General features: G+C 33.9%; 3 protein-coding genes and 1 pseudogene across 5 annotated transcripts; all 4 read right to left on the bottom strand.

Moving 5' to 3' along the window:
- Positions 1-20955: 20955 nt before the first annotated feature.
- LOC114398509 lies at positions 20956-22834 on the bottom strand (annotated as a pseudogene).
- Positions 22835-38137: 15303 nt separating this feature from the next.
- On the bottom strand, positions 38138-42105 carry LOC114399171 (rhamnogalacturonan I rhamnosyltransferase 1-like). Of its 3 annotated transcripts, none has more exons than XM_028361297.1 (9): positions 41804-42105; positions 40948-41374; positions 40502-40569; positions 40321-40409; positions 40035-40200; positions 39662-39951; positions 39354-39558; positions 39111-39268; positions 38138-38750 (listed from the first exon to the last, which is right to left on the bottom strand). In XM_028361297.1, exons 2-9 carry the CDS (start codon positions 41270-41272, stop codon positions 38504-38506), a joined length of 1548 nt encoding a protein of 515 aa, XP_028217098.1. In that variant the 5' UTR covers positions 41273-41374; positions 41804-42105; the 3' UTR covers positions 38138-38503. The 3 variants fall into 3 exon arrangements, with proteins under 3 accessions (XP_028217098.1, XP_028217100.1, XP_028217099.1); XM_028361299.1 differs by having other exon boundaries at positions 40948-41319; XM_028361298.1 differs by lacking the exon at positions 41804-42105 and having other exon boundaries at positions 40948-41784.
- Positions 42106-48284: 6179 nt separating this feature from the next.
- Positions 48285-53522, bottom strand: LOC114398508 (DNA polymerase I A, chloroplastic/mitochondrial-like). The gene is made up of 10 exons (XM_028360706.1): positions 53505-53522; positions 53292-53384; positions 53097-53202; positions 52788-52864; positions 51546-52225; positions 50864-51305; positions 50312-50407; positions 49409-49501; positions 49134-49328; positions 48285-48592 (listed from the first exon to the last, which is right to left on the bottom strand). Exons 1-10 carry the CDS (start codon positions 53520-53522, stop codon positions 48398-48400), a joined length of 1995 nt encoding a protein of 664 aa, XP_028216507.1. The 3' UTR covers positions 48285-48397.
- On the bottom strand, positions 53433-56248 carry LOC114398507. The gene is made up of 9 exons (XM_028360705.1): positions 56081-56248; positions 55726-55989; positions 54955-55647; positions 54609-54862; positions 54343-54510; positions 54161-54265; positions 53985-54057; positions 53794-53889; positions 53433-53707 (listed from the first exon to the last, which is right to left on the bottom strand). Exons 1-9 carry the CDS (start codon positions 56246-56248, stop codon positions 53609-53611), a joined length of 1920 nt encoding a protein of 639 aa, XP_028216506.1. The 3' UTR covers positions 53433-53608.
- Between the last annotated feature and the right edge of the window lie 15841 nt (positions 56249-72089).

Raw genomic sequence — 72089 nt, 5'->3', positions numbered from 1 at the left:
AAGTTAGGCCGTGGAAAATTAACAAAAACAGCTTATTGTAGCTAAATAATGACCTACATCAGCAACATTTTAAAACCTATTGAAGTGAATGGGAACCAACAAAGAAAAACTTATATACGTAGCCAAAAAACAGGGAAGGTAATTGGTATAAACATGCACTACTTGGAATCCAAATTCAGGAAAAGGTGAAAATGAATATCATTTAGATATGCAGAGAAAAACTTCATTGATGTACACATGAAGTTGAAAAATAAAAGTCCTACAACGATCTTTTTGTTTCTGGCTTTACCTTGTGACATGCAATTCATATCTCAAAGTGAATGAATTTCTGAAGCTCAACATCTTTTGTTTATGTCTGCAGATTTTCTGTTGTTTTATTAATTTATTTATTATTTATTTACATTCCTCTACAGATATTGTATAATACAGTGGTTTGTACCATCCATCCCATAGCAGACTAAGTCAACAAATAAAATGCACAATGACTGAGATGATTAAGTCTGTGTTTGGTTTTGTCTCTCAGCAACCGCCATAGAACCAAACACTATAAAACACATAAAGACTGAGACTAAACAGAAGGAGTAATGATACATGAAGATTCATTTATTTCAAACATCTTATTTAACACTTGCTGGGTATTATTTCTTTTCTGTCTCTTTTCCTTATGGGTCTATCACAATATCACATTATTTCAAACATCTTATTAACACTTCTTTTATCTCTTTCTCTTAGTAGAATTCAAATAGAGATGTGGACACCACAAATATTTTTTTTTTCTTTCAAAAAAACAGAAGACTAAAAAACGGATACGACTATATAACACATTGTTTTATTGCAGAAAAATCTTGCGCCTCAACTTTGACTTGAAGCTAGTTATCGAGTACCATTGACACAAGGGATGATTATCATTGGTTTACACGATCATCGATATAATAACAAACTAATTAAAATCGCAGTACACCAAAACAGTTACATAAGTATAGGAGAAAACTTACATTGGACAAAACGACCTTCAAACGCAAAGAAAAGCGATGTTAGAGGGACCATGTGACCTTCAAACATTTTTCTGGCTTTATTTTAATTCTTATGCAGTATATATTTACATTTTAGAATACTTATGGTATTGTTAAACCAACTTAAATTATATAAAGATCATTTTAATTAAAAACACTGAAGTGTACGTTGCATGAACAAAGTCCATTAATTGTTAAATAGGTTGGTTATTCCTCAGTTATTAAGGATTTAGAAAAGCAAACAAAAGGATAATTTGCTTTTATGTGACAATCGTAAATTTCAGAATGGCGTTTTTTCTTCTCGATCATTTTAAAATATATTTTAGATCCATTTGTTTGCCTCATCAATCATTGCTAGATAATGACTTGGTGTAACATTTAAATTGGTTCACATCTTGTGCTAAAATCTGAAGCTGAAATTAATTTGCTCTTTAAATGTGCCATCTTATTTTGTTTTCTCAATCAATCAATTAAGGAAAGATCCTTTCACTTCAATAAAAAATTGGTGTCATCAAGGCTTTCAGCAGAACAAGCTGGAACTTGATAAAGCACTCCTCATATGTAAACTCCTGCTTACCACGTTACTCTCTGCACTCCTCATATGATGTAATAGTAGTTAGCCTTTCCATACAAATCTGATGTATACATAGTGATAGTGTAAACTATTCACTTCTCACTTGGTAAAAATGTTGTAAAATGCTCCTTTTATCTTCTAATTATGTTTCCTTTCCCCCCATCCTTTTGAGCATCACCCCTTCCCACTACCTCTACAAACCTCTTTTTTCGCCCTGATCACCCCTTCCCTACTTTTTCTCTCTTTTCTTTCTCTCTTGAGGTTGTTGCTTGCGGTTGGCTTGCAGTGATGGTGACAACTTGGAGGTGGCAACAGTGATCAACAACCTCTTCCATTCTTCTAATTTTTTTCTTGCTGTAATGGCTTTGTTTGCAAGTTGTTGCAGTGGCTTGTTTACGATGGTGGTGGCGATGACTCCATTTACGATGATGGTGGCTTGAGGAGGCCATGGCTTGTTTGGTTGAGGTTTAGGGATGGTGTTTTGGGTGTTCTATTTAATTTGGACAAAAAAGGGAGAGCACTGCCAATTACTGACAGTGTTTTTTCTTGTTTTTGGGTTGTTGAATATTGGTGTCATCTTAAGCGACAACTTAGCTGTTGTCTTTTAATGTCAATCTCTTTTGGCTTGGCTGACACAAACTAGTTTGTGATGAGTTTCTTAGCAATGGTCATGCAACCATCGCTTAGCCAATTATGAAACGCATAAAGAAACAACTTTTGGACGTCACTTTTTAGCAAATTTGTTGTAGTGTTAATAGATAACTTTTCCTTCCATTTGCTTTGAGCTAGATCATTATCAAATGAAGAATTCTTCAAAGGCTTTGTTGGGTTTGTCGATGGAGAAATTAAGATGGACGAGATAAGGGGTTGAAATTATTGAGAGCATGGTCGAAAGAGGAACTTTAGCATAAGGACCATGATCTCAATATTAACCCTAACCTCTCCTTTATCTCTCTCCATTGACGAAAATGACAGGACCTATGAAGATTTTTTCTTTTCCAGCTATGATCTTAAAGCTCTTATGGGGGAAAGAAATCTACCACATGTGCATCAACTAGTGCAAAGTGTCCCCACCTTGAAACACATGAGCTAAAATTCAAGCATTGAGTCAACTAATTAATATTGCGATGGTTGTGGTTAACTCACATCAAACGTGATCTGACTAGTGCACAAAGTGATGATTTGCGTCATTAAGAGCAAGCAGAATCCATGCTTTTGAAAAGAATCCACGCCTGTGATATTGGCCACAACACCAGGGTTTCCTTCCTGTCTCACCACAACCACAATTGCATTGTCCGCATTTGCTTTCAATTTCCCACAATATCAATGATCGCAACAGAATCACAACTTGGACCGTAATTTAAAGCCTTGACAAAATCTACAAGATGTATCACTCCAGCATATGCCATCAAATTTGAGATGAACTCAGGGATGTTGTGGTGAATATTATGCAACTACACGTGCTCAAGGTTTTAAATTGCAGTCGTCATTGCAGTTTTATCATGTTTCTTAATATGGTAGGAAATTGCAGACAATTACGACTGATGCAACCACAAAGTGTGATTGCTTTGCAGTCATGGATACTCCAGAAACCTTGATGTTGTGGCTGAAATTGCGGTTGCCAACTTTTCTTTTTAAACCATGCTTGTGATGATATATCTATCTAGCATATTATCATGTTTCTTAATATCGTAGGAAATTGCAGACAATTACGACTGATGCAACCACAAAGTGTGGTTGCTTTGCAGTCATGGATACTCCAGAAACCTTGATGTTGTGGCTGAAATTGCCGTTGCCAACTTTTCTTTTTAAACCATGCTTGTGATGATATATCTATCTAGCATATTATCATGTTTCTTAATATCGTAGGAAATTGCAGACAATTACGACTGATGCAACCACAAAGTGTGGTTGCTTTGCAGTCATGGATACTCCAGAAACCTTGATGTTGTGGCTGAAATTGCCGTTGCCAACTTTTCTTTTTAAACCATGCTTGTGATGATATATCTATCTAGCATATTATTATTTAAAGTGATAAAAAAATCCAATGGTTGATATTTTGTTCCAATTTCATCTTCCCATCATAGATTTCCATTCTTGATGCAACTTTTTTCTGTCTGGATGTTGCAGTCAATACAGCAAGATTTGTATCTTGGTCCCTCATTAATTCCTTCTCCAAATATATTGTCATTCCTGTGCATTGCTTGCCGAGATGGAATCCACGAATGTATGATGGCCCTAAATTTATAGCTGAGTCATAGTAGACCTATGGATATTGTTAGACACTACCCATTTTTTAGTGGAAACGGATAAGACAGAATAACAGAATATCTTTTAGATATTGCTAACAAATTCTGTTATAATAGATCTTTCCATTTTGTTATTGTAATCACACTACTAAAAAAATTATTTTTTAGTACATGTATCTAAAGATGGTTGACAAAAAATCATAAACTTTTTGTAAGTAAATATAATCATTATAGGATAGTTTCATGAAAACCGCCTTAGAATGGTTTTGTAAAAATTGTCTAGAAATCTTTGGCTGTTTTAAATATTTGATATCTCCCTCTACTCCCTCACACTCTTTGTAATCTCGCTCACCCTCTTACTTTGCGACTCCCCCTGCAGGGTTCCGAAGCTGTCGTAAGAGGGACCAAGGCCACCTCTCCATCATGTCATCAGCGATCATGGTCCCGAAGAAGCTCATGACGCAACGAAAGCAAGCCAATGCGAAGGGCCGCTTGTGACAAGTGTTTGCTGAAATTATTCAAAACGATGGCGTGATGGGCCTCTACGTTGGCTACTCCACAACATTGCTCGGAAACTTACCTGCAGGAGTTCTGAGTTACTCTTCTTTCGAGTATTTGAAAGCCGTGATGCTTTAGAAGACTAAGCAGAGTTACCTGGAATCAGTGCAGAGTGTTCTGTGTGGGGCCCTCGCCGAGGCGATATCGACATTGCTCACGATGCCTTTGGATGACATAGGTTGATGACGCAGGTTCGGGGCGTGGGGGTGAGCAAGGTTGTTGCGGTTATGTACGATGGAGTTTCGGCCACGGTGAAGGAGATTTTGAAGGAGGAAGGGTGGGTGGGGCTTACCCGTGGAATGGGGCCCCAGGTGCTGCATAGTGCTTGTTTTTCGGCATTGGGGTATTTTTCTTTTGAGACAACGAGGCTTTCGATTTTGCGGGAGTATCTTAGGAGGAAGGAGTTGGGTGAGAGGGAAATTGAAGTCCCTGTTTCCGATGGCTGAGTTTGTGTTTTGGTTCTTTATTGCTTCTTTTTCATTTGGGCTTTGAATTACAGTTACTTACTTCATGTAAAATATTTCAGTAGATAAGAAGTATTTTGTTCTGGAAAATTAGCTACTCCCATGGCATAAACAAAATGTAGGTGCTGAAATTTTTCTTATCTTGGTTACAATAAAGTGACTTTGCTGATTCCTGGTCTCGGTGTTAGAAGTTTAGGATTGGATGAGCAATGAATTTAGGATCTTCTGTTTCTAAGTTTTTGTTTAGGATAAGGCAGGTGAGTTTCTTATTTCTCTCTGCATACTTCATGAATATTAATATGGTCACATATTGGATGCTTATTGGTGTGTTTATTGTTATTTGTTCTTTGCTTCTCTTGGATCTGGTGTGTGCGCAGATTGATTTGGGCATGGCTCTTGTGTCCTTCTTTTATGAGCTGGAAATGTCAGGCATAAGTAGTGTTTTGCTGGTATGTTCCAATCCCCCAACTTATTGCCTTGCTATTCTTTTTATTTATTGAAGATTTGAGTCTTATAATCACATTCTTGTCAGATATAATCTGTACACCGCATCTCTTTATTCTGGTTAGTTATAACAGATAAGTTCAACTTCTGTGTAAAACTCATGCAACTTGTAGCTTTGTAAGGAAATAGGCAGTTTATAATGTGGATTTTACCTAGGGTTACAGGACCTGTGACAAGTGAGTGGCTTGGATTTTGCACCTGAATACAAGTTTTTTTTAATAGAGTTAGGGAGAACTAGAATAACTTTGCTAATCCACGGTCCAAAGTCAGTGTTTTGTTTGGTTTATAATGGAAAATTGGAAAGATTCCAACTTAAAACTTGTGATCCCTTGGACACTATTAATATTGTTTTGATGCAAATGTTAATATAGTTAATGATATACTTATAATGCAAAATTCCCAATTTAATTTTCTGGTAATTAAAACCAGGAACAATTCTACTCTCTAGTTATTGGTTAATTAATATTTACATAAGTATGGTTCTTTTTATCTCTTCTCTCTTTCCCATCTCATCTTTTGGGGTTAATTGTTAGTTATTTTTGTCTCCAAAAGAATTTAATAGATGTGATTACATATTCATTGATGCTCTTTCAGTCCTTGGTACCTTTGACTACTATTTATCCTTAATTTTTTTGCTTTTTAGTGCAGAGTTGGTCTCAGAGGAAAAAATTGAATACAATGATCTTGTAAAGTCAGTTCTCGATGGGAACTCTTCAAATAATGATGAACACACCAATATCCAGACAGTCCAGCCAGATAAACAAAAGGATGTGCCCCAAAAATGGTAAATGCAAAATAAAAGTAAATAATTCTCTTTCAAATATAGATTTTCTTGTTAATATTAAGGACGATCAATCTTGACTCTTGAGCATATACTGTTTTGACATTGTTATAGAAATCCTGTGTGATGCATTAATTGAATCTTGACTCTTAGGTTTATATTTGAAAATAAAATATAAAAAAAACAAAAAAAAAACAGCATTTGTTTATTCAGTTGTCACATGGCAAATTGCTAAGTCTAATAAAATAACACTAGAAAACCCAACCCGTGCTTTGCACGGTTATGGAACAAAAGCAACCCAATATTCTAATAAAATAAAAAAAACCAAACAATGCAGAGTGTGCACGGTGAAATATTTGACAAGTATTACTTTAGTATTTTTAATTAAGATTTTAAACAAGTATGATATTAAAGGTCATAAAACAGTCAGAAAATAAAAATATATGTATGTTATATTTAATTTGAATATTTAATTTGAATAAGCATTCAATTAATTCATATGGAAATTAATACAAAATAGTCATATTTTTTACTTTTTTATTTTTTAATTTAATAGCTATCTTATGTGAAGTGTGCACGTTTTGGCCCCTTACTTCATGGGTGTTAAAAAAAAACCTTTAGCACCTCAAGAATGCCTTTCACCTTTGACTACCTTGGGTGAAATTTGAGTTTACATTCCTACAGATCTGTGACCAGGAAGTCAAATTGTGCAATTGACTATATACTTATACTAGTGATATGCTTTTAGTATTTTGTGGCTCGTGCCAAATTACAGCCTTGGTCATTTTTGCCGTTCAAACTGTATAATATTGCATTGTTACAAGGTTTTGTTGTACCAAAAGAATCTTAGAATAAGGTTACAGAGTTCACATTCCAATGGACACCAGCACATCTTAGGCACGATGATGTTGTTATAACTGCTATCACCAGTTGTACAAATACTTCAAATCTTAGCGTAATGCTTGGAGCTGCATTGGTTGCAAAGAAAGCATGTGAATTGGGATTGCAGGTCAGTAGATGGCTCTGCATTTTGTACTTTCATCATGATAACTTTATGATTTTACTCAATTATGATATGCTTGCACAAATTATATGCATAAATCCAACAAGAAGGTTTTCCCTTTGCTATGCTCCAGTGCCATAATTGGGCTGTATGATATAGTGTTGACAAGCATGATATAGGTTTTACATTTGGTGTTTGATTGAATTTATATCTATATAACATTATTGTCTTGGCTAATGTAGCACCTCATACAGCTTGGCAATATCAGGTATGACTAACATTGATTTCTTATCCACTTTATTGTTATAAATTATAATGATATTTACGTTCCGTTATAAATAATTAATAATGGTATTAGCTGCATAAGGGACTGATATTGATCACATTTGCTTGATTTTCCCATTTTTCATAGTTATACGCTTACACTTGGGTTTTCCATTTATCATTTTTCTTTTCTGTGTTGTATTGCCTAATTTTATTTGGCATGCTTACTGACACATAGGATACATTTTTTGTGTGCATTTGATTCGATAATCCAGTGGGTCTTACATATCATTGTTTGTTACTTATTTTACCTTCCTTTTAGTGAATATACTTGATAATACCTGATTTTCTGCTGCATTGCTTGACAACATACATCTTGTTGTTTGCATAGGCCATCAAATTTGGTGTTGTTAGGTTTATTTCAAAGTTATTTGCCTTAGCAGATTGTATTCAACCATTTTCATATGGAATCACATGCTTTGTTCCAAATAATGAGGTTAGGGGTGTTACTTTCAGTTTCTTCAAATTTATTGTTCTTTTAGCTTTTAAGCTTGATTTAAGTAAATTTTTTAATTGGTTTAGATCGTGGATTTGAGGCATTCTGTGAACTACATACTGCTGGAGCAATCACAATCAAATGAAGATCTCTTTGTTGCTATAGTCAATATGTTTACTTCTACCAGGTTTGAATTATGTAATAAATTAAAGAATTGGATTTCATGTTTTTTGGATAAGTTACAAGGTTACTTGCACTGATACCAATTTTGGGTTTTTTTGGTGCTGGCGATACTTGAATCAGACTTAAAGTAGAGAGAAAAACACATGCTTTCACACACACACATATATATATACACACACACACACACACACACACCTGTACAATAGGTTTCCCGAAATTAAGGAAAATAGACTACAAAATGTTCATCCTAACTATCCTAGATATGTAGAGTTTCAAGCCAAAAGACAAGGTACATGCATATTGGGAATTTGATTTTTATCACTAAGGTTTAGGTAGCTTAAATGCAAAGTAAAAAATTGCATTTTACTAGATGAACCTTAGTTGAATGGATGCATTGGAAGTTGTTTTTGTTTCAAATTCTAAGAGAACTTATTTATTATAGTTGGTGACAATCTTCACTATAAATAGAGAAGAGAATTAGTGGAGAAACATAAAACACATAAAGAGAGAGTGTGTAAGAAGAGAGATTGTAAAACAAAGTCACTTTGTTGAGAGAAAAGTGTTTTTGTACGAGAGTGTTATCATTTCTTGTAACCATTGAGTGAGGTATTCGAGTTTGTAGAGTGATACACTATTTGGGGTGAGTTACAATCTTGTATTCATTTTTCTAATAGTAAAATATTTTTTGAGTCGGTTCCATGGATGTAAACAAGAGGTGTCGAACCACGTTAAATTCTTGGGTATGTTATTATTTTTCTTACCGTGTAATCTTTGTGTGTGTTCTCACGATCCTTTGTGGGTGTGGATAATTTTATTTGTGGAAACATTGATTACCCAACAGTGGTATTAGAGCTATGGCTGAGAGCACACAAAGCTTCGAGATACTGTTGTTTGATGGAAAAATAAATTTTATGATTTGACAGAGTACTACTCAAGACCTGTTGGTGGAGCAAGGTCTTGATCAGGCATTAGAAGATGAAAAGTTGGCTTCTATAAATGAAACCAAGTGGACTAAGATCCAAAGGAGGATTATGAGCACGATTCGGTTAACTTTTGCTCCCGAGATAAAACACAATGTGTTGAAGGAGACAACACCGAAGGCCTTGTGGGAGAAGCTCGAGAATATTTATGCGTCAAAGTCGCTAACCAATCGCCTATGTTTGAAGATGGAGTTGTATCAACTCAAAATGGAGATGAGGGGAGATCTCCATGACCACATCAACTAGTTCAATTGGCTAGTACGTGAATTGTTGAATGCAGATGATAAACTCTCTGATGAGGAGCAGGCGTTGTTGTTGTTGGCCTCACTACCAAGGTCTTTCAAAGCTTTGGTTCAAACTTTGCTCGTGGGAAGATCAACTTTGAATTTGGATGAGGTGACCACCGCTCTTAGAGAAAATGAGAGAATGATGAGAACTAATAATGTTGATGATAAACACAATGCAATAGCTGTGATGGAGTTTGAGTGAGGGAGGAATCATTCAAGGAGAAATGATGGTCCAAGAGGAAGATCAAAATCGTAATTGCGTCCACAACGTGATATGAATAACATTCAATGTTACTATTATGGTGAGAATGGTCATGTACAAGTAAGGTGCAAACAAATGAAAGAGGACTTGAAGAAATTAAGAGATATGAACAAAGATGACGCCAACTCCTAAGCAAATGTAGTAAAAAGTGTTGAAGATGAAGATGATGTGTTTTGGCAACAAATGATGAGGTTGCTAAAACAAAATGGGTGATGGATTCTGCTGCCTCAAAACACATTTGCAGAGATCGAGAGATGTTTGATACTTTGAAAACCGATGGAGAATTCAACAATTTCAAGTTAGGGAATGGTGGAAAAATGAAGGTTGAAGGCATAAGGAGTGTGAGGATGAAGCTCCATGATGGTGCTATTCGAACTTTCTCAAATGTGAGGTTTGTACCTTCTGCTATTGTCAATATGATTTCTATGGGGGAGATGACATCACAAGGGTACATATATGTTGGTTCAAAGTGGGGATGCAAAGTGTATAAAGGGAGACACTTGGTGTTGCGAGGACAAAAAAATAAAGGTAATCTTTGCTATTTGGATGGACTAGCCTTGAAGAGGAACTATGAAAGCAAAGTGAAGAAGAAAGTGAAGTTTTCTAATGTTGTAGAAGTATTTAGAGATACTTCCGTTGGAGGGGGAGTTTGTTCACTCTCAAATTAATTGAAGGATATTTCTCTTTTGGCTTGAGGGGGAGAATTGTAGAGTTTCAAGCCAAAAGACAAGGTGCATGCATACTGGGAATTGAATTTTTATCACTAAGGTTTAGGTGACTTAATTGTAAAGTAAAAAATTGCATTTTATTAGATGAACCTTAGTTGAATGGATGCATTGGAAGTTGTTTTTGTTTCAACTTCCAAGAGAGCTTATTTATTATAGTTGGTGACAATTTTCACTATTAATAGAGAAGAGAATTACTGGAGAAACACAAAACACATGAAGAGAGAGTGTGTGAAAAGAGAGATTGTGAAACAAAGTCACTTTGTTGAGAGAAAAGTGTCTTTGTGTGATAGTGCTATCATTTCTTGTAACCATTGAGTGAGGTACTCGGGTTTATAGAGTGATACACTATTTGGGAAGGGTTACAATCTTGTAATCATTTTTTTGATAGTGAATTACTTTTTGAGTCGGTTCCGTGAACGTAGGCAAGAGGTGCCGAACCATGTTAAATTTTTGCGTTTGTTATTATTTTTCCTACAGTGTAAGCTTTGTGTGTGTTCTCATGATCTTTTGTGGGTATGAGCAATTTTATTTGTGGGAGCATTGATTACCCAACAAGATATATATACAACTAAAAACGAGAATTGATTACAATAAAATTAATCAAATATTCTTATATAATGTCGGCCTATATTATAAAATCTCAATACAATGTTATCATAATCTCAACAACAATAAATTTTTTGTCAATTTCAAAATGGATTTTGTAGGTTTTGTTTCTCTATTATCATGGAGAAATATATCCTTTCTTCCTATGGTACTTCAAGTAAGCAGAATTAATATATTTTACTTCATGTATTTTTGCTCCATTGTATCCTATGCCGAAAATATAACTAATTATTTTTATGTACTCATGTATTTATTTCATGCAGGTGATGAACTTTCTTCAATGCACCATGTGTCCCTACAAGCATGTTCCTGAGTGTAAATGAGAAAGTAAATAATTTACTTATTTGTATGTAACATTTTTAATTTCTTTATTTATTTGTATCTAACATACAAAAAAATTCATAAAATAAATAATTAAAGTAAGGATAAAAATTATTTAATTTAGATATTAGAATATTATGCCCATACTTATATCAAAAAAATGTTTGTACCTAGATTCAACTAATTAACATGGATGAGTAATAATCTTCAAAGAAGAAACAAAAAAGAAATTATAATAAAAATATTTTCAATTTTTTTTAAAAAAGACATTCTAAGGTAGAGAATATCTACATTCTAAGATGACTTTTAATTGTTTTTTTTAAATAAAGGACATTCTAAGACGGTTATTTGAAAAACCGTCTTAGATTGTATACATTCTAGGACAATATTTTGGGAAAAATCGTATTAGAATTCTTATTCTTTATTTTTTTTTAAAAAATATATATTTTAAGACGGTTCTTTGAAAAACCATTTTAGAATGGTAACCTTCTAAGGTGGATTTTCTAAGAACTGTCTTAAAATGACACTCTTCTAAAACGGTTCTGAGCTAAAAATCGTGCTGAGAACCGTTTTAGAAGGACACATTTTTAAGACAATTTTTTTGTGGAACCGTCATCGAAAGTCTTCACTTTTGACGACGTTGGCTTCAAAGACGATTTTGAATTGTTTTTGTATGTCATTTACAACCGTCATTGTTTGTCTTTTTTTGCAGTAGTGTCGACACCTGCATAGCTTGGCAATGGTGCCTACATGCTTGTAATGCTTATAAACGCCAATTTGAACATGAGAATAGACAGAGAAGAATTATCCCGTACATGTTTAGTGTAGTTTAGCATAGCATAGCTTAGCCTGGTTCCTAACACATTTAGTAGTGGGCCACATCCTAATTTTCCATGGTTTCCATCCATGAAGAATGTATAATTTAGAAACACCAATAATGTTGGGCCATTACCTGTTGATATTTAGACCTTTCCTATAATGAAATTGAGTGGGACATTTCCATATAATATTGGGCAACTTTATAATCTGACAGACTTGTCTCTTTCTTCGAATAAATTGATTGGAATCATTAGTTGAAATTCACATTCATTTAACTTCAATCCAAATTGGGTTCCACCTTTTCAACTTCAAGAATTACGTGCATCATCATGCATTTTTGAGCCTCAATTCCCAATATGGCTTACATATCAAAGGAAACTTGTGGTGCTGCAAATCTCTAATACTGGTATTAAAGATTTGTTTCCTAAATGGTTTTCTGACATATCTTCAAGTTTGGATTACTTGAATGTTTCACATAATAAACTTAGTGGAGTCTTACCAAAATCATTACGAATAACAAGTAAAATGGATTTGATTGTATGGGACTTTAGTTTCAACAATTTGTCAGGTTCACTACCTCTTTTTTCTGGAGATGCATATGCTTTACTTCCCTCAAATATGTTCTCAGGGACTTTATCTTCCCTTTGTGCAATGTCATTAGTGTCTTTATATTATCTTGACCTGTCTAGTAACTTACTAGCAGAACCACTTTCGGATTGCTGGGAGAAATTTCAAATTTGAACATTTCTAAATTTGGCAAACAATAGTCTATCAGGGAGAATACCCAAGTCATTTGGTACTTTATGAAAAATAGAGTTGATGCATTTAGATAAGGTTTAAATATGTTTTCCATCCCTAATAAATATTCAAATTTCGTGTTTGCTCCCTAATAAATTTTTGGTTGTGTTGGGTCCCTAATAAAACAACAATTTTATTTTTTTTGTCCTTTGCACTTATTTTAAGTCCTTGATAAATTAGCGAATTTTATGTTTGGTCCCTAATAAATTTTTCTATTTGTTATTAGTCGGAATTGAAACAAAATTCGCTAATTTATCAGGAAGTAAACATAAAATTCACTAATTTATTAGAGACTAAAACAAAATATCAAGGATCAAGAACAAAAGTATTATTTTATTAGGGACCGAATGCAAAACAAAAATTTATTAGGAAGCAAACACAAAAATCCGATATTTATTAGGGATCAAAAACATATTTAAGGATTTAGATAATAACAATTTCTCAGGCAAAATTCCATTTTTGACTCCTTGTAAAAGCTTAAGAGTCATTGATTTTAGAGATAACATTGTTGAAGGAGCATTACCAACATGGATAGTCCATAACTTGCACGATTTAACTGTTTTGAGTCTAAGAGGTAATAAGATCCAGGGAAACATACCCACAAGTCTATGTAATCTATTATTTCTTCATGTGTTGGATCTCTCTACAAATAATATTATAGGGGAAATACCACAATGCTTCAGTCACATAACTACTTTGTCATATATGAAGTTTCCTAGAGAATCCCTTTTATATGGTAGAAGTGGATATATTGATGATAGCTCAACTTTGTATTTTGTTGATGTAACAATGTTAGCATGGAAAGGACAAAACTGAGAATATGGGAAAAAATTTGGACTTATGAAATTCATTGATCTTTCTGGTAACCACTTAACAGGAGAGATACCCCATAGTCTAGCAAAACTTCTTGCATTAGTTGGCTTAAATCTTTCTAGAAATAATCTCACAGGATTAATTCCCAGCAACATTGGTCACATGAAAATGTTGGAATCACTTGACTTATCAAGAAACTATCTTTATGTTGGAATGCCGACTAGTTTTTCAAATTTGAGTTTTCTCAGTTATATGAAGTTGTCATTCAACAACTTATCATGAGAAATTCCAATACGCACTCAACTACAGTCCTTTTATGCCTTTGCATATGTTGGGAACATTGGGTTTTGTGGCCCACTAGCCACTCCCAAACCAATGCCCAATGGCAGTGGTCCCGCCAACTAGAACAACTCTTAAGAATGACACTAATGCAAACGAGGATGATCTCATAAAACTTGGATTTTACGTCAGCCTCGGTTTGGAATTTTGGGGTGTTTGTGGAACTTTAATTATAAAAAGTTCATGGAGACATACCTATTTTTCAGTTCTTCAACAACATACATGATTGGATATATGTAAGAGTTGTTATCTTTACGACTACAGTGAAATGTAGATTCCAAATCCAAGACTGAAAGGTAAAGTTATTGACACCTCTATTTTGTGATAATAGCGCTCATATCAGTGATATTAATTGCATACTATGCAACAAATATAAATTAAATTATCAATGATTTGATTTCTTTTATTTTTACTAGTTGTTAGATTTTTTTTCCAAATCCTTTTTCAATCCTAATATACTTATCCTCAATATTATATTTTTCAATAACAAGTACTATCTTATAATGGTGATCCATCTTTGAGAAACCACATTTATCAACAAATGTAATAGTAGAATGCTAGTACCATGAATAAAGATCTCAGCTTTTTGACATTTTTGTCGACTTGTTTCAATATTCAATTTAGCTTTTAAGCATTTGGAGGAATAAGCTAATGAACTTGTGGACTTTGTTTTTGTGTGTGTACTTTTTTACTGTTCTATTTCATATTCTAAGCCAATAACTTGTGCTGCAGAGTCCTTCAAAGCAAAAGACTGTGGGGTCATGTAAGGGCTCTTGAACCATTGCATTCTAACCTGAATCCCAGAGAATTTTATGCTTGTTAGTTTTCAATCTTGGCTTGTTTTTTAGTCCTATGGAAAGGGAGAAAAGAAAACCAAGAAGGACATTGGACGGAGTTATTAAGAAGGATGTAAAGGCGAATAACATCTCTACATATTTGGTTTTTAATCGAGTCTAATGGTGTTGAGTGATATATGTATAGCCAACTTCACCTTGTAGAATAAGGCTTTTGTAGTTGTTGTTGTAGTAGTTTTCCATTTTATCTTGGTGCATAATATTCTACTGCTTAAAGTAGTAGGAGTTGTTGGTGTTTTGTTGACAATTATCTGTATGAAATAAAAGTTTTGTTGTCTGTTTCATTGATTTTGTTTGCCAAATGTGAAATGAAAGTTCATTGTTAATCTACATACTGAATTGACACGGATTATTTCATTATCTAGTTTCTTTTATATTATTATAACCAACTAGTTGATTCGTGGAATAAATTTGCGTCAATGCACAAAATTTTTATCTAATATTATTGATGTGAATCTTATTTTTTTTCACACCATTTCTGTTTCATGTTTTACCCTACTGTGTACAAAGCATGCCACTATGATTATCATATTTTCATTGCTCATAAAAATTTCACTATACATATCAGTGATTCACTGGATCTGTACATATGTTGCTAACTATTTTGTATATGCATGCAATCTTGTTCCTTGATATCTAAAGTCTTTTAGATTTAGCCTAAATTAAATATCATTTCCTTTATTTTCTAACTTTGGAGTGTATGTAAAATTGAACACTACCCTTGCAGAAAGGGAGGTGAATAAAATAGTTATTTCAATAGATTACTATGAATCAACATTATATTGCTGTTAGTAAAAGTACGTCTCTTCTGACAGATCCCAGTTTACAACAAAAGGGTTTACTTTTGTCTACATACCTTAGCCTTATTATTATCATATTAAATTCAAAATATATTGAGGGTGTATATTTCTTTGGACGTTCTTTCAGTCTTTCAGATATGTGATGTGATTGTGTTTTCTCTACTTCTATATGTTAATTAGCAAGGGAATAACGTTCCTGTTCTTCCATGGAGTTACTGAAACTAGCATTCAATTCAGTTTAAGGTGTTAAGTTGATATATTTAAACTATTTCTTTATATAATTATTCAAATTTTATTCAAAACTCAATTCAAGAGTTTTGGATCTATTTCATGAGGACCAATATGTTCTGACCCTATCCGGAGAAGCAATTGTGAGAAATTTTCCTAAAAGTCTTAAAAGGTACAAGGACAAAGAAAGAAACTCCGGTGTTTAGAGTTCCATATTTAGTGCAACCATATTATTATTTGCATCATGTTCTCCCTGGAGTATTGAAGCATTTGGTGGTTGAACTATTTTTTTCTAACGGGGGATGTTTGTTGTAATACTCAGTTATTCATAAAATAAATAAAGAGTTTTATTTAAAAATTAATATTGTTTTTAAAAATTAAATAAATAAGAAAAAAGAGTTTTTGTTAATTAAAATAAGAATTTCATATCATTAGAAAATAAATAGAGTAAAATGATGTTTTACAAAATAAATAGATGTTTTAATTGGTTATTTATTTAATGAAAGAGTAAAATAGAATTCTTTTTTTATATATAATAAAATAAATAAAAATAGAGTAAATAATAGACTCAGAGTACTTAAGTTATAAATAGAAACATATTATATTAGTTTTTACATTTACAATATGTTCTTATGCTCTCTCTTTGTCCCAAATCTGTTCTTCCTTCTTTCTTTCTCAAAACCCTCTCTTTTTCCCACATATACTTAAACTTGTCTTAATAAAACTTCGATCTCATACTCGTTACCCGTTACCTATTGGATTGTCCTTAATGTGGACATCATCTTTAGAACTTATTTTTGCACATTCCCACCAGGGATTTGTGAAATAATGTTTGTAGAGAGAGAAATGTCCCTCGCATGGAGACAGTGAAAGTGAGACTCAAATCCCTTCCCCTTCTCTCTAGCACTTGGAAACTCTAGCAGAACAACCAAAGGAAAAACTTGAGGAATCTTAGGGAACCGCTAGAGACACTACTATCGCTGCTGGACTACACACGTGAGCCCGCTTAGAGGTAAGGGAAGAGTTTGTCGCAATTGTGGTTAGAGTGAACATGTGTAGGGATCCTTAGAGGATCAAATTGGTGTTAATTTTGGGGTGTTTTATGCGTTTTAATTTTGCTTGCACATTGATAACTATGAATTGCTCATGTTTGATGGGTCAATTGATGCCTTAATGCAAATTGGATGGTTAAATTGAGTGTTTTTCTTTAAATGTTAGAAACCTAGAAATTTAGGAATTCTTGATTCTTGCATGTTTTCTTGAAATTGATTGAGGGGTTTTGTCCCCCATGATGTGATTACATGTTTAGTGTGCTATTCGTTTTGAGTTTGGGTATGTTTTAAGGTCTGAATTGTGTCTTTTTTGCTTCATGAAATGAATGTTTTTAGCGAAGCGCGTTATGCTTTATGAGAGCATGTTCGTGCTTAGTGAAAATCAGTTTGAAGCCCGTGCTATTTTTGTGACAACGTGAATTAACTTGTATCGTACAAATGACTAAGCAAATGATTGAATTAGGTTTTGTGGTTTGCATGAAAGTTGTAGCCCTGGAGTTTAGCTAACCAATGTCGTTGGTTTAACCCAATTCAGAGTTGTATATCCCCCTAGAGAAACAAATTGAGCAAAGGTTGAGCTGTTAGGATTAAGCAATGATTCAATATTTACCTTAGGTTTAGACATAGTTAATAGTCAAACCAATTTTTGTGATCAACATAAGAGTTGTAGATAATTGTCTTAGCTTTCAAATAAGATAAGTATGAACTTAGTAGGATTAATACATCCCCTGTACTTGTAATTTCACCCTACAAAGATCGTAGTAACTTAGGTGGAAATGTAAGGATATACTTGTTTACTATACATATATGTGTGGTTGCTATTAACTGAATGAATGAGTGAATGATTATATGTCTTAAATGTTGGAAGATTGCTATTGTATGATATATATATATATATATATTTATATATGTTTTGTACCATGTAAATATTATTATTGTCACTGCTAAAAAAAGGGTCTATGACGACGGTTTTTAGGGACATTCGACAACGGTTTTGAACTGTCTTTGAACTCAATGTCGTGGAAAGTCTTGACTTTTTAAGATAATTCTCTAAATAACTGTCTTAGAATATTTTTTAAAAAAATTAAAAAACAAAAAAAAGATTCTAAGACGGTTTTACATAAAATTGTTTCTAAGATGGTCCTCTTAATAACCTTCTAAGAATGTTTTTTTTAAATATAAAAAATTAAGAGACCATTTTACTAATACAAAACAAATTTACACATAAAATGATTATAATTAAATCCATAAAGGTGAGGATAAAAAATATTGTGTCTACACGGGTACTATACATTTATATTCTCAAGGATTGATTGACTTGAAACTGAATTTCACCTAAGATGCTTTTCATACACTTAATCTCAACTTCCCTTTCACCACACAACCAAAATATATAAATAAAAATCACAATTCATTATTTTCCCTGTCCATCATATTTCTCATTTTTCAAACAGGCAGAACATAAATTTGTACCATAAACAAATACTGATCTTGAATTAGTATTGCACCATGATCAATGATGTCACCAAAAAAATCAATCAGGAAAAAACACTGAAGTCCAAGAAAATCCATACCTCAGGAGCCATCCAACAGTATGTTCCAATTTCAATTGTCATCACTCCAAACTAAGTTTGCACCCTGGCAACCCCAAAATCAGCAACCTTGACCACCTGTTGAAGAACAAGATATTTTAGTGATCTTCCTTTCATGTTTGTGTATGTAAGCTCATATTTTACTCTATGCTAACATGAAGAGTCCAGCATCACACAATTACCCATTTTAAACTTATTTTTTTTATTTTTAGTTTTTTTTAGTTTTTTCTCATATACACATAAAGGATCCTAAGGGAGTGGGTCAAGGTCCTTGCTTGACTCTGGATCCATCCCTAATAGATCATATTTAAATAATCAAGATTAAAATAAAAATACACAATAATTTTAAATGATGAATAAATAATCAACAATTAACATATAATACTAACTATTTTTATCTAGCTCACCAATTTTTTTAACTATTCATTTATGATTCAGATTAATTGAATGCTTTTTGAAACAAATTACATTTCCTTTAAAGATGCTTAAATTAAATTTTTATTCTCTTTCTCTTTGATGATATAAAATGATTTTATATTATTATTTAATTACAAATCATCATGTACTTATCTTAAGTTTTTAACTTTTACAATAGTAATCACCTTAGGAGTTATAATAATAATATTTTTTTACTGTCGGTCATTGAATTAAAAATAGATGAGTTATACTTTAGTTAATTTTAATATATATGAAATCCATCTTTGAAATTTTATCTAAAATGTTTATTACAACTTCTAAAGCCATAAAATTTGATAATAATTAAAACTAACCGTTAATCATATGAAGAATTACAAGGAAAATAAAAATAAAGTCAAATGCTATATATATATATATATTAAGAAGGAGAATAATACTTAAAGTAGAAAGAGAAAGACAAACATCTCTTTGAGAGAAATGTAACTTGTAATTCTAGTTTTTTCACGATTGCTCTCTTAAATCTTAAAACATTAGAAGTAGAACTCTAACTATAATAACTGCAGTGTTGGACAAGTACTTCACTACTACTACTATTCATTAATTACTAAAAGGAACGACAAATATATCCCAGAGAGCGAGCAATGTTGAAAATTGAGGCATATATAACCCGCTATACAACTTTGCCAACCGAAACATAAATGGTGACCCATAAACAATTTTGGAACATAGGAGAAGTGTATCGAAAAAATTAAAAACAATATGAGAGCCCAAATAATAATGGTTGTAATTTTTACGATCACAAAGTAGGCTACTGTGTGCGGGTTGTAAATCACTCCTGTACACATTTGATGCTAGTGTCAATGTTGTCGCTGACAGGGATTTCATTAGAAATTATCATGTATTTGCTGTCTTTGTATTGCAAATGCATCACACACCCTCCACATATCTTCTCTTGCACATAGACATACATATATTAAAAACACAATAAAACATGCTACAATGAGAAAATAGTCAACAAATGTAGTAGAAATTCTACAAGCCAAATAACACACAAAAAGGTTTGAGTTTGTTCAAAGAATGGGTTAACTGTTGGACATGCGGCCAAAATCATATTATTGACTTATGGTTAATGCAGTCAAACAGTTCTAATGAACACAAACTCCATTAGACAAGATGATAAATCAACCAAGTATTAATAAATACTTACAATTTTGCTCTCCCAAGTCATACTTGATTCATAAATTGCAAGAGAGTGGCCAGTGATTAGAATTCCATTAGCAGGGACCTAGAAAGAGTAGAAAAGAACTTAATAACAACAATAACTGCAAAAACAATGCTTCCCCCACCATACCATCCTTCCTTGATATCCTACAACAAAATTATTGTCAAACTGAATGAAAATAAAAATCTCAACATTCACAAAAATATACGATTAATCCTAGATTATCAAGAGAACGACCAAACATAAAGAACATAATGTTGGGTAATCAACGCTCCCACAAATAAAATTACCCACACTCACAAAGGATCGTGAGAACACAACAAAGATTATACGTTAAGAAAAATAATAACAAACACAAAAATTTAACGTGGTTCGGCACCTCTTGCCTGCATCCATGGAACCGTCTCAAAAGTATTTCACTATCACAAAAATGACTACAAGATTTTAACCCATCTCAAATAGTGTATCACTCTACAAACCCGAGTATCCCACTCAATGATTACAAGAAATTCTAACACTCTCACACAAAGATATTTTTCTCTCAACAAAGTGACTTTGTTTCACAATATCTCTTCTCACACACTCTCTCTACATGTGTTGTTTCTCCATTAATTCTCTTCTCTATTTATAGTGAAAATTGCCACCAACTATAAGAAATAAGTTCTCTTGGAAGTTGAAACAAAAATAACTTCCAATGCATCCATTCAACTAAGGTTCATCTAGTAAAATACAATCTTCCATTTTGCATTTAAGCCATGTAAACCTTAGTGATAAAAATCCAATTTCCAATATGCATGCATGTTATCTTTTGGCTTGAAAATCTGCACATAATAGTGCAAAGGAACAAATAAATTAATTGATGGTACAAGATAGCATTCGAAAGAATGCAACATATACATTCAGCTAGATAGTTTGCAAAATTTTGTTCATCCTTTAGAAAATTTTATCTTCAAGGAAATTCATGCTTACACTCAACTCATTGCAGCAAGTCAGAGTAGAGAAAGATAGCTAAAATAAATAACAATTTTCAAAACTATTTAACTTATTTCTTTGACTTCTGCTTGATCACTAAAGAGAAATGAGGGAAAAAGAGAGACAAAAGGAGATGGCATGAGTTCATGTATGGAAGTCAACATCATTCTACCTGTAAACTACTAAACTTACCTTCCATGAAGCACATCTATATTATCCTTTGATCTATTTGGCCATATGTCTAATTCAATCACCCATACACCTTTCTTCAGTGCATTTATGATAGGGATGTCACAGCAGTCACTGCTCAGCTAATTCCCAGTTAAATAGGAATTATGGCCAGTATATATGAAATAATGTGACAAGGGTAAAGTCATATCATGGTGCACCTGAGATGGAAGAAATGATCACACAACAGACAATGATCAGAATAAGAAGATGCATATAATTAAGCATGATACAATATCAATATTTATGGAAGTAACAATGACTTGTAAAAAATTTGGATGAAATTCAATATGAAAATCAAAGCTTTGCCCCTAAAACCCTCTTTGTAATATCTCGGGGCTGATTTTTATCAAATTAAGGCACTAGAGAAGAAGAAAATCCTAATCTAAATGACTTATTCCCAGAAACACAATAAAAACCAATGTAAAAACTAAAAAGCAATGCCATATCCTGAAGACACTATGACATTATATAGTGTATCAAAAAATAAAGGGTATTTCCATGAATGTAATATAAATCAAAAGGCTTCATATGCCTTGCAATGCCCTGTCCTTCCCAAAAGAAGCAACTTATAAGAGAATGGCTCAACTACATAAATGATGAGTCCATTCTGAAAATTGAGGCGAGAAAAATGCTAATCCTCAATCGTGTTATCATTTTCTATTAGGAACTTGAGTCACAAATCCTCATGGTCAACAGGTAAACTAAAATGCAATAAAACTCATACTTTTCTTTTTTTTTTTGGGGGGGGGGGTAGGGGGAGTTGAGTCCAAAAATACAAACTAGAAAACCAAGAAGAAGCTAAATCACCATAGATTTAGTTACGATTAACCTTTTGTGTATAACACTAAACGAGAACTAGCAAGAGTAGACCAAGCTTTTGCAAAAACTAAAGTAAAATAAAACCAAACACCCCAATTGAAAAAGTACATCAAACAAATATAGTAAAAATTATAATAAGGGAATGAATCCAGTAAAATCCAATCTAGGGAGAAAAGAAGAACACCCAATTGGAAAGTAAACAATGCTAAATCCAGATCTCGTAGACCCAAACTGTCTCCAACAAAACCCAAATAGGAAAACACAAAATGCTGAGTTTTTTTTTTTTTCTTGCTTACCCCATGAGAAGGAAGAAGAGGAGGATTATCTTCACTAAAGAGGTACTTAAAGAAAGTTTCAAGATTGAGGCCAACCCCTTTGTGATGGAAATGCCTAAACCTATTAATGATGGCTTGTGTGTCTTCTTCAGTGGCCTTCTCTTGCCTCTACACTTCGATCAAGAATCTCTTGAGATGCGAAGGTGTCATGAGCTCATTCTCGGAATACTCATCGAACAGGGTCTTGATTTCTGACGGCACCTCCGCCAGCACCAGCTTGAGCCACTGCCGCCAGTAGAAGCACACACTGTATGTTTGTTTTGACGTCATCACTTGTTGCTTTGCTTCTGTTGTCTGCATTGTGTTATGTGTTCTCTTTCTTCCACTTCAAACACACACGAATATGTGTGTTGTGTGCATGTGGATTCCATGTGTTTTTGCTTTAACGTTTTTGTTGTTGTGGAGCCAAGTGTTAACTACACAACACAGACACGGGTGTAGAAGCAACTATATCATGAAGTTTTGATGATGCCAAAGAAACACGCTTCTCATGTTTGATCCAAGACAAGACTCCAAGAAATCCAAGATAAATGTTGAAGTTAGTCCTTAAGAGTCTTAGAAAGAATTCACTAATTGATGATGCAAAGGTTTGGCCAAAGGATGCTTGTTTGAATTTTTAAAATATGGTATTTACTCTCTAGTAATAGATTACTAGAGGATGTAATCGATTACCAGTGGCCAAAATGTTTTTTGAAATGTTTTTAAATATTTTTGAAAGCATGTAATCGATTACACAAGGCTTGTAATCGATTACCAACAGTTGAAACTGTTTATAATAGCTATTAGAATTTTGAATTCAAATTTTAAAGCCTGTAATCGATTACACAAGGCTTGTAATTGATTACCAAAAGGAATTTTTGAAAATAACTTCCAACAATCACATCTTTTCAAATGTTTTTGAATGGCCATCAAAGGGCCTATATATAAGTGACTTGGGATACGAAAATTCTTCAGAGTTTTTCTGTACAAAAAGTCTTATCCTCTTAGAAACAAAATTGTCTTATCCTCAAAAACATTCCTTGGCCAAAACACTTGCAAATTCAATAAGGAATCATTGAGCGATCTTCATTGTATTATCTTTCTCTTAAAAGAGAGAATTCTTCTTCTACCTTTTCTTATTTAAGAGAACTGATTTAGGGACCAAGGGTCTCTTGTTGTAAGGTTATCTGGACACAAAGGAAGGGTTGTCCTTGTGTGGTTCAGATATTGTAAAAGGGATTTTACAAGATGGTGGAACTCTCAAGCGGGTTGCTTGGGGACTGGACATAGGCACAAGGGTGTGGCCGAACCAGTATAAAACTGAGTTTGCATTCTCTCTTTCCTTAAACTTCTTTTATTTATTGTCATTTATCTTTTGCATTAAAGAAGTTTTATTTTGAATTGTGTTTTTAGTAATTCATATTAAGGGTGCATTAATAATTCACAAAGAGAGTTAAAATTTTAATTGGGGAATAGTCTTTGATATCTTAATTCAACCCACCTTTCTTAAGATGTCTGAGGCCACTTGTCCAACTAGTGGTATCAGAGCTTCATTCTTGTATAAAGTTTAGAAGCTTCAAGAATAATGGCCTCATCAAACTATCTATTTCTTGAAGGGAATTCTATAAATAGGCCTCCCATTTTTAATGGCGTGGGTTACCACTATTGGAAAACCCGCATGAAAATTTTTATAGAGGCAATAGATCTGAATATTTGGGAAGCAATAGAAATTGGGCCCTACATTCCCACTATGGCGGCAGGAAATACAACCATACAAAAACCTAGGGATCAATGGAGTGAGGAGGAAAAAAGATTAGTCCAACACAATTTAAAAGCCAAAAATATAATTACATTACTTTAGGAATGAATGAGTACTTTAGGGTATCAAATTGTAAAAGTGTAAAAGATATGTGGGATACCCTACAGGTAACACATGAAGGTACAACAAATGTAAAGAGATCTAGGATAAATACACTAACTCATGAATATGAATTATTTAGAATGAATCCAAAGGAAAATATTCAAGATATGCAAAAGAGATTCACCCACATAGTAAATCATCTTGCATCTTTAGGAAAAATCTTTCCAAATGAAGACCTCATAAATAAAGTTTTGAGATGTTTAAGCAGGGAATGACAATCCAAGGTAACAGCCATTACTGAGTCACGAGATTTAAATAACATGTCTCTTGCTACATTATTTGGAGATTTACAAGAACATGAAATGGAATTGTTGAGATTGAATCAACATGAAGAAAATGATAAGAAGAAGAAGGGAATCGCTCTTAAAGCTTCACCTTCAAACCAAGAAGAGAGTTAGAAGGAGGATTCAATTGAAATAGATGAAGATGATGATCTTGGTCTTTTTGTAAAAAGATTCAACAAATTCCTAAAAGTCAGAGGAAATCAAAGGAGACCAAACTTTAAACCAAAAAGAAGGACAGAAGATTCATCCTTCACTCCAAAATGTTATGAATGCAACCAACCTGGACATCTAAGGGTTGATTGCCCGATCTTCAAGAAAAGAATGGAGAAATCTGAAAAGAAAAACTTTAATGAAAAGAAGGCAAAGAGGGCCTACATTACATGGGATGATAATGATATGGACTCATATGAAAATTCAAAAAATGAAGTGGTTAGCTTGAGTCTAATGGCCAAAATTTATGAAAACAATGAAGAGGTAACATCTTCAAATAAAAACTTATCCATTTCTTTTGATTAATTACAAGAAGCATTTGCTGATTTGCATAAGGAATCAATTAAACTTGCTAAATTGGTCTCATCTTCTAAGAAAACAATTTCAGATTTAGAAAAAGAAGTTTCAAAATTAAATAAAGAATTAAAAAATCTTAAGACTGAAGTTACAATTTCTAAATCAAATGATACAATTCAATTTTCTACCATGCCTGATAGTAAAGTAGTATCTAATTCATGCAATTGTTGTAACAAGTATATAGAAGAAATTAAAGATTTAAAAAATTCTCTTGCTAGATTTTCTATTGGCAAAAGTAACCTAGATGTAATATTAGGAAAGTAAAGATGTGTCTTTGATAAGGCAGGAATAGGATATAAGCCTGAAAAACAACAAAAATTTTATAAGAATTTCTTTGCTTCCACACAAAAATATAATTCTCCTTTCTTAACTTGTTTTTATTGTGGAAGGAAAGGACATGGCACATCTACCTATTATTTTAGGAAAAATTGCAACAATATTAAAATGATATGGGTCCCAAAAGGATCTTTAGTTAACACTAACACCCAAGGACCCAATAAAGTTTGGGTACCTAAGTCACAAATAGGATTATGTAGGTATCCTTGAAGAAGAGATGGTACATAGATAGCGAATGCTCAAAACATATGATGGGAGATGCATCAAAATTCACTCATATCTCTCCCAAGAAAAGCGGACATGTGACTTATGGCGACAACAATAAAGGTAGAATTCTTGGAGTTGGAAAAATAGGTACAAACTCATCTTCCTCCATTGAGAATGTTCTACTTGTTGAAGGTCTTAAGCACATTTTACTAAGTGTCATTCAATTATGTGATAAAGGATATCTAGTATCATTCGATTCTCATAAATGTGTTATCTGCACCCAGAACACCTCAACAAAATGGAGTTGTTGAGAGAAAAAATAGATCCTTGGAAGAAATTGCTAGAACTTTACTAAATGATACTTTTCTTCCAAAATATTTTTGGGCTGAAGCCGTTAATACTGCATGTTATATCATGAATAGGGCTTTAATAAGACCAATCTTGAAGAAAACTCCATATGAGTTATATAATGGTAGAAAACCTAACATCTCACATCTTCATGTATTTGGTTGTAAATGTTTTATGCTAAATAATGGTAAAGACAATTTAGGAAAGTTTGATGCTAAATCCGATGAAGGTATTTTTCTTGGCTATTCATTGCAAAGTAAAGCATATAGAATATATAACAAAAGAACTATGATTATTGAAGAATCTATTCATGTTTATTTTGATGAGTCTAATGCTATTTTGCCAAGAAAAGATATACTAGATGATGTTTCAGAATCATTAGAAGAAATGCATATTCATGGAAAAGATCATAAAGGAAAAAAAAGATAGAAACTATGAAGATTCTCAAGTTGATGAAGTCAAAACAAATGATGATCTTCCAAGAGAATAGAGCACTTCAAGATATCATCCTCTTGACAATATCATTGGTGATATATCAAAAGGGGTAACCACTAGACATTCTCTCAAAGATATATGCAATAGTATGGATTTTGTTTCTATGATTGAACCTAAAAATCAGAAAGAAGCCATAACTGATGAACATTTGATAATAGCTATGCAGGAAGAACTAAACCAATTTGAAAGAAATAATGTTTGGGAGTTAGTTAAGAAACCTGAAAACTACCCTATTATTGGAACAAAATGGGTGTTTAGAAATAAGTTAGATGAAAATGGCATAGTTATGAGAAATAAGATTAGGTTAGTAGCCAAAGTATATAATAGGGAAGAGGGGATAGACTATAAGGAAACATATGCTCCAGTGGCTAGATTAGAAGCCATCAGAATGCTATTGGCCTATGCATCCATAATGGATTTTAAGCTTTATCAAATGGATGTTAAGAGTGCATTCTTAAATGACTTTATTCAAGAGGAAGTATATATAGCTCAACCCTTTGGATTTGAAAACTTAGACAAGCCTAACCATGTTTTTAAATTAAAAAAGGCTTTATATGGCTTAAAACAAGCCCCAAGGGCTTGGTATGAGCGTTTGAGTAAGTTCCTCTTAGAAAAAGATTTCTCTAGAGGTAAAGTGGATACCACTCTTTTCATTAAGAGGAAATTCAACAATATTTTATTAGTCCAAATCTATGTTGATGATATTATCTTTGGATCCACTAATGGATCTTTATGCAAGGAATTCTCTCATGACATGCAAAGTGAGTTTGAAATGTCAATGATGGGAGAACTTAATTTCTTTCTTGGGTTACAAATCAAGCAAACCAAGAATGGAATTTTTTTCAATCAATCAAAATACTACAAAGAATTAGTTCACAAATTTGGGATGGAAAATGCTAAGCACATGGCTACACCAATGAGTACTGCTTGCTATTTGGATAAAGATGAAACCGGTCAGTCAATAGATGTTAAGCAATATCGAGGTATGATCGGATTCCTTCCTTATTTATCTGCTAGCAGACTAGATATTATGTTTAGTGTGTGCATGTGTGCTAGGTTTCAATCAAATCCCAAAAAATCACATCTTAGTGCCATTAAGAGAATTATAAGATATCTGTTAGGCACTATGAATATAGGATTATGGTATCCTAAAAATTCCACATGCAATTTAATAGGATATTATGATTCTGACTTTGTCGGTTCTAAAACTGATAGAAAGAGCACCAGTGGAACTTTTCATTTCATTGGTTCTGTTCTAGTTTCTTGGTATAGTAAGAAACAAAATAGTGTTGCTTTGTTTATTGCGAAAGTGAAATATATTTATGCTGGCAGTTGTTGTGCTCAAATTCTTTGGATGAAGCAACAAATTTTAGATTATGGAATATTACTTGATCATATTCCTATAAGAATATTACTTGATCATATTCCTATAAGATATGATAATACGAGTGCTATAAATCTATCCAAGAATCCTGTTCAACACTTAAGAACTAAACACATAGAAAGCAGACATCATTTTTTAAGAGACCATGTTCAAAAAGGGAGATTGTGTTTTAGAATTTGTTGATACAAAGAATCAGCTTGCTGATATCTTTACAAAACATGTCCCTAAGGAAACATTCTTTGCCATTAGGAGAGAATTAGGTCTTTTAGATGCCAATGATCTAGACAATAGGTAACTCTAATAAAGTTTTTATCCTCCTTATGATAAATAGGATTGCCTTTGAGTCTAATTTCATGTGTGATATTAATATTGTAGTTGTTATTTATAATTGTTCTTCATTATCTTTATTGGGTATAGTTAATTGTTAAATTAATTAGAATTGTTTGTGTTTGATGATTGATTGAATGTGTTTGATTGTGATTATTTGATTGTGTTTTTGTGTGTATGATTTTGTTTGTTTGAATTGAATGCTGGTAATTATGGTTGATTGATATAATTAGATGATTTTTAGACATAGACATAGGTAATTTTTAAGCGAAAAACCTAGTTTAGTGTTCTGGTAATCGATTACCATTACATGTAATCGATTACACAAGAATAGGCAGTTTGTAATCGATTAGAGAAGCCTATAATCGATTACCCGAAGACTGTATACCCCTGTAATTGATTACCAAGCCTTATAATTAATTACAGAATGTCCTCTTCTATAAATATCGTGTTTCAGAAGCTGCAGCTCACGAAAATCATGAGTGACGGCGCCCATTTCCTCCAATTCTTCAAATCTTCATATCTCCCTCATTTCTTAACCAAATCACGTCCCACAAAGCCCAATCTTCATCATTTTCACTCCTCTTTTGAATCTACCAATTGAAATTGACCAAAAATTCATCAAATAGCATAATCATCGAAGAAGCGAAAGGGATCTTCCTACACCACCGCCGCTGCTGGCCATCGCCGCCACGGACCTTCTGGAGCACCCACAACAACAATTTCTTGTTCCCTTTCATCTCCTTGATCATCTACCTTATTTTCTTTAGATGATCAACGTCAAAGGTACTACTCCCAATTCTGCAATAGAGTCATTTTAGACCCTAAGTACCTAGACCTTGATTTCTTTGATAATGAAACATTTGACTGTTATCAAGTGTTTCAAAACTCTGGATTAATTGATTTTATGTATTTGAAATTGCCTCATTATCCTGAATTAGTTAGAGTCTTCTACAATAATTTAAGAATTCAGGATGGTATAATTTACTCTGAGGAGCATAACATTCCTGTTGTGATTGATCAATCTCTATTATTTACATTGACTAAATTACCCAGTCAAGGTGTTCCTTTTGAGGTCATCCTTGTTGATGACTAGAAGTTTGATTTTTCGAGTCATGATGCTCGTCGTATGGTCTGTAATGACCAGGCTGATATGATCGACATATTGCTTGCTAGGTCATTAACCTTTGATTGCCGCATCATGCACTACATAATTGTTCAGATTTTGCTACCCCATTTGTCTAATCTTGCTCAAGCCTCTGAGGAGGATTATATTCTAATGTGCATTGGCCCGCATCATCACATCTTTTCAAATGTTTTTGAATGGCCATCAAAGGGCCTATATATAAGTGACTTGGGATACGAAAATTCTTTAGAGTTTTTCTGTACAAAAAGTCTTATCCTCTCAGAAACAAAATTGTCTTATCCTCAAAAATATTCCTTGGCCAAAACACTTGAAAATTCAATAAGGAATCATTGGGCGATTTTCATTGTCTTATCTTTCTCTTAAAAGAGAGAATTCTTCTTCTACCTTTTCTAATTTAAGAGAACTGGTTAAGGGACCGAGGGTCTCTTGTTGTAAGGTTATCTAAACACAAAGGAAGGGTTGTCCTTGTGTGGTTCAGACATTGTAAAAGGGATTTTACAAGATAGTGGAACTCTCAAGCGGGTTGCTTGGGGACTGGACATAGGCACAAGGGTGTGGCCGAACCAGTATAAAACTGAGTTTGCATTCTCTCTTCCCTTAAACTTCTTTTATTTATTGTCATTTATCTTTTGCATTAAAGAAGTTTTATTTTGAATTGTGTTTTTAGTAATTAATATTAAGGGTGCATTAATAATTCACAAAGAGAGTTAAAATTTTAATTGTAGAATAGTCTTTGATATCTTAATTCAACCCCCCCTTCTTAAGATATCTGAGGCCACTTGTCCAACAACGGGTGGAAGTGGATCGATGCTTCAACACAAACTCTCTTGCTGGAGAAGTGCGCCTATCCAGCTTCTGGCGCTTCCGACTATTTTAGACACGTGCGGAAGGGGCGGGCGGGAGGTGGGTTCAATGGGAGAAGAAGTCCCACATCAGGTTAAGGAATACAAGGTTTATAAGGAAAATGTTGAACATTAGGTTTGAGGAGACTAATTTCAAAGACGTGTCTTTGAATATTTGATTTTTAAGACAATTTTAAAAAAATCGTCTTTGAACACCCATTTTCTAAGACAATTTTTGTAAAATCGTCGTTGTACATCTTCTGTTATTTTTAAAATTACCATCGCTTGATATTCTAAGATGGTTTTTGAGAACCATCTTAGAAGGTACATCATTAAAAACTATTTTTTTAGTAGTGTGTGTGATGTGTATATGATTCATGAGATGCTCGTGTATGTGTGTGTGTGTGCAATTTTCTAATGTTTTAAAAACTAAAATAGAGATTGAACACTTAAGGGTGTGTCTATTTTTCCGTTAATGCAACCTGGCTCATTTCCCACTTTCTATGCAACCTGGCTCATTACACTAAAGTCTAATACAATTTTCTATTGTGTTTATTATTGGCTTTCTAACTCCCATCGTTGAGACTAAATTGGTTCAATGCTTCAAAACAGGAACTCAGACTCCAAATAAAACCTCTTATTAGAATCTTCAACCCAAAATTAGGATTTTGAAATTGTGATTGAGATTGAGTATAAGTGGCAAGTTGAGCATGCATTAATTTGTGAGATACACGTGAACATGTGATGGTGGATTATAAGGTTGTGAGGTGTTAAATCGTGGACATGTAATATGGTTGTGAATAAGTGTTTGGTTAATACTTGAGGTGATATTACTTGTGTTGTGAATTGTGAATTATACAATAACTCGACTGGTGTTTACCATGAGAAAAGTGTTTATACGCGAGGTGTTAAACGGAAAGTGTAGGGTTCCACGTTAGGAATCTAAGGTGTTAAATTGTAACGCAATGTGTTAAACGTGTTTGAAAACAAGTATGAGGTCGTGGGTATTATATAATTCATAAGCAATGTCTAAGTGCAAATATTGTTTTAGGGCAAGTTGAGCATGTGTTAATTTGTGAGATACACATGAACATGTGATGGGAGATTGTGATGTTGTGAGATGTTAAATATTGAACACGAAATATGGTTGTAAATAAGTGTTTGGTTAATACTTGATGTGATATTACTTGTATTGTGAATTATAAAATAAACTGACTGGTATTTACCTTAAGAAAAGTGTTTATGCACAAGGTGTTAAAAGGAAAGTGCAAGGTTCCACGTTAGGAACCTGAGGTGTTAAATTGTAACGCAGTCTATTAAACGTGTTTGAAAACAAGTGTGAGGTTGTGGGTATTGTATAATTTATGAGTAGTGTTTGCGTGCAAAAGTTGTTTTAAGGATTGGACCTGAATCAGGATGGTGAGGCCTATTAACGAATTCTTCTTAGTCTAGGCCTTAAGAGTAAATACATTCAGTTTGAGTGCTCCTTTAAGCCTATGTTGATCTGATATGATTGGAGCATTCTCGTAAAACAGAGTGACCATGATTGGTCACCTTATGATTTCACTTAGTGAGAGTGACTTGACATACCCATTGTGTAGCGTGTTTTGTTATGTACTCCTAGGCGTCCTGGTGTTGTTTTTTATTGACATGGTACCACATTGCATATATGATTGAGTCTTAATGTATCTGTTGCATAATGTCCGTGTAATGATCATTGTGACTTATTATGTGATGGTGTGTAATGAATTGTGTAAGTGTAAGATGCAATATTGTATTTGAGATGTGTTGTCTTGAATATGTGATTAATCGTGAAGGCATGAAATGTGATTTGTGATTAAATTCTAGGACAAGGGATGTTACATGTTGAGTGTTGAAATGATGCGAACTATGCCAAAGTTAAGCCTTGGTATACCTATATTGTTGTTCTAATTATGCTATTGTTATATTTATATTATAGTTGTATGCTTTCGTTTTTCTATATTTGTTGAGGAATTTGATGACTCACTCCCTGTGTGTTGTTTGTGTTTGGATCCTGAGATGATCTTGAATTTTGTGTTCGTGGGAGCAAATGACTAAGTGGATTGTGTTAAGGAACCTCGTGCTAGAGGACACCAGAACACAATACTCTTATAGGATGTGACATTGGGACATGAGTTTCTACTTTAATTGCATGATATTCCAAACATGTTATTTTAGTTTATTTTATTTTGTCTCTTAACTTGAGTTCTTTTGTAAATTTGAACAACCTTGTTTTGAGCCGGAAATATTTTTGAGAAGTTTCATTTGGTAATAGTGAAGCAAAGGGGACATTTTACCCACGTGGATTTACTTACGATTTTATTGAATAAAATTGATTTAATTGGATTCTGTTTTTTTATATGTTTTTCTCATTTATATGCATGTTGGGGTAGAGGGTGTCACATTTGCAGGTAAAGACCGTGCCAACTGTTGATCCATATCATGTTTTAATCTGAACTTCCTCTTATGTGATTCAATCTAAGTTTTGTTCTTCTAGGTACATGATGATTCAATCCCTCTAATAGATGACTTCTAAGTTCTGAATCAATGAAACCTTCTTAGATTTTCATATATGTGCTATGTCTTTAAATTCTTCCCAAGGATGCACATACTGAACTCATTCAACAAAAACATTTATTATGAAGCTTGGGACTGTCAAGAGGAAGCTTTCAGCAAACCCACCTTAGGCAAGACTAAATGGCTAACTTGTCCTTTAATTTAGTGCCAGAGGGGAGGAGGTAAGAGAATGATACATGCTTTAGTTATACTTCTGCCAAGTTAAATGTGTCAATGCATTGGATAGACTTTCCAAAGTTTGTTTCGATTGTTGTTGTTCAAATGTATGTTGATGTTTTTGATTGTTGTTGTTCAAATGCATTGGATAGACTTTCCAAACTTTGTATGTTCATTGTTGTTGTTGTTCAAATGTATGCTGATGTTTATTTTTAAATTCAAATAAGACCTATGTCAAGAAAAGAAACTTCTCACGTTGATTATAAGATCTCTTGCAGAACGTTCATACAGAGTGTTTATTTAATTAGTCTAGATCATGATGTATAATAGAAACATTTACTGTGTCACCATCTTAGTTCTCATGTTAAAAATCAAATGCCAGAAATTTTTAAAGTCTCTCAAGATCGAGCGCATTTGGGTAAACAATTTAATTAACTTCTTATTTAATAAACTCTTATCAAATTCAAGTAAGAACTTGTTCATAAGCTTAACTGTGAAACTTATTGAAATTAGTTAACAAGAGCTTATAGGAAGATGACAAGCAAGTTTAAGTAATGATATTTGCAAATTGGTGATGATTTGCAATTCTGAATAGTTTGCAATTCTATTTCTGTTGATGCAGAAAGGAAGCAACCAAACTTACTAAAGAGATTCATGACCGCATTTATAAAGCAAATAGTAAATGGCTAAAATCAGTTCAGAGAAATCTGAGAAAAACATTACTTGATGGAATCGTAGATGCATCAAGAATTTCTAGTTAAGCCAATATTGTTTGAGACATAAATCCTTTGAGACATCAAAGAATTCTTGAAGTCCTTCAACTTCCCCAGTTTTTGCTGCTATTGATCTTGATCATCAGTGTCTGCTTGGATTGACACTGGTTCAATTTCACAACGGAAAGAGAAGGAACATGAAGAAGAACTAGATGAGGACATGTTATCTTCTGGAATGTTCCCTAGAAAAAAAAGTGGAAATCAAGAAGTCAATGGGGAAGTAAACAACAAAGAAGGAAATCAATTTGATGATCTAGAAGAACTTGAGGCAGCGAATGATGGCAAAACATAACAAGTTGATGGTGCATCTAATCTAACGATTGATAATGGAATCACGTCTTCTACAGTTATGTCCATATCCAATTGCTACATCCAACTATTGTACTGGATTAAATCTTGAGTGAGAGAAGCAGCAAATCTATTTTATTTAAATGTGGTTCTCGGACTCAATGATTCAGGAAACTATTTGCTAGTCCAGAATCATGTGTAACATAGTGTAGTTTTGAGTTCAAGTCCTCAATTCCAAAATGCAGAATAATATTTTGATCCTACAATTTGCAAAAGCAAAATTTTTTAGTCTAGTGCACAGAGCGTACAACCTACTTTTGCTGCCTTACATAAGAGTGAATGTTGTCAAACTCATCCAATAATGTGTGAACATAAGATTTTATGATAATGTTAAAAAGTTATAATCATTTCATTTTTAAAAGATCATTGACCCACTATATATGGTTGAAATTTTCTATACAAAATTGTTGTTAAGAGTATTAGCTTGGTAGAAATAAGCTTTGTAAATTGAGTACTTTACACACTATTATTGTATTATTTTATTATCATTTTAATTAAATACAATAAGTTACTTTTATGGTACTTCTCTCTTATTTTTTGGGAATTAATTTAGGCACCGGTCAAATTACTGGTACACCCAACATAAGATGGACAATTCCAATATTACTCTTCTGTAAAGCTAATACGGATTGTCAATCCGTAAGTGACACATAAGATTTTTAAAAAATATATATATTTTACGAATTAATTTAAAATTAATGACCCATGCAAAAGTTGAACATGTGACTTTCGTGCTATTAACAGAACGCTCTAACTAACTGAGCTAATAGACCAATACATGTTATAAACTAATTGATCTAATAATTAGTTTGTTTACATATATAAATTTTTATGAAACCTATAATTTTTATTTAAAATTTATATATGTAAAAAAATACATTATTAGATCAAAATTAATTGTAATAAGGCCAAAAAATACATTAGTAGATTTATGTTAATAATGTATTTTTTTACATGTATAAATTTTTATTAAACCTATGATTTTTATTTACAATTTATATAAGTAAACAAATTAATTATTAGATCAAAATTAATTGTCACAAAATTTATTATATAAATCTATATGTGCATTAAATATACATTAGAAATTTTAGTGTTATATATAATGACATTAATTATTTTATAACATAATTGACCTATTAGCTTAGTTGGTTAGAGGGTTGTGTTAATAATGTAAAAGTCATAGGTTTAATTTTTGCATGGACCATTAATTTTAAATTAATTCGTAAAACATATTTTGTTTAAATATAAAAAAAAAATCGTATTAGACTTACATGTTCGCAATCCATGTTAGCTTTACGGAAGAGTAATATTGGAATTGTCCATCTTGTATTGGGTGTACCAACAATTTGACTGGTGTGCAAAGCAATTCCCTTATTTTTTTTAGCTTTCTGATGTGTACGGCTGAGCCCAGCTAATAGGCCCAACACCATTTTCTCTCACTTGAGTATACGTAGTAATAAAATCAATTGATAAGAATAAAATGAAACTGACGGAAAATCATGGCAATTATAGGATAAAATATGTTTTATGCCGTTTAAAATTTTATCACAATTAGATTTAGTCTGTGCATTTAAAAAACGATGATTTTGTTAATTGTATTTTATAAAATGTGGATTTTATTCTTTTATTCTTGGTCAAGTCAAAATAAATTTATATAGCCGTGATAAATCCTTTTTTTTTTTGTTAAATATCATAAAAACGAACATTCTGACAAAAATAAATTCAGCTGAGACTTGGATTCATCAACTAAACATTAACTTATAAATAGTGATGGTGATCCTTTTGGACTCAGCTGCTTCCTTTATGTTAAATGGCATCTTGCTGTCTGGGTGTGTTGGACCTGCTCCATAGAGACAATTGCAAATTACTCTGCCCGAGCAGTGTGCTGTACCATGTTATATATGCTTTGAGGACCACATGAGTACTACATGAGAGTAATTAAATTATCGTAACTAAATCAACAATCATTAATACAAGTAATAGCAATTTGTATTTTTTAACTAAGTAATTCAAAATTTGAATTCTAATTTGGTCTTTGGTTATCGAATGAATCATGTTAGGAGAGGAATATTTACCTTATATATTCATGCGTTCACAATACCTAACGGAGATTAATCACCGCTTTTTTACTTAATTGTAATATCATGGTAAAAAAAACTTATGCTAAATAAAACAAGAGGCATGCAATATAAATATAGGGTGTTTTTTTATTGCGCTTTTGAAATAAATGCTGCACTTTTCATATTGCTTTTGGAATGGTCACTAGAAGTAATTAGGGAAGTGTAAAAATCAATTGCCTAAATATACATTGAATTTAGGTTAGGTTAGTTTTTCAGTCTTCTAATTTGTAATGGTTTAAAATTAATTGCCTAAATATACACATTCAATTTGGTTCTTTATTTTTTTTTTAATTTGGTCTTTTAATTTTTTTTGGAGAGGTTTAATTTGATCCTTTAATTTTTTAAATCAATTTAGTTTGATCCTTTAATCTAAATTATAAGAAATTATATTTTATGATGATTTAAAACCTCCATTAAGTAATTTTAAACCACCACAAAATATATATTTTAAAAAAATGAATTATTTTTAAAAATTAAAGGAACAAATTGAATAAAAAAAACTAAAAAATCAAATTAAATTGATTTTAAAAATTAGAGGATCAAATTGAACTAAAAAAAGTTAGAGACTAAATTAAATCTAAAAAATAAATTAAGAGATTAAAAAACTAATTTAACCAAAAATTTAAGGATGGTGACGTCTTGATGATGTACTTTCCAAGTAACCGTAATGTGAAATCGTTATTGGATTAAACAAACTCTATCCTCCAAATGTAATCGTTAATTTAATAAAAACAGAAGCCAATGAGGCTTAAATTAAAATATAAACATTAAGAAATCTATAGGGGGTGATTATAATAATTGGGTAAAAGCCCACTTCAGACTGATGATAATGATGATATAAAATTTCAGCCGCAGAATAAAATATAAGGAGATGGACACGCGGATGCAAAGGTTAATCTACACCCCAACACTTAAAAAGAAAATGAAAAAATAGTATACGATTTGAATTTTTCTTGTTGTTAAGTAACATAACGAGGGCGAGTCATAGCGTAGCAGTAAAGTTGTACTCTGATGATCGATTAGTCATGGATTAAAAAAGGCATTTGCATATACAAGTGTAAGACTATATACAATGGTTTTTTCCCCACCTTTGTATAGCAAGGAACCATCTATGAAAATTCAAATACTTATATGAAAAGAATTTGAATTTCTTAATTTAAATAAGCATTGGACCAAACTTGACACCGAGCACCAAATTAAACAAAGTATCGAACCAAACTTGGCATTAAGCACCGAGCCAAACTAAGCACCAGGTCAAATAAAATAACAAATTTCAGTTGTTAACGAGAAGATTGACGGTTAATAATTCAACACATTCAAGATTTGTTATGCTTTCATACCTAATGTGTTTACAATGAATTTTTTCATCAACTGAGATCACTAACTTTTTTTCTTTCAAGTGAATTTTTTCACTCAAGAGCCATATAGAATAGAGGACACCTCTCCACCATGAGTCTCCATTAAGAATTGCTAGAAGTTGGTTGTTCTAGTCCTGCCTAAACCACAAAAAAGTAGGTGTTATTCCTAAAACAATACCAAAAAATATTATAATGCTAATGATGAATCTTGGCCCACCAATAACCTTCAACGAACTATTTTTCAGTCTTACCACCCCATTTTAGAGTCTTCCCACTTAATCTTATTTTGGTCCACAAACATAATCACAGACAATTATCGTATGCAGCATAAAGCAAATACAATATCTTAATGGACAAGAAGGTTCGAAGAGACTTAAGGGTTGTTCTTTTACATCTTGTATTATTTCAAGGCTCAACTTTGAGTATTATGTGAAGAACCATCTTTGAAATTAGAAAAAGACAAGAGTTATTAGTAATAATATATCTTTTGCTCTTCTTTACACTATGGAAGATATAACTCCACTTTGCTGTTGCTTTACACAAGAACCTGTTCCTCAACACATGAAATTTATCCAATTTATCTTAATGATTCTAGTGAGGAATAGCCACACAATTTCTTGCTTTCATTGAGAACCTAATTCATGTACAGAATGAGGGCCCTCCCCCTGAAGTAAATACCAATTGGCATTGCCTTCTGATGGAGGAAACTGTATCAAGGAGGCACGTGTTAGATGAGATAATTAAGATCATGTGTTGCTGAATGGGTCATCTTGAAATTGCAAACACTCTTGAGGATTCGCATAAAAATAGTCTTCTTCTTTGGGTCTGCCTGGGATGATAACTCTTCTCTTGGGGTTTCCCATCCTATTGGCATGAGATTTCTTCACCATAATGGAAAACTCATCCCAGCTTAATGACCCTTTGGTGTATAGGTCTATGAGGTGCACCAAATGCTTTCTATCAAGCAATATAGTCCTTTTGAAGCCTAAAAATCTGAAGAGCAGAAAGCATGATATTAGAAAAAGTGAAAAGAAAAAGGATGATATCATGCAATCTAAACATGATAGTTTCGGCATCAACAACAAACATTAGAAAGATATAGAGGAGCTTGGTTTGTAAGTGCATTCAGTGACTGAGACAGTGTTGCATGGACAAAATTAAAATTAAATAAATCAAGAGTTTCCCTTCATTATCTGATAGTGATAGCAGTTGCCTAATGGTGAAAAAAAAGCTATCATAGATTTCATTATTCACTAAAGAGTCCAAATGAGATCAACACATCTAGCCATAAATCAAAGGATGAGGAATCACGATGACACATGGAAAAACATCTGGCATTATAGTAATTAATACCTTCGATGGCCTTCCACAACTTTAGCCATGTTGCCATCATATGTTGGAATGAATATATCACTCTCTAGAGACACAAGGTAATCCAGTGCAGCCATTTGTGATGAGTGGTTTTGAAAATACATCAAATCCGAAGGTTCCAACAGAGTTTCCTTCCTCACCTGTTGCAGTTAAACAAATACAGTTTACAAATTACAAATTCGCATATATACATATAGATATATGATTTTGCTACTTTCTACTGACCAAATTAGGAAAAGCTGCTTGCAAACTTGCCATCCTTCTCTGTCCGCCATATATTTCTCCAGCAGCAATATAAATTTGGATATTTTGATCTATGCCTAGAGCTGTCAATATTAGTGTAGTTTCCTCAGGTGTCAAAGGGCATAAGCCATCTTGTCTCTTAAGCTCAGAATTAATGACTTTTTCCTTCCACCAGGGATAAGCATACCTGAAAAATACAATTTTCCAATATTACACTCAAAAGGGTAACTTGAGAAACAAAATTGACACTGTGACACAGATACATTAGGTAGGTTCAGCATTTTACATACCTCATTCTTGTGAGTTCCTCCACCTCCCTGCCGTCACATCCATGAGTACAGCCAGAGAAGGCCAACATGTCCATCTCATATCTAAGATGAAGTACAAGGAAGGGTCCCTTTTCCCTCAAAATTCTGATTATCCTCCTACCAAGTTGCTCTATCTGGGAAGTAAACCTCAGAGCATTAAAATTCACTCGGCATCGCAGCTTTTGAATCTCCAGAGGCAGCCCATTATTCGCAAGTCGAGCATCTGTTCTATTCAGGTGCACAACCTTGTGTTTCAGTAACAGAGGCAGGATCTGTGATAAGCAAATAGGAAAATTAGTTGTATTCAATTAACCAAAAAAATTAATTAAAGGAACCATGTTATCCAAGTAAAGACCTGCTTTTCATAGTAAGAAATATTGGACCAGCTAACTGGAGGCAATGAGTAGAATAATCCTCGTTCAACTCTTCTCTTGGGCCTAGGTGGTAGTTGCTTTAATATTCTAACTTCATCTCTTAAGGATCCAATGAAATTATCTACATCAAATATGTCTTGGAACTCACTGCCACATCAAGGGAACAGGAATAAGGACAACATTTCAATTAAGAAATCAGGATGATAATCATACAATGAAACACCTCCTGAACTGAAATCATGATGTAGCAATAGTAAATGTGCAAACCTTGGATCAGCCCAGAAAGAAGTTTTATCCAGCTCTGGAACTATGAGAGTAACATTTAAATGTCTTGCAATAGCAACCATGTCACATATCTGTACAAGATAAAACAAACTTTTTGAGAAAGACAGAATCAGACATTGAGTGTTAATGCCTACAGTGAATTTAACAAAGCACTGGCACTCACTGCTGCTCGCATTTGGTTGAGTCCTCCATTGCATGAAACTACAAGATAACCATTATTCTTATGAATCCCTGATGAAAAGAATAGTCAAATTCAGCCCACAGTCATAAGTAGTAAAAAAATCTATAGCAAATATATATACAATGCTCACCATCCTTTGTCAAAAAACACAGACCATCTAGCATGGAATTTCCACTTTTTAAGAAATCCTTAACAAGGTTTTAAAAAACAATTCACGGTTGCAATTTTGACCGCAACATCAAGGTTTCTAGGGTGTCTGCGACCATAATTATGGTTGCATTGGCCATATATATCGCAATTTCCCACAATACCAAAAAACACAACAAAACTGAGATTGTGACTGCAGCCACAATTTAAAACCTTAATACTTAATGCTGAAAAGATAGCTACTGAAACTTCAACAATCATATGACAAACGAAGCACTTACTTTTTGGTGGGAGCACAACTCTTGCAGGAACATAAGCGTTTGACATAGGTTGAGATGCATCTTGGTGGCTGAAACAATAAGGCATGCCCTTCAACAACCTTGGTCCCCTCAACTCCCCAATTGCCATCAGCTGAACCACACAAGTCCAAAGTATCACTGTAGTGATGGCACGGGCCATCCACACCTTGATCCCAGGTCTCACAATCAACCTCTTGGACTTGACAATTTCATCACCACCACCCAAAACATTGAACCCCATCTCCATCTCCTCACTGTCACAGTGATCACCTTTTCCATCAGACATCTTTGCCCACCTCAACATCATTGCCTTTTTATATTTCCCCTTCACTTTCCGCTTACACAGTTTACACCCTAATCAGTGGCGTTAGGTTAGCTCCTCAGTCTTCAATCCAAGGCTTAAAAAATACTACAATTACAAGAATGAGAAACAAAATTTTAAAAAAATATCTTAAATTTAGTGATGGTTAATAAATGCCATGAATCAAGGCCAAAACCAATGTTGAGCCCTGAAATTTGGATCTTTCAACTAAGAAATAAATGCTAATTAAAAGAAAAACCATTGACCTCGCAACAGTAATTAAAATCAGATACCAAAGAGAGAAATCATTAAACCCCCACACTCCACCAAACATGGAAATGCTCTGAATTAACTCACGCGACACCATGAAAGTTGAAACCATAAAAACTCATTGAATTTTAAGAATCCATAGCACTAAAAGATTATTAGCATTGTGACTTTCACATAACAATAACAAGTAATACTACAAATACTAAATTACATTCAAGATCATGCAAGTTGCAACCATGAGCTTGGATAGTGAAGATTGAATAATACCCAGAAGCAAAGTTATGAATTTGAATTGAAATTCACTCAAATGGGTCTAATATTCACAGGTTTTCAATCGCATTGCTGTAGTGAATGAATATCAACACATATGAAGAAGAGAAGAAGCTATTTAAAAGTGTGTTTTGAGCTTTGTGATACTTGGAACAACAATGGTGAGGAAAGTGAATTTGCAAAATGGGAAATATAGTTTTCCGGCGGGATTTTCTGGTGAGATTCCGGCGAGGGTCGCCGGAGAAGAGAGGTGGAGAAGGAAAATGGAAAGAGTTGATATAAAAGAGAATAAATGGGAAAAAAAAGAAAGCTATAATTAAGGCGGTAGAGAAGGTCGCATTAGTAAGAGTGGTGTCATGTGGGACCCTTTTTAACTGTAACAAACCCCACTTTCCACCTTTTCTATTTTTTATTTTTTAGAAAATTGTTGATTATTATTCACCCTCTCACGTTATTTCACAGTTTTCTTTTTATTCTTTCTTCTGTATGTCTTGCAGTTAAAAAAAAGAAAAAAAAAATCACTCTTTACTGTTCTGTTTATAGTACGAGAGATAGCTAAGAAATGTGGGAAGAGAAATGCATTGTACTGATTGAAGTTCAAAACAAAAAAAATTAATCGGCCACCTTAATCACAGCATTTGGTTAGGATATCAAGATATTCTCATAAGTTCAACTTTCCATATTTTTATCAGGATTGAATTCAAGTTATTTTTCATTAATTCAGCGTGTATTTTCACTAATTCTATGTGTAATTTTACAAATTCGTTGGGTGTTATCAACTGAACAATATTGTTAAATCTTTTTAGACACAAACTATTCTTCTCTAATTTTTTTTTTTCAAATTTGAATATATTATTTGTTTAAGGCCTGAATAGTGAATATATCATATTTGGGAACTAGTTGTGCATCATATCAATTTAATTAATTACGTCTTGCCTAAACTGATATTCTAGCGGGCATGAATTAAGCAGTTAATGATAAATATTCATATTAACTAGTAAATAAATAAAGAATTAAAATAAAATAATATATGTTATATAATGTAATAAAAATATTTTTTTAATTTATCTAAATATTTAGAATTCATTATTCATGAATTTATACAAATTAATAGTATATTACACTTTTTACTTCTTTATTAATTATTTGATGAAGTTTTAATTAAGGTGAGAAGCTTAATTTGAATATTTAAACCCTCAAAATTATAATTTCAAATGTGAATCAACTTTGATGCAATAAAATACTAATATAAACATGTATTTTAAGATCGATAGAGGTGATAGAAGTATTTATCTTTTAATCAAATAGTCTATTAAGTGGTTCAAAATTTAAATGATTCTTGAGTATGAAATAAATTGTATTAAATTCAACTCATTTAATTTTTTTTGTTACAAAAAACGTTTTTTCATTATATGATAGTAAATCATTTTTCTTACAAATATCTACTTAATTTATCGTCTTTTATTTTCTTTACATATATAGTAAATTATTCTTATTGGATATGATGGGTTCAATTAGTTTTAAAGTTGTAAGGATTGTTTATAGGCTTTGTCCTGTAGGGTTTTTAATGTCAATTTGGTTCAAGTTTTTTTCTTATAGAAATTAATAATAAGTCCAAATGAAATTATTAAATATCGGTCATTACAATCATTACTAATTTTTGAAATTTCAGAGTAAAATGACTGTATAATATATGTTAGAGACTGACATTATTATTAATTGTTGTTTTATATTTTCAAGAATTATGCTATTTTATAAGATGTAAAATTAAATTAAATTTTTTTACAGTAAAATTAAATTAACTTAAGTGGCTAATTTAATGTATTATTGCTTTTGAATGTAACAGATAACATTTAAAAAAATATAACTCATATATGAATGTTGCTGGCTTGTTACAATTAATCGGTATTCTTTTTTTCGTAAATACATCTTTTTTATCCTTTTTTCCAATTTACATTACTTTACAATTTAATTCTCAATATATATTACTTGAGAACTTTTCTCTCTCTTGTTTTGTTAATTTAAAATATTATAAAATATAAATATTATATTATATAATTTTTTAATTGATTTTACAATTACTTATTTATTAAATTAAATTTTATAATTTTGTTTTTTAATTTTTTTTAAAGAAAATGACATTATTAAATATAATTATTTTTGTTTTATTATTTAATTTACTTAACATATTTTTTAGGAAAATATTTTTATTTAAAATTAGAATTTTCTAATATAATTATATTACTAAATATAATTAGTTTGTTTATGTTATTAGATTTAATTAAAAATAAAAAGAGTTTTTGTTTAACAACTTGACTTAGGGTGCCAGCAAAAAATAATTGCTAATTAAATATTTTTAAAAGATATTTTCAATATATCTTTATTATAAAAATAGCTCATATTTAACCGTTATGAGTATCTTTTGGATATTTTAATCTTTTCTTTTTATATCTGCAAGCCATAAATAATAAAATTATCAAATTCTTATCACTTAAGTAAAAAATAACTGCTAAATAAATATTTTTAAATATATTTTTATTTAAAAATATTTTCAATAAATATGTTTAAAGATATTTTCAATATAGCAGTTAATCTTCTTTGAAATTTTATGTCTATTGTATAAGATAGATGTATCAATTGTTTTTTACTGTGTTTTCTAATTTATTTTAATACTACTAACTAATTTTCTTATTTTTTAATGAACAAACATAACAAAAAAATATCAACGGCACATAAATTTAATTACAAAAGTACATACAAAGTAATTAAAAAATTGTACTCTAATTTTATCCAATTTTTTATTTTTCTTTATCTGTATATTTGTTCTTTAAAAAAATATAAAACAAAATTATAAAATTTAATTTAATAAATAAGTAATTTTAAAACCAATTAAAAAAATTATATAATATAATATTTATATTTTATAATATTTTCAATTAAAGAAAAACAAAAAGGAGAGACAAAGTCTCAACTAGTGTATATTAAGAATTAAATTGCAAAATAGTGTAGACCCAGAAAAAGTAGGAGAGGGAAAATTTATTTACGGACAAAACCGAATTAATCTCTCTAAATGAGACATATTTCATTTTCTTTTACGCCGAGAATATCCAACATATAGTTCTTTTTTTATTATCACCCCTAGCCTCCATAGATAGTCGAAGATAATTAGAGACTAATTTCTTTAATTAAAGATAGCCTAACAACTAACATGCTTAAACAACTTAACCATTTTTTGGATCCACATTTTTCATTTAGTATTTGAATAACAAACTTTATCCTATATATTTTATTGGCTAGACAACGATGAACAACCCCATTCGATTCACATAGCCAATAATAACTAGGCAAATGGACAAAATTGTTTACCTGAGGAATATAACTATTATTGAGGTGAAAATAAGTTATTTATAGGAGGAAAATCGATGGGAAAGAGACAACCAAAATAATATAACTTAGAAGAACATTACTTCATAGAAAAAATAGTCATCCACTGAAAAATAATACACGAATACCTAACAACAATAATTTTATGAAAATGCTTCAGTTTTTTTTAATAAAATAAAAATGGCATGTGCTAATTAAGAACTAACGATCGTAGCTAATAAAATAATCAAGTTAAGTGTATCATAAAAATAGTACTAATGCTAAGGGTTTAGGCGGCGCTATTTTTCTTTTTATTTAGATCGACCAATGTTATTTACTAGTTTAATTCTAACTAGTTATCCCAAACTTCAAAGTGCAGTTATATTAAATAAGGGTGTAAACAGTTTGTTTCAATATGCAAACTTGACCAAAGGATATGTTTAAATTAAGGGAGTGTTAGTTTAATTCGGATGGTTTGGTTTAGTTTCAAAAATGTCTAATCAAATATAGTTCGGGTCTGGTAATTTTTTGTTTGGAAAATCAAAGGAATAAATTAAGATCAAGCACACAAGTGATTATTTTTACATGTCTATATTTTATATTTTTTTAATACATGTATAAATAACATATATCAAATTCTTGTGAAAAAAAAAAACATATATCAAATGATAAAGATTCTTTGAGTTTTAAGAATCCACCATTGCACGGCCAAATCATTTAGAATCTCCACCTTTCCGAAACACATGAGCGAGACGTTAGTGCGATAGATTCGTGATCTTAAAGGCCATTGGCAAGGGTCCTAGAAGAATATATAATTGTTGAGGTTTCTTGGTTTTGGGGTTTTGGTGTAGGAAGGGTGGGATCTGGTGTTGTGGGGTACCATGGAATGAACACTAGTGGTTCAGAAAGTTGGATGGTTGTTTGGTGTTGGCGTCGTCGGTGAGGGAGGAGATGAAGGAAGTAGAGGCGGAGGTGTTTTCTTGGCTTTGGGGTTTGGTGTACAAAGGGTGGGATCTAGTGTTGTGCGATAGCATGAAACACAATGATTTGAAAAGGTTTTGTGTTTGTTGATTTTGGTTGGGAGTTTGGTTGGGAAGAGGGGTGCATCGGAACATTTCACGGTGGAAAAAGCCTCACCAATGACATCATCTACAACGGAAGAAAGAAAAAGTGTCTCATTGGTTGGTTCTCATGGCCTCTGGTGACACCTAAGAGGGAGAGTTTGCCACCAGGAGAAGGCACGACCATGGAACCTTCATTGGCGTCGAACACATTTGTTTATACAAAATGGGTGTGGTCAACATAAAGTACGATTTCAATGGGAGACACTAGATCATTGGTGATGGTGTATGCGGGGGTTTTTGGAGGTGCAACTTGCTGAAAGAATTAAGGCATGGGGACTGGTGGTGGTGGTGGTGGTTGTGTGAGGGTAAATAGTGGTGGGGAAGAAACAGGTGGTTATTCGGGGGACAATAACCAACCTATGAAAAGTAGCATCTATGTTTATGCTTTTGGCAGTGTAGTGGATGGAGAATTTTAGGAAAATAGAACCCTTTTGTGAAAAGAGATGGATGGTTCAGACGAAAAACATATTGAAGCATAGTTTCAAAATTTGAACTTTGGAGTTGATGTAGAGGGATGCATAGTAGTTGTTTAATTTGAAGGGTGTTGGGGACAACGAAATATCTTCATACAAGAGTTGTTTGCAGTAAAGGGTGGTACTTGTTAATGGGCTATGTTACAATAAGGCTCAGGTGCCATATAGTAGCAAAGAGAAGGTATCTATAATCTAGTAGAATTTGACAACCCTTGAGACACTTTTAAAATAAATAAATAAAGATACTCTCGCTTTTGGAGAAAATTATACTATGGAATTTCTTATTCAAAGTAATGTTCACAACCTAAGCAAGAGGGGAGTCCGTCAATGAGACCCCCTATCTCCACTGCTGTTTTGCATTGCAGAAGAAGTGTTGAGTAAAGGAATTTCTTCTCTGGTAGCCTCCAACAGGTTGCTTCCCATGGCCAACCCTAAGCATTTTGCTACTCCAACACATATCTTATACGCTGATGATATTTTTGTGTTTTGGAGGGGAACAAAGAAAAACATTGTTAATTTGATGGATCTTTTTCATTCCAACGGTGAAGTTTCAGGTCAGCTTATTAGCCCGAAAAAGTGTCAATTTTTTCAAGAAGCTTTGTCCACTCAAAGATTGAGGGTGATTAAATATCTATTGGGTTTCTCCATGGGATTTCTTCCTTTCATCTACCTGGGGGTTCCTCTTTTTTTGGGGAAGTTGTGGGTGTGTCATTTTAGGCCCTTTATTGACAGGTAGAAAGCAAAGCTTCACTCTTGGAAGGGATCCATCACTACTAGAAATACGTCTTTCTAAGTCGGTTAAGTAGTATTTTTAACGACGGTTTTTAACCGTCGTAATTGCCGCCGTCGTAAAAGGTAGAATTACTTGAAAGACGGTTTATCAAGAACCGTCGTTGTATGTCTATGCTTTTTACGACGGTTCTTCAAGAACCGTCGTTGTATGTATGTGTTATTTACGATGGTTGTGGATGAACCGTCTTCGTATATGTGCGCTTTTTACGACGGTTTTTAATGAACCGTCTTCGTATATGTGCACTTTTTACGACGGTTGTTCATTAACCGTCTTCGTATGTGCCATGCAAAATGGCTTTTTACAGCAGTTTTGATATAACAGGCGTAGTAAGTGTAATATACTAAGACGGTTGGATTATAACCGTCGTAGTATTACCAATTTTTTTAACTATTTTACGCCAGTTGTGAAGTAACCGACGTAGTAAGGGCAATAGACTAAGACGGTTATAGAATAACCGTCGTAGTATTGTTATTTTTTTTTTTTTGTATATTTTCTTTTTTTTGTTTTTTTTTTAATTTGATAGGAACCAAAACTATCAAATGAAAATGATGCAAGAAATTAATAAGTCTGTCAAAGCAAATTTATACTAGATTTTCATTCTAGAAGATTATATTAAATATTTTTAAAAATAAATTAAATTAAACATTTTATTAGTAATTTAGTCAAATAATAATAGTAATAACAATAAATGGGGATGATCTATTTAACATAAATCCTGTTATGGATGAATTTCTGCAGTCCATAAAAAGTTAAAAAAATGTTCATATCAACAACACTCATAATATGCTACATCTCCATATCAATAGAACCAACATTCCAATCATGCGTGCTAGAATCATCACAAATGCATCATTTGGAAATTAAATAGCACCTGCAGAAGACATAAGAATTCAGCATAAGTTTCATTTGTTTTTTTTTCCAAGTAATTCTTGGCAGCTTTCAAGTAAATCTTCCCGTGCCCCACAGGAGTCTTCTCATATGCAATTGAGAAGTTAAGCATTTTAGCTTTTCTTCTTTCAGAAGCAAAGGCATCCTGACATGGAAGGGAAACAAAAATCAAAACATGATCAATCATGAAATAGATGGTTATAAGTTATAACAGTAAACTGCTAAAACAGTTTTTTGATATCTTGAGGGAAGGGCATCAAACAACATTAAACTGCTAAAAAAGCTTATTAATGCCTGGTGTATTCTGATTTACTTTTATTAATATACATAAACATTATTAAACACATTATATATAAAAAAACTCAGTGAATTCTTCTACTACCACAGCAACTATGTTTTCCCCCTAAACAGTGTTCTAATGAGCAGTAGCTGTCCTTTATTTCTATTGGAAAGTTCACAAGTTATTAGTATTTGTTCTGATTTTTAATAAAGTATATTTATCGCATTTGCAGTTGATGGATCTGGGTCCAATCAGAACAAGGATTAGTCCTCCCTCATGCACCTGCCAGCACTCTGGTGGTCACTATATTTGACGTCATCAGCTACAAGAAATACCAAACTAAAGACAAAGCCACTACTTCCACATCTCAATGCAATGGTACTTGCAACTATCAGCATACAGTTACCTTCAAAAGAGGAACTGGGGGTTTATCTTCACCAGGCTGAGGATGCCACTCAAGAAGCACTTCCTTTTTTTCAAGTGCTTCACGAATATGTGGGTACATATTCATTGCAGTCCTTGAATGGAAATCTCCACCAGCTTCAAAAGCTTCCAACATGCTCTTACAGTCTGCAAGGTGTGCCAGAATCCTAAGTTCCAGCTGTAACAATAAACAAGGCAGTTAACAGAATGAAATTTCTTGAAAATAGTTCAGTTAGATAGACAATATAGACTGTTAACCTGTCCATAATCAGCAACTATAAGAGAATTCTTGGGTGCAGCAATGAATGCTTGACGGATTTTGTATCGATCCTTTTCTAGAGCAGGTTGATTCTAATTCATGAAGCGTAAGTGTCAGGTTCTATATTGTTTTGAAAGTCTGATTAATCTAGTGGATGTAATACCCGCATGTCAATGTCAAAATACAAATTGAAAATGAATGAGATGCATTGCGCAGTCCAAAATTAGGACCCAAATCATTGTAATAAAGTAACAGAAAAGGCATCAAGACCAAGTAGACATCAAATGATTACATGAATGTGTATCGCAATTAGCAAGGCTGGGATTAGTACAAAAACACTAATTTTAATCAGATATTTTTAACTAAAGGAATAAATGAATACAAAAGAATGTACATTTGAGCAGAGATTTCAAGAACTGACTCTTGACCTTGAGATATTTGATAGATGACGGCCTAAAAAGGGTTTTATATTTTTGTAGATGCTACCTCACACAAGAATAATTCAGGTTTGCAACACAAATAATCCACAGACCTATTTCACCTTCAGCTGAATTTTTTTTTGTTCAACCTTACTGCCAAAATTTAGTTAAGAAAAACAGCAGCGAAAAGATAGAGTGGAGGTTCAAAATGGACTAATATGTCTAATAGGAAGAAACCCTACTAAAAGGAGAAACTACATTTTAGATTAAAAGACAAAATGATAAAGCCTTCTACTAAGAGTCTAGCATCAAGGAAACTGTATGCCACCAATTAATGAACATACCAGCACACAGATGAAGGTTAATGGTCAAATCTCAAATGTATAGCACTTAAAAAAATTTGAAGTTCACAACGACTACTATCAAAATGAAAATTCCTAATCAAAATCATTAGAGAATTCTGATTAATCTAATTAGAATAACCTGCAGATTTGGCCTTCTTGCTGACAAGCGTCCTGTCTCTGTGTTGATATTTAAGGAACAATGAACACGGAGATCTTTTCCTGATATATTATGTCCCTGACAAAGAGAAACTGCAGCTATTATAGAGCACATATAAAGAGCTTCAGTGTAAGAATACAAATGTTTACTAAAAGTTCTAAAATGTAAGTGGTGGCACAATAAGCATTCAAAAAATTAGCTTAAACTCAAATAAGGAAATAATTTCCCTAGCCATAGCTAAGCAGTGGGAGAACTTAGTATTGACCATCTCCAATGAGTATTTTAAAAGCTCAAGGTACTGTGGTACTTGTGAGTTTGGTGCACAGGTGAGTTGTCAAGCATCTCATTGACTGATGTTTATAAAATAATTATAATTGTCTAAAAATATCCTTTCTAGGGAAAAAATAGAAAATATCATCAATTTATTATGGACAATATGAATTGTATGGAAGTTTGTATACTAGCTTCAAAATATAAGAAATTCCAAGCAAGCTCAAGAAAGTTCATATTGCAAACAAAACAACAACAAAATACCTGCAGGGGAAGGATGAAGTTGGAGATCAAAGAGTTGATTGAACAGACTTGACATAAAGCAGCAATTGCATGGCAAGCTTCTCTCCCTTCTTCCTCTGTTGGAAAAGCTGCATAGGCTGTCCCATATGCAGATTTATCAATTTTTACCGGTGCAACTTCACTTTGAGAAGGATTTTCATCTTCATCATCGAGATCCAAGTTACAATCCTCATCAAAAAAGTCATAATCAGCGGAAATACTTCCAGCCAGGGCCTTTAAAGCATGACCACTAACTGACGGCCAACCAGTTGCTGTGTACATCTCAGTCTCCAGATTATAACCTAAGCTCGTCAACTTTATATCACAAAATCTTTTTGGAGCCTTCTTGCCTTCTTCAATCACATTATTAACATTGGGAATTTTGAATATTCGTTCAGTTGGAAGCGTTTGATTGGAGTCCTTTCTGTAATGAAGCATGTGACAAGTGAAAATGAAAATTTTACTTCCATCTATATCCTTCAGCTACTTTGTTGTAAACAGAAAAGTTCATAAATATCAAGGTAGGTACCAGTAGTAGTACCATCATTCATGAATAGTGAATACATTAAACTTATGAATATCATAAATATTTCACGCTTTGACTAGGAAATCAATAATTTAAGATTGAAATAAATGCTACAGGTAAGATTTAAAAAATGTGCACCTGTTCACAATGCCACCAAAAAGCAGCTGGCGCAACTGCGAATCACTTCCCACATTCATATACTGGGCATCAGGACAATACCTAGTGGCCCATTTACGGAATCTATTAACAGCTACCTCTTGCTCTTCTTTGGCCACCTTTTCTATGCTTTCAAGATAAGCCCGGTCAACTAGCATTCCCTCAGATTCCATCATGACTAGAAGCTCACCAAATGGACGCCAATATTCATTGTAGAAATCATACATGGTTTTCCCATAAACTGGCACACCATCAAATTTCCAGGGCATGTCTGAAAGATGGCTCTTTAGGCTCTCATACAGCTTCAAAGTGCTGCTAGCATCTAAGGCAGAATAACATATCCAAGGTATACGCTCATCTCTCTGTAGTTCTTCAACAGGAGCAATGATACTTGTTTTACCCTCAGATCCATCCTTTTTCAATTTTTTCTTACTAAATATAGTTTTCATTGACACCTTACCAATCAAGTCCTTTTCATGGTTCAGCTGAGCCCTAGACATGACCCTTCTGTCACCTGTAAGTCCTTCAAGAGAATAACCCCCATCCAAATGTCTTGAAGAATCCCATAATCGTGCCATGTGCATTGTATCAGCATGAAATCCCGAAACTTTGAATCCATAATTCTCTATAACATGACAGTCAAAGCTATAATTATGCCAGACCTACAGAATGCACCAGTGACTCGGTTATTTCAAATATGGTTTGTAATCTCTGGTCACAGCATAGACAAACCCAGGAATTTAATGCCAATATGATTTTATAAAAGATAGATTTAATTTTCCATTACTACAAAATAAGAATATCTAACAACTACACAAATAAAATAAAATAGAATAACAAATCATGCTAGTTCACTTCTATCATATGATGAAAACTTCTCTGTTCTATACAATAAAGCCATGCACCAACTATCCTAAATCAGGTACACATTAACTTAACATTAGGAATGCAAGTTGCAACCTATTCTTAGCATATTATTGAAAAATTTAATATACCACTGAACACGCAGTAAATATCAATATGGCTCTCTGTATAATACGACACTAAACTTTTACATTACCTGAGGTTTGCTTCAGAACAAATTGTAGCTGATTGTCATATATCTTAACTAGTAAGGCATCTTTCATACAGTAGCAAGCATAGAATTAAAATTTGAGGAGTGTTGCATGTTGAGGAGAGTAATAGGATTAAGAACATAGAAGGGATAGAAGAAGAAAAGTTTACCTTCTTGATGGAAGAATCGCTAAAAAATTCAGCAAATTTTTCTAAAATCTCTTTGCCTCCACCATCAAGTTTACCTACTTAATTATTCTTTGTCCAAATATTAATGAGAAACAATTAAGTGGATAGAGAGATAAGAAAAGGATAAAATTTAGGAATGCTAGCACAATTAATTGACAGATTTAATGTCGTTAATTAAACAAGGTACTTTTCTTAAAGGTAGTTTTCCAAAAGTGCATTGCTGAGTGCTCTCCTCTTCATCTGAAGATTCCATTTCATGGCAGTGTTTCTAAGAGCTTCCCACATCACAACCATGACTCTCGTTGGCCCTCAGTTGTTGCATGTAAAGCCTCCTTCCAATTTCAAGTTCTATGGAACCAACAAAACGAAAGCATAAGCTACACACCAAACAATCAATCTGCGAAACAAGGTAGAATATAAGAGAAAGGAGCAGAAAGCTTTTAATATGGCTACACAAGAACAAAAACTGTGAAAATGAAAACAAACCTTTTTGAGGGGATGTTGAGCTCCTACAACATGGGGTCCTTCAGAACCAGTTCCCCCTCTTTGAAGTCCATGTCTGCATATAAACCTGCAGTTCTCCAATTGCAGAAAAAACACATACTATGAACTAATAATTGCGTTGATCCTATTAAAATGAATATTTTATAATAAAATAAAACCACAAACTAAAACAATTTAAGCATAAACAATGGAGACCTTAATTGTGCCTTTCATATAATCAGATGAAACAATTGTTTGAAATTTTAAACGAAATGATGTAATGACACTAAAAATGTTCTACTACATAATGAAAATCCTCTTTAGCATCCGCTTTTCCTAATACTTAAAAAGAATGTTGCCCATTTTTGGCGAAGTGTGGTGATGGCCTCCACGTCTAACGGTGATCCATCAGAAAACCACTACAAAATTAAGAATTGATGACATTATTAGTAAGTTAACAAATATTAACCAAACCTACAATCGTAAGTCCATGCATTACGTATACCTTGTTCCAGTCATCCTTCAATCCACCAGTCACTATGCACCACATCCAATGCATGACATAATATCCGCACTCGTACGCTCCAGTTTGGACATGACTCTAAATTTAACATTGAAAATTGTTAGTTAAGATACAAGACTTCAACATGTACAAACACTTCATTAGAAACAGGTAGAACTTCAATAATTTCTAACCTTTGGTTCAACCCACCGAGGTGCAGCTTGATTAGACATGCCTTGGAAAGAACTGGTTATTGTCTTCATTGCACTAGTAAAAAAAATACAAACAACCATATATATGACAACCATTATTTATGTATATGTAACAACAGTTACCTCCACAGACCATCATTTGTATATTTGAATAGAACCTGTTAATTGTGGCTTTGATGTTAATATCTGGCTTCTTCCTCAGAGAACAAAACCAAACAACGGTGTTTTCCCTTGGACACAAAACAAATAGTTGCCAATGTGCCCTGAAGTTGACAATTACAATTAGGTTTTTATTCAAGCAAAAAAAAATGACTTTAATTACAACAACAGTTCAACTTACTGATGCAAGTAAGCCCCTAAGTACAACTGCCTTTGTGATTCCTTGACCCATGTTTGAATGTATTCTTGGCATTGTTCACGTCTGTCCTTAGCATTGTGTATAGATTGAGGCTCCAACAGACCATACAGTGACTGATCAACTTTGCTTCTACCACAATTATTCATAAAACTATTTGCAACACAAGTCATGAATATTGTAAATGTTTTAGATTCAAGAATGTTGGTTATGACGTAATCAAACATAAAGGTTGACAAAAAATGACTTACATGGTCCACAGCTGCAGGATAGATATGTTCAAACACTTGTCACCTGATATTATTTCCGCTAGATCAGCATGTGTGATGAAAAATTTTGCCCCAACATCAGGAAGTCCAAATTGCGTCGCCTCCCATGGCACTTCCACTGGACTCTTGTACACGTAAAACAATGTCTTCATTAATTCGCCCAATGGATCAGGTTCAGCTGCAACCTCTGCCTCACCAAGACGTCCAACTGGAAAACGCGCATTATGATTTGAATCCTATATGGTACAAGAAAATAAGTAGTAAAGTTAATCACAAATGGTGTATTAAATTAAATGACATTAGGCAGGGCGATAATTATATTACTTACATCAGTTATAGGCTTCACTAGATGTCTGGGCCATGCAATGAATGTGCTACTCGCGTCCCTGACATACTGAATCTCTGCAGTTGGAAACGGGACAGTGGCGTCACCATCGTAAATTGTGTCAACACAAACCCTTACTACATCATCTGCGTAAGCAACATTGTGTATAATGCCACCAACTCCATACATTTTTCCCGCAGCCACCACCTGTGTACTATCACCACACACAATGTATAACCCCACAATAGAAGCATCAAGTGTAGACCGCTCCTTAGCAACAACATTTGCAGCAGCCTCGGCACAGCTTTCTTTGGTGCTGACACGTGCAACCAATACATCAGGGATAGACGGTCTACAAGGAGCTGACTGTTGCGTTTGAATTTGTGATAACTCACTCTTGATCGCATCCAACTGCTTTTGCAATAAGTCGATAATCCGTTTGTTTTCGTCTTCTACCTCTTTCCTCAGCTCTTGCTTTATACTTCCTATGATTTCCACCAATTTATCTGCGGTCATCGTCGCCGAAGAAGTGTTGGAGCCACTACCACGCGGTCCATAGTAATTACCTATCGTGACACCATGTCCAGCAACACGAACCCGACCTGGGTGCTCTGGACGGCCAATGGCAGTGTTCAAAATGTCTTCACGACCATGCGGGACAAAAGTTCCCTGTGTTGATTGTTCCTGCAAATCATCCTGTAACAATGACAACAAGTAAACTCATAACTGTCATTACAACTTACAATTTTTAAGGGAAACATATATTGAGCTTACAATTTTGTCTGCGATTTCTTGAGCTGCAGCAGATGTCATTTGCCCAAATTTGTTAGTTCTAGCCTTCTTCCACTTCACATGTCTTGCAATAGGGGATGGAGGGTCGACGACCACATCTGTATTGTCAGTACCATCACCTTGATTCACTCTTGACTTTGTTTTCTCGGCCATCAATTTTTTTTCAAGCACGTCGTACCCTCCACGAGATAGTACGTGGGGACAGTCATTGAATTTTTGAATTTCCTGTGCTTTTTTGCGGATTCCCTGTCAACATTATTAAATACAAGTCAATATATCAAAACTTTGACAACAATTAAATAAGTTAAATGTTGAGTAAAAACAATTAAATTTAAACCTTCCAAGTTGGTGTCTGTCGTGTCTTTGAAAATGCTTCCCATGTTTCTCGATCGAAACCATACTTAGCAGATGGATCAATGTTTTGTTGATCGTCTTTGTCAGTGTATAGATATCTGGAGGTCAGGGAGGACTTAAATTGCCTCCATCTTGTTGCAACCGTGGACATAACCTTCTTCTTCGCAGTTAAACCTTCAGGAATATCAAATTTGGCCTAAAATAATAAATACTTTTCAATCAGTAACTGCATAAACCACATTTCCACAGGCATTAAATATACACAAAAGTAAACTCGTTACCAGTTGAGTGGACTTACCAAAATGTCATCCCATACAATAACTTTTAAAGTTTCGGGGACATCTTTCCAAGTAGCATGAACAATAGGGATTTTCTCCCGCGCCACTACCCCCAAGTAAGTATGGAATTTTTCTTTATGTGGGCCAGATCCTCTACCAGTACTAGTGTTGACGTGGACAGTTGGTCGTGGTTGATATAAGCTTCGTGCAGTCAACCTTCGGAGCCTGGTAGTTTGTCTAGTCTTCCTTTTTGTGGTTGCACTAGGAGAATCTGGTGGTGGAGGGGATCTCGGGGGTGTTGTCATGGCTGCAATCAAAAAGAAAAATTAATTATGCCAACTTAATTGTCACAACATAGAAGTATGAAATTATAATGAAAGAAAAATAATGGCAAATTGAAAATCAGAATGGACAACATAAAGAAAATTTGGGTTATATACCACATTCAAGTAGCAATATTTTCCCATAAACCTTCATCATGATCGATACGATTTGCAAATACATCATCCTCCTCATTTTCAGCATTTACCGAAGGCATTTCTGTGCAGAACGTCGGGATGTCATTAACATCAAGGGTTGAAACATCAATATCGGGAGGGATACCAGTTGTTTTACCCTGAAGAACCACTGACCATCTTGCGTCACTGGGATCTTCAACATAAAACACCTGTCTTGCTTGTGCTGCCAGGATGAATGGCTCGTCCTTGTAGCCAATCTTTTGAAGGTCAACCAAAGTAAAACCCATTTTGTCTTGTCGGACACCAGCATTTCCATTAACCCATTGGCACTTGAAAACAGGCACTCTAAATTCACCATAATCAAGCTCCCAGATTTCCTTAATCAGTCCATAATAAGGCATGGACGCTCGAATAGGATGGTTATCTAATGCACTACTAAAGTGCTCCGAATGAGCATCAATCGTTACTCCACAGTTTTGCACAGTGCTATTATCATCCTGGGATTTTGTGTAGAACGAATAATTGTTGATATCATACCCCCTCCAAGTCAAGACATTGAGATTAGGCCCAACAGCTAACAATGATAATGTCTTAGAAGCGTTGTCGCTAGCAAATATTGTTTTTCTAAACCAATTGACGAAACTCTTATTGTGCTCCTGCAACACACGCATCATATTCATGGTTGGGTGACAAGCTGTAACATATTCTTTGTGAGCATCTATGTATGGTATAACTTCAGCTGTGTTGTTTAGTACATATAAATGCGCTTGTGACAGTTGCTGGCGATCCATGGTTACAACATTGAATCCTCGTTTCCCCCTACCTTGGTGGCTAGACTCGTGACGGCTTTGAGGAAGACCAACAGGTGAAGCATTTTCAATGTAGTCAGAACAAAACTCAATAGCTTCTTCTGCCACGTACCTTTCAACAATGCTTGCTTCTGGCCGATATTGATTCTTGGTATAACTTTTCAATACCTTCATGTACCGCTCTACCGGATACATCCACCGCAGATACACGGGCCCGCACAACCGTATTTCTCGAACCAGATGAACAACCAAGTGAACCATTATGTCAAAAAAGGCTGGTGGAAAATACATCTCCAACTGACAAACGATAATTGAAGCCTCATTTTCCAAATCATCCAACTGTTTCGGGTCGATGACTTTGCTACAGATGGCATTGAAGAAAAAACACAATCTAGTTATTGCAACCCTTACTTTGTCAGGCAATATACCACGAATGGCAACAGGCAACAATTGCTGCATTAAAACATGACAATCATGAGACTTCAAACCAACCAACTTCATTTCAGTCACAGATACAAGGCTCTTGATATTTGAAGAGTATCCTTGTGGGACTTTAACATTTTTCAAACAATGACAGAAACTTTTTTTCTCAGACGTTGACATCGTATGACATGCTGGCGGTAAATATGTTCGAAGCCCTTTTGACACTGGATGCAACTGTTGTCGTATGCCCATTTCTGCTAGATCTTGACGACATTTCAAACCATCTTTTGTCTTCCCTTTAATGTTAAGCAGTGTCCCAACCAAACTATCACAGACATTTTTCTCAACATGCATAACATCTAAACAATGTCTCACATTTAAATCGCACCAGTAAGGCAGATCAAAAAAGATGGACCTTTTCTTCCAAATTTTGTTTGCAGAGCCATCCTTTTTTTGTGTCTTCCCATAGATAATGGTAATGTTGTTCACCCGATCAAGAACTTCAACACCTGACAAAGGAATCGGTGCACTGTCAATCTCAGATGTCCCATTAAAGGCTTTCTTCATTCGCCTATATGGGTGAAAAGGTTTTAAAAATCTTCGGTGTCTTGTATACACTGTCTTTTTGCCATGCTTTAATTGGATGTAACTTGTGTCTTTCTCACATATGGGACATGCGTGGTGGCCTTTCACACTATATCCACTCAAATTACCATATGCTGGAAAGTCATTAATGGTACAAAATATCAAGGCACGCAACTTGAAGGTCTCATGAGCATTCCCATCATAAACATCAACCCCTTCTACCCATAATTTTTTTAGGTCTTCAATCAAGGGAGCAAGATACACATCAATGTCATTTCCTGGTTGTCTTGGACCGGCTATCATCATAGACATCATAATGTACTTCCGCTTGATGCACAACCAAGGAGGGAGGTTGTAGATCATTAGCAAAACAGGCCACGAACTATGATTGCAACTCAAGTTTCCAAATGGATTCATTCCATCCGAAGCGAGAGCAACCCTTAGGTTTCGAGGATCTTGGCTAAACTCTGGATACAACTGATCAATTGTTTTCCATTGAGGAGAATCAGCAGGATGACGGAGCAATCCATCTTTGATCCTGCCATCAGCATGCCATGTTAGGTTTTTCGCGTCTTCTGCATTAGCAAACAATCGCTTAAACCTTGGTATTACTGGAAGATACCAACAAACCTTGGATGGACGATCTTTGTATGTGGTTGCATCTTCACCGCAATCATTGGAATTCACTTTGTAGCGTGACACGCCACATGTAGGGCAGTTGCGCAGTTCAGCATACTCATGCCTATACAAGATACAATCGTTAGGGCAAGCATGTATTTTTTGATATTCCATTCCAACAGGACATAATATCTTCTTTGCCTCGTAATGATTCTTCGGTAGCGTGTTATCTTCAGGAAGCATATTCTTCAATAACAACAGTAATTCGTTGAAGCTTTTGTCACTCCACCCAAATCTTGCTTTCAAATTCACCAAAGCTAACACCCCTGACAACCGTGTATACTTAGTGCATCCGACATACAACGGTTTCTTTGAATCATTATCTAACTTTTCAAAATATGGTGCGTGTGTTTGCCTAAAACCCTCTTGTCCAAGATCGCGTAGCATGTCTTCTATACGATCACCAACTTCTTCATGAACTCCAACATTTGCAGGGGTTGATGACATTTCTGATAACTCACCATGCCATATCCATCTTGTATAAGTAGGACAGATACCATCACATATCAGATGTGTTCTAATGTCATCCAAAGATTGTCGTCGACCATTCAAACATTTCACACATGGACAGAAGTATACCCCACGAAAGTCTGCAGCATTTTCAGCAGCAAATTGCAAGAAATCTTCAACCCCATTCTCGTACTCTTCAGTTATGCGTGGTCTTGTCATCCAACTCCGATCCATATTTAGTGTACTGTCAAACGAGGTTCATTATCTGATATGCATGCGAACCTCTCTTTTTTATTGTAAAAAGGTGTGACCCTACCCCATTCAGGAAGACACTTTTTTACTTCATTCAAACAAACAAGTTAAGGCACTTATGTTAAATTTGACTAAATTTCGGCAGCATTTCGCTTTGGTCTCCAAGTACACGACATGAAACCGGTGACATCAATTGACACCGATCATGTATGCACCCGGAGAACAAAGCAAGATGCAGTGACCGAAATATAATCAAAAATAACACAACATACTTGTAAGTCAAAATGAAGTAAAAAAAATTGTCTTCCCAAACTGTCCAAACGGACAATTCAAGATTCAATACAACAATTAATCCAAACTATCCGTATTAATCGTTGTATTGAAGCTCAAACGGGGAACTATGGCTCACTCAATGAGGTAGAATGTAATAATAAACAATACTTACATCAGGGGCAAAAATATAATACTTAACCACAACAGTTTAAGAATGACATACATACCTCCGAAGATGAGCAGTATGACAGTATTTGTTGCAGTAACACTGAAGTTGGCAAGTACTTTTTGCCAATCCGTAGCAGTCGGTACCTACAAATTAAGAATAATTTCATATTTAATAGCACAGCAAGATTACAGTTGTGCAACAAAAAAAATTGAAACACACATTTTTCATATGGCTGTAAGGTAATTCAATGACACAAAATTGTTTCCATCCATTCCTTCCATTTTCACCCTTTCCAAAAGCACAATAAATATACAAATATAGTTGTGCCTTTTTTTTCCTTTTTTTTAGTTTTACAAGCATAATTAATATTTCTAAGTTGCAAACTAGGTGTTCTAAGTTGCAAACTGGGTGTTCAAGCTTGTGCTCAAAGAGTTTCTTCAACCAACCACTAGGATCAGTCTAGTGGTAGGAGAATTTGGAAAATTCAAACAAAGTCCTACACTCTTGTACACCAAAACAGTTTCTTTGGCCTCTATGTATAGTACCCAAAAAAAAGGTAAATATGAAAGCGATCAAGTCTTACAATGATTCATCTACTAAGGTACAATGAATTCAGATCCTTAATGACATTAATGTTGTCCACATCCAAAGCTTGCTTCAAATTACCAGAATTTCTAAGGCAAAATTCATGAGAAATATATTTGATGTGCTCTAACTCATATATATATATATATATATATATATATATATACACACACACACACACAAATATTAATTACAAAGACATCTAGAAAATTTTGTTTTCTCTTTCACAATATTAACAAAGTAGTGAATAGAATAATATAACTCAAGAAAAAGAGTAGAAAACACCCTCAAATTTGACAAGAGAGTTACAAAGCATTTCTTTTACTGGTACTTAATAGAATTTTCGTAGTTACATGTAACTAGTGATGACATTTATCATCTTCCATGGATTAGAAATGACTCTGCCTTAATTCAAGCTTTGCAACGTCTTGCTGTAACTTCTTTATAGTCTTAAATCAGACAGCTTTCCTTTGGAAAGTAGAAAATAACACCAGTGACTTTATTTTGTTCTCACGCTTTGGTTGAAAATGTTTTGGACAACAAAAGTGTTAACTTGAGTTCTAAATTGGACGGGCTCTGCTAACACAACTGAGCAATTACGGATCAAGTGGCCCAAAAGAGACTGTTGCTTCTTGCAACCTTTCCCAAATATTTTTTCTATTGGTTATTTCAGAAACCAGAAAAAGGATGCATTTTGAATTGGTCATTCCAAAAATAAAAAAGGAAGTATAGGAAGCAACTGGGAGTTGCATGAAATAGAAGTCCAAAAACATGGTAGGAAAGGGTTGGTGAAAGTATACATAAGGAGACAAAGCCGTTACTTCTTCTATCCCAATTTTTGCTATCTGCACCCCATAAGAAAAGTGAATGGACAAATATTGTGTTTATAAGTCCATGCTTGACACCTATATGAGTTTGATATATAGAAGGATAGTTCTCAAGCCGCAGGAGACATTGGACTGTAGTGAAATAATTGTATCTAGTAACATTAAGTCGTATTTGATTTATTTAATTTTTAGCCTAAGTGGGCATATAGCAGCAGCCTTCACAGAAATTAATGATCAAGTTTTTAAATATAAACCCAGAAAACATTAATGGGTTTCCCCCAAAGAGTTAGCCAATAGTCAATAATGATTCTGATTGGTTTCAGTCCCGTAAGCATTGCAAGCACCAAATTAAGAAGTAGGCAAATGCCTATTAATAACTACAAAATTCAACTAACTAAAATGGTGAAAATTTTTAATTCGGGTATATTGCATTTTTCTTATGCTCTAGATAACCTTTAATAAAAGGTTTGAACTAAGGGGCTAGTTCTTAATATTCAGTCACTTAATATATATTCAATGTGTTTTTTTTGTTAGAGTTTTTTTTTATCTTTTTTATTTAATAGAGATATATTCAATGTGTTTGCTATCGAGCATTTCCTTGCTCATTTTTATTTATTTATTTTTGGACATATTTATTTTAAAACACAACTGAGTTTGCTACAAGAAGTCTGGATAATGAATTGTTAGGAGTGGATCATGAAAGTTAAAGCCTTAATTCAATTTTGAAATAGAACAAATCAAAACCTTCTCCAAAATTTCCTAATTATGTACTTGTTGTCACTCATTTACTTAATCCTAATTATGTACTACTTAATCCAAATTACTTAATCCGGAATAATACTATCAACTTCTTGAGTAACTGTTTCAAAAATATCATTGCTTTATTTTGAACTTAGTAATCCAGAAAACAACATGGATTCCAAATTACTTAATCCGAAATAATGCTAGGATATTTTCAGAACAAATCCAGAAGCCTAAAAAAATATTTTCACAGTCCGATTAACTTATGGATTACTCAATTCATAATTATAATTGCTGGAAAAAAAAAGTAAACAAAACGTGTTTGAAGTATAATGGGCCCATCCACCTTTACTGGGACGGTATGACAGAATGACAGAATACACTAATTGTTTGACAAATGGAATTCTAGAGGCATACTCAGGGATCTTAGAAGGATTTAAAGGTTCCCCAAAGACCCAATTTCTAATGTCTTATATATGCTCGTCACTTTGCTTTGGGAAATCCTTCCGAGGATGAAACGAAGCACAGAACCAAAAGTGAAGAAGAAAAAGAAATGAAATTTGTTTTATTTTTTAAACTAATGATAAATATAGTAATTGCCACTGTTCATAAATAAAAGCCGCTGAAATATGAAATCAAATTAAACCTTTTAATATAATTTGAAGACCAGATTGATAACTAAGATACAAAAAGCTTATTATTGGACATTTGAATGAAATTAATTTTGTCAAAATTTTGTTAAAGAGAGCTACCAGTTAAATTAGGAAAAAAAATATAATATATTAATTTTTTGTAAAATTAGCCATGAGAGTTAAAAGATCTAAGCGACAACTTTAAATATATATATATATATTGTTTTTTTTACATTAACGGTGCATATTTATTGAACTCATTAAATTAGTGAAAGAAAAAAAGTCTTATGATACAAAATAAGTCCTTCGTAAATCTCTTCCTTTAGAATGGAATCCTTTAGGCCCAAGTCCTCGTAAGAAATGTCCCCTGACACCAGAGTCACTTTTTTCGAAATAAAGGACTTAAAATTTGCACCCAATTTCTCCTTTAGCACAATACTATCAATTTATTTATTTTAAAATATTTTTTAACGCACTCTTGCTTATTATTTTATTTTCTAAATTATCAACACATTTTTAAAATGGGACATGTTAACAAAACATTTAATTTATTTTTAAATAACAAGCTGATAATAAATAGTATGTTAAATTACTAGTATTAATTTCTCTATTCATGCTTTTGGATCGATGGTGTGAAAGCGAAAAATAAACCAAAGACTATGAAACATAAACCAAAGAGATCACCAATATAGCAAAAAAAGTGCCCGTTGAAGGAGAAAGGGAGAGAGAGTGCATACTTTTGGTGAGAAAGCCAGTGGCTCCAACAATTAAAATGGTATTGTCCTGAAGAAAGTTAAGAAACCAAAGTGGCTTCTCAGACAAAACAGGCAAAATGGTGTGAGAATCTAATGCGAGCCATTTCATATAAAAAGAGAAAAAACAATCAAATAGAGCACTCCAATACTGCTTGCAGTGACTCCAATACTTGGTAATAGTCTAAAAGCTTCATACCAAACATGCTTCATAGCTTTAACAATATAAAATCATTAAATCTTGATCAGTATTTTAAATGAACATCAAGACCCCCCCCCCCCCCCCCAATAAAAAACTTTGAAGTAGTAAGACAACATTATCAGGCCTGGAAACTAATCAAAAGGGACAAAAGTAGTAAGAAAATGAATTACTTTTTTCTTATCAATGTCTGGAATGTCACTTCTTCTAGCTTTCTCCACAATCACATGCACACAATTGCAATATATGAACAAGAGTTTTAAAAGAATAAATAAATATATAAACAGGGTACCTAAACAGAGTACAATCTTAAAGGTATTCTATCAGGATATTTCTCTCTAATGCGAGAAGCTTTAGCCTGCCTTCTCTCTGACACGTAAAAAATTACCAAGTAGTTAGTGTGGTCCAATGAACCAAGGGTTTTAGAATCTCAAAACAAAACACTCACGCGAACATAGTAAACACGTTCATCCTTCTATCCCTATAGATAAAAAGCTAAAAAGATCCTTGTCATTCCCCAATAATTTCGAAATTATTATTTTTACAATACAAAAGGCAGGGCCAATAAAAAATCTTTCGATTCCCAACAGATTATATAACAAATTAGAGAAAACGAAATATTAAAGGGGAAAAAAAGAGTACCGAAAGGATGCTGAAGCTTGAAGGAGGTTTTGGCCATGACGAAATTGGAAGAGAAACTGGTATCTACAAATTTGAAACACGGAAACATTAAAATTTTCGTATAACTACGAAATTGAAAAGGGGGGAGGTGCAAAGTTTTACAAAAACAAAAGCAAATTCACAAACCTAACAGAAAAGGATCAATGATTGAAACGAGGGTTTGGTTTCTCAAAACGAAAGAAAGAGGCTATGTCTTTGTCTGGGAGTGAATCAAATGAAACAAATGAAGTTGAAACTAGGGTTTGATTTGATGATGGGAAAGAGTGGAGGGAAAAAGTGGACGGAGAAATGAAGAGTCAAGCGAGGGAGAAACGAAGAGTCGAGGCTAGGGATTTCAAATTAAAGCACACGCACACAAAAACAATGACGTTTTTGTATAAAAGCCCGACGTTGTTTGTGTTCCCCCTAGGACATTTTAAGGCGGTTTCGTGAACCCGTCTTAAAATGTGTGTTATAAAAAAAATTCATTCTTCCTAATTACAAAATTGCCACCGTGTAACATTCTAAGACGGTTATATATAACCGTCTTAGAATACGCGTCGTAAAAAAATGATTTTTTAGTAGTGCATGCTTTCGGTCATGGGTAGAATCCAACTAGTTAAATTAGTTCTTAATGACATGTTGTTATATTTGTTTAATATTTGTGTGTGACCTAGATCCTTGTTGAAGGAAATTGAAAGATATACCAGAAATTTTATCTGGACCTATGATATTACAAAGTGAAAGCTTGTCACTATGTTCTAGAATAGGATGTGTTAGGTATCTAGTAAACTGCTTAGGAGGCTAGAAACACACGTTTAGCTTGGGATATTTTCCTTTTCATTAATGAGCCTTTTATATAGGCTTTTTAGACATACAACAACTAACACAAAGCCAATAACTAACTGTAATAGAATTAGTTATTGACTAATTCACAGCTTAACAAATCAATTAGAAACTAACTCTAACATATCCTCCCTGAAACTGAATTTTCAACAAGTAATTCAGTTTAATCATACAACTTTATCATCCCCAATCTGCTACTAAAGTTAGAGAAGGATTCTAACATCAAATGCTTTGTCATAATATCAGAGATCTGCTCTTGGGACCTACACTGAACCAATTTGATAACTTCATCTTTGCAAAGGTCTTTGAGAAAATGAAATCTCACATCAATGTGTTTGCTCCTACCATGCAACACAGGGTTTCTAGACAGTTTAATGGTTGAGTTGTTATCATAATATACAGTTGTAGGCTTCAATTGAGGATGACCAACCTGTTCCAAAATTCTCCTTAGCCAGACATTTTGACAAGCACAGGAAGCTGCTGCTATAAACTCAGCTTCTATGGTTGACAAAGTCACCACCGGTTGCTTCTTAGAAGACCAGGATACTGCACCTGATCCAAGCACAAAGACATACCCTGAGGTACTTCTCCTGTCATTTACATCTCCTGCATAGTCACTATCCGAGTAAGCTATCAGAGTACCCTCCTTTCCTCTTCTATACATGATCCCAAATTTAGTTGTACCTCTCAAGTACCTGAAAATCCTCTTTACTACAGCTAGATGCATTCCTGTAGGTCTCTCCACATATCTGCTGACCAAGCATATTGCAAACATCAAGTCTGGTCTGGTTGCAATGAGGTGCATCAAACTTCCTACCATTTGCTTGTAGAAAGATGCATATATTGCCTTCCCATCTTCATCCTTTGAAAGTTTGCATCCTGGTACCATTGGATTTGTCATAGGGTTACTTTTCTCCATGCCAAATCGTTCCAGCACCTCTCTAGCATATTTCTTTTGACAGATGAAGATCCCCTCTACATTTTGAGTTACTTCTATGCCTAGGAAATACTTCATCTTGCCAAGATCTGTCATATCAAACTCTTCCTTCATTGACTGCTTGAATACAACAAACATCTCTTCACCATTCCCAGTAAAAATCAAATCATCCACATATAGACTCACAATGAGCAACGTGCCTTCATTTCCTGTCTTAACAAACAAAGTGTGTTCATGAGAACACTTGATAAATCCTTATTTGCTAAAGTAGGATTCAATCTTGCTATACCATGCTCGAGGGGCTTGCTTGAGGCCATATAGTGCCTTTTTCAACTTATAGACCTTATCTTCTTCACCCCTTTTCTGGTACCCCAAAGGTTGATCAACATAAACAGTTTACTCAGTTCTCCATGCAGAAATGCACTCTTTACATCAAGTTGGAACACATTTCAACCTTTGCAACCTTTGACTGCAACAAGAGCTAAGATAGTTCTAATTGTATCCCATCTAGCTATTGGAGCAAATGCCTCTTTATAATCGATTCCCTGTTGCTGTGTGTAACCCTTTGCTACAAGCCTAGCTTTATACTTTTCAACCTTTCCATCTTCATTGCATTTAGTTTTGTAGATCCATTTCACTCCTATTGTCTTAACTCCAGAAGGAAGATCAGTCAGTTCCCAGGTATTATTCCTTTCAATTGCTTCAATCTCAACATCCATAGCTTTCCTCCACACATTGTTTTGCACTGCTTCCTCACAAGTATTTGGATCTTCTGCGGTGCTGAATATAGCAAGGTTGTGCAGGTCATCAGTTATCACATAGTCAAGGTTGTGTAGGTCATCAATTGTCACATAGTCTTCTAGCCAAGCCGGTTGTCTCCTAGTCCTCCCTTCAGCAGGATTTGGTGAATCTGCCGCTTGAGGATTTTGATCTTCTGATTCTGCATTTTCATTATTAGTGTTCTGTGTAGCTTCAATCTCCGCATTTTCCCCTTCTGAACTTTCATTATCATCTTTGCATTCTGCTAAATTCTTCTTTTCTCCTATTTCTTCCTTGTTCCACTTCCATTTTTCTTTCTCAGCAAATATCACATCCTTACTAACAATGACTTTCTTTGTAATAGGATCATAGAGCTTGTAAGCCTTGGACTCCTCACTCACTCCCAAGTGCACACACTTGATACTTTTGTCATCTAACTTCTTCCTTTGAGCATCTGGAACATGAGCATAGGCAATACAGCCAAAGACTCTAAAGTGTTTGACTGATGGCTTGGTGCCATTCCATGCCTCCTCAGGAGTAACATTTTTCACAGCTAGAGTAGGACTTCTATTGAGCACATAAATTTTCCATTTCAAAGCTTCTGGCCAGAACTGTTTAGGAACTCCTTTTTCAGACAACATACTTCTTACCATATTCATGATAGTTCTATTTTTCCTCTCGGCAAAACCATTTTGAAGTGGTGTGTATGCTGCAGTAAGTTGCCTTTTAATACCATTGTTGCTGCAGAAGCTATTAAACTCACAGGAATTAAATTCTCCACCTTTGTCAGTTCTCAAACAAAAAATAGAGTTTCCAGAGTCCTTTTCAACCATAATCTTGAACTTCTTAAAGATATCAAGAGCAACAAATTTTTCTGACATAAAATAAACCCAAGATTTCCTACTGTAGTCATCAATAAAGGTAATGAAATACTTTTTATTGCTGTTGGATTCTAGATTGATGGGTCCACAAATGTCAAAATGAATAAGCTCCAATCTTTGTGAGGCTCTCCAAGAACTCTCCTTTGGAATCACTTCTCTATGTTGTTTGCCAACCATACAGTCTGTACACACTTGGGAAGACTCTTGAAGTTTTAGTAGGCCTCTAACCATTTCTTTCTGTGCAATAATCTTCAGTCCCTTGATGCTGAGATAACCATATCTACAATGCCATAGATATGTACTTCCCTCACTCTCCATTTGCAAGCAAGAAGGGACAGTCACTTGAGCAGCTATGGCAAACATTCTGTTTGCAGACATTTTGCTAGACATAATAAGACCTCTTGCGTTGTGAAAGACCTTACACATGTCTTGCTTAAAAACTATAGTGAGATTCCTTTGCTGAAGTTGATCAATGCTAAGAAGATTGTTTTTCAATTCTGGGATGTAAAACACATCTGTAATTACCTGAGTTATCCCTTCAATTTTCAATTTGATATTGTCCTTCCCCTTAATTGCCATCCTCGAATTGTCACCCAGTTTCACTGATTCTTTGAATTTATCATCAAAATCAAAGAACCAATCTTTAATTCCGCACATATGGTTGCTGCACCCTGAATCAAGGAACCACACTCCTTTTTGATCAATGGATTTTGTTTCCGTGAAGTACATAAGCAGCATTTCTTCCTCATCATCAAACTATGCATAGTTGGCATTCTCCTCCCCAATGGGACATTCATACTGGAAATGCCCCAATTTATGACATTTGAAGCATTCCACGTGTTCTTTCTTAAAGAACTGTCTCCTTCGACCTCTTCCACCTCTACCACGACCCATTCCTCTACCTTCTGTTCTCCCAGCATTAGTGATCTTCGGCACCTGCTCCTCCTCTTTATGCCCTCCCATTCTTTGTTCATGAACCATGAGACTACTTTGAAGTTCATCAATAGTCATAGTAGTCACATTGTTAGATTCCTCAATTGAGCACACCACATAATCGAATCTGGTAGTCATAGACCTTAGAATCTTTTCAACAATTGTAAGCTGCTCCACCTTTTCACCATGTGATTTCATCTTGTTCACAATGGCTAGAGTTCTTGCAAAATATTCATCTACAGGTTCTCCTTCTTTCATTCCAAGAATTTCAAATTCCCTCCTAAGAGCTTGTAATTGTGCTCTTTTCACCTTTGCAGAACCCTGGTACTTCTGCTTCATGGAGTCCCAAATCTCCTTGGCAGTATTCTTGTTTAATATTGTCTCTATAATACTTTTATCTATGGCTTGAAATAGATAGTTTTTTGCCTTTAAGTCCTTCAAGTTGCTATCTTCCTCACTTTTCAGTTGTTCCTGGGTTGCTCTTGCTGGTGTTGTTGTGATCCCATTTTCCACCAAGCTCTAGTATTCCTTCGATCGAAGGAGATTTTCCATTAACATTGCCCAATGATCATAATGACCGTCGAACCTAGGAATCGCGGGTTGAACATAGTTTCCATCAGCCATGACTCTCTCAACTCAATTTTCTTCTTTCTCACTCTTTCAAGAAACTGCAGTCTCTTGTATCAGGCCTCTTGCGGAGCTCTGATACCAGCTGTTAGGTATCTAGTAATTTGCGGGCCAAATTACTTCCCAATAGCTGTCAGGTTAGTTCTTTGAAGAAATTCTCTCTTTGGTCCTTTTTTAAGCATCATCTTAGATCATGATGTGTAATTCTATATGGTTATTGGGTTTTGTTTACAAAACCAATTTTTGGGACGATTCATGGTGTCTTGATAGATAAATCTCTAATTTCTTAGTCTCCCTACCTTTATCAGAAGGTTGCTTTCCTCCCAGTGGCTTGTTTTCATGCAATGAATGGTGGAACATCCTTCAAATATTATTTCAAAAAATATCCTAATTGGAATCTGAGCTCATTAACTTGTATGTCTCCTCAAATCTGACAGATGAGTTAGTCTGGTGCCCCGCTTCTAATGGTGTTCTCTCTTTAAAAGTTGTTAAATCCTTCTTTGGTTCTCAACAACCTTCGCTTTCTTGGGGTAGGACTATTTGGTTTGTTGATGTCCCCCCATCTAAGTCTTTTCTTCTTTGGAGGTTTTTATTGGATAGATTGCCCATAGAGGATCATCTGAAAGAGAGAGGATGGGTTTTTGCCTCTAGATGTTGTTTGTGTAATTTGAGTGAAGAGAGTGTTCGCCACCTATTCTTGTCTTGCTCATTTTCTCTCGAACTTTCGAGATGGTTGCAGTCCCTAATTTTAGTCAACATCTATCTCGATTCATCTTTTACCCTAATTGAATTGTTGAATTCTAGTTGGAGCAGCCATGTTGTAGATGTTTTGTTAGCTCTTATAGTTAACAGGTGTTGGACAATTTGGTTTTGCATGAATGAGAAAATCCTCAGCAGCAAATCTGGGCATTTTGATCAAGCTTGCAACATGATTTTCTCGACCATGCAACCTTTTGGTTTTAAATCTAAAGGAAGCATGTCCAACTTTGTGAATGAATTTTCTATTCTTAAAGTTTTTTCTATTGATATTAATCCTCGTAAGGCTAAATATATCAAGGAAGTGCTTTGGAGGGCTCCTTGGCTTGGCACCATTAAGTACAAATGGATTTGCTCATGGTTCTCCTGGTCATGCTGGTTCCAACGATATTTCCCATGATCATCAGGGAGGTATGCTTGATTGTTTCTCCTCTTACATAGATATTTATAACTCTTTTTTTGCTGAGATTTTTGCTGTTATTCTTGCTTTGGAAATGGCCAAAGACAAAGGGTGGTTAAACCTTTGGATTGAGTATGACTTTGCGTTTGTCATTCAAGCTTTTTCCAATCCCTCTATTGTCCCTTGTAAGTTGCATAAAAGATGGGAAGCTTGCCAATTTTTTTGTAAAAATATAGTTTTAGTTCTTTCTCATATTTATAGAGAAGGAAACTTTTGTGTAGACAAGCTGGCTAATGTTGGTGCTTTGTCTCGTGATTTCTTCAATTGGTGGAACTTGATTCCCGTTTTTGTTAGGAAGGAGTTACTTAGAAATAGATTGTCTCTTTCGAATTACCGGTTTCGCCAAGTTGTTGTGGGTTTTGATATAATACCCCCCACTTTCTTCATATTGTTCTTTTTAATTCCAATTTAATGTTATTCAAGGCAGGTGACTTTAATTTGGGGTTGGGTGTCCTTTGCTGGGATACTCCCCTCCTCAGCTATTCTAAGCCTTCCTCAGCTATTCTAAGCCTTAATTTAATGAAAAAAATGTTTGTAACCAGAAAACAATATCATAACTAACGAATTTGGGTTTTAATTAAATCCTAAAATACGAAAAACTAACCTAAAATCCATAATCATTCGGTAGTTGTGTCCCTTAATAACTAAGGATTGAAATTCAATTCCCTACTTCCCAATAGAATCACAATTTGAAATATTCTTTACTCCTAAATGGACTGACCTGATATAAGAGAAAATTATTTGGATATTAAATAAAAATTTCAAATATCTCCTTAAAAAAATACACACACATATATAAATTATTATTCTTTGTATAACCAGAGAGAAAACATGGAGCCCATGGTTTATTTATATCCTATTTTATAAATATCTAAAGCAAAAACAAAAAATCACAATAAAATATATGCATTAAGTTTTTTTTTTCAAGGTGTCAAAGAAAATTATTAGATTTTGTTTATGCATTTTTTCATATTCCAACAAGGTTTCCCATTGGGCATGCTTGCTAACTAACTACGAATGCA

This window comes from Glycine soja, chromosome 19 (assembly GCF_004193775.1).
Source record: "Glycine soja cultivar W05 chromosome 19, ASM419377v2, whole genome shotgun sequence".
NCBI lineage: Eukaryota > Viridiplantae > Streptophyta > Magnoliopsida > Fabales > Fabaceae > Glycine > Glycine soja.
This window is presented reverse-complemented; position numbering and strand designations above follow the sequence as displayed.

Bases quoted from the DNA above. Each gene is read 5' to 3' on its own strand.
- LOC114398507 (XM_028360705.1), bottom strand. From the start codon at position 56,248: ATGTCCACGGTTGCAACAAGATGGAGGCAATTTAAGTCCTCCCTGACC. The intron at 54,511-54,608 runs GTAAGTCATTTT...TGTTGCAAATAG, and splicing joins ATCCTGCAGCTGTGGACCAT to TTTTATGAATAATTGTGGTA. The intron at 53,890-53,984 runs GTTAGAAATTAT...TGTTAAATTTAG, and splicing joins CTCGGTGGGTTGAACCAAAG to AGTCATGTCCAAACTGGAGC.
- LOC114399171 (XM_028361297.1), bottom strand. From the start codon at position 41,272: ATGATGTTGAGGTGGGCAAAGATGTCTGATGGAAAAGGTGATCACTGT. The intron at 39,559-39,661 runs GTATGTAAAATG...TGTATTTTTCAG, and splicing joins GAGGAACTCACAAGAATGAG to GTATGCTTATCCCTGGTGGA. The intron at 38,751-39,110 runs GTATTAATTACT...TCTGCTCTTCAG, and splicing joins GTTGTGGAAGGCCATCGAAG to ATTTTTAGGCTTCAAAAGGA.
- LOC114398508 (XM_028360706.1), bottom strand. The intron at 52,226-52,787 runs GTAAACTTTTCT...TGCATTCTGTAG, and splicing joins GCGATTCTTCCATCAAGAAG to GTCTGGCATAATTATAGCTT. The intron at 48,593-49,133 runs GTAACTGTATGC...CTTCCATGTCAG, and splicing joins CCCCAGTTCCTCTTTTGAAG to GATGCCTTTGCTTCTGAAAG.